Consider the following 60,948-nt stretch of genomic DNA (forward strand, 5'->3'; position numbering starts at 1 on the left):
ATCTTCAACAGGTTGCATCTCCATCTTCAAAATCTCCTCTGCAAAATCTATGTCTCGGCATAGAGAATTTCTCTGAAAAATTTCTCCAACAAAAATCTTCATTACTGTCAAAAAAGTTGCAGCTAGAACTGAACCCGCCAAGAAGAACACCCGTAACACCCGTTTTAAACCTTGCTCTAATACCACTTGTTAGGAACGAAAATAATTAGGTGTCATGCGGAAGCTAGCAATGCAAACCTCGAAAGACCATAAGTAAGAAGACAAAAACAAAAAATATATCAAAAGAGAAAAAAATATTTAACGTGGTTCGGTCAACCAACCTATATCCACAAGAGGAGATGAGCAATCCACTATAAATATGAGAGTACAAATAATTGAGAGAAATAACCTCACACAATTCACTTGGAATAAAAAGAGGTTCACACAAGTGCTAACGTAACACTTGTGTCTCACCGTTTCTCCCCCTAAACAAAACTCTCAAAGCCCTTAGGAATACATTGTGAATGCTACCAAGTTAGAAGGAATAAACCTCTATTTATTGAGTCATAAACCTTTTCCTATAAGAAAAAGGACTAGCCAAATATGGAGACATTGTGTTTTCCTTTTAGGAAAAGGAAAACCTAATTATACTAGGAAAGTCAGGCAAACACCTAACAAAGCCCTGTTTTCGCAAAACATCAAAACTCTCTTGAAAAAGATTACGTGGAATCAGACATAAAAAAGGATGATTTTTTTTTATATTTAAGGGACTATTTTAAACCAATTCTCAAACATAAGAGATAATTATTGTTATATCCCCAAAAGGAAAACTATTTACTATTGAATACCTCATTACTTTCATGCCTCAAAAAGGAGTTCACACGTCTTTTTGATTCTATCAGAGTATATAATGTGAAGGAAAAAATGTTATTCAATTATTTATTGATATTATCATAGTATATATATATAATCTGACAGTATCATGAAGGTATTAAGATTTGAATAACACTGCAGTGTAAAATGCTTAACTGTCTTTGATACCTTCAAAGTATAAGTATATATGAATGTATATATACTCTGATAGTATCATGAAGAGAAAACATTGTAGTAAAAACACTGTTCAATTATTTCTTGATATCATCAGAGTATATATCTGACAATATCATGAAGGTCACGCAAAAACAGACATAAGCCTGCTCACGCGAGGAAGGGGCGGGGCAGTGCTGTAATTACTTTGGGCCTTTGGTCCAGTCAGGATAAATAAGTTGGGGTAGGTCCAGTTTTCCTTGGTTTATTTTGTGTAGTTTTGAGCTCGAAAAACTATTTTTAGTCTAGGAACAAGATTTCTCATAGATCAATTTAAGCTAGATATTAATTCAAATTTTGTTGAGTTGAACTAATAAATGAAAGGGTCAATAATTAAAACTTCATCAGGTTATTGTAACCATTCCTATGATTGTAATGGATCTTTGTGTATGGGATTTAGGAATATATTTAGAGTTCATGGCTCTTACAGATTTTACAAAGAACCCAAAGGAAGTATTTTTATTGGGCTGAACTGGCAAATTTTTCTCCAATACAGATTCAAACTCTATGAGTAGCAGTGGCGGAGCCAAGATTTTAATTTAGGGGTTCAAAATTTGAAGAAGTAAACACATGAACTTGTCGAAGGGGATTCGACATCTACTATATATACATAAAAAAATATTTTTACCATGTATAAGTAATAGAATATTTCGCCGAAGGGGTTTCGGATGAATCCTGAGCAATAGGTGGCTCCGCCCATGATGAGTAGTGTGTGGGATCCTGGAAAATCATGGTGTGTGTATTCCTACTTGTCTAATGGGTTCTATGTTATCTATAACTACATTGCAATCCCATGTCCATCAATCACATATGAATTAGTCATCGATGAATATTATGTTGTAAACCTTGACGTTTTGATGGCCAACTTCGATCAAACAATCTGTTTGGCGACACGATGTCAGCATTAATCTTGACTACAAAACTGAGATTTACTACACGGTGCTTGTTAGAATGAATCATATTGCATTGCTTAGTTCTACTATAGGGCATCAGAACTATGATGCTCGTTTTTATGTGCTCCAAATTGACATTACTGGCCCTGTGAAAATATTTAGAAGAAATAGTGCTGAGCAGTTAGTAATATCCATGTTTGCCCATAACTGGTCCTTCAAGATTTGTTTACATAGACTTATCCATAGTTTGTTTGTTGGAAGACATCGTGGATTTGTTTATGTTGTTATTAATGGTGATGTTGGAGTATTACATGATTTTGATTATGTGGAGGTGGACGGTATTGGGGCATTAGTTTCTCCATAGGATAACTGGATGTTTCTTTTCGCTCATTGGTTTACTTTGTGAAAAGTTCAACTAGAATTGTCCATTTAGACAAATGATTTTCTGGGCAGAGGCTTAAGGATAATGTGCAAATGCCTAGGCATAATAATATGTCATGGATAGGAATTTCTGGGCTGCAAGATGGCAGGTATGTTGCTTTAACTATGTTTAAAAAATTGGTGAAGGTCTGCCATATTGCCGGAGATGGACGACACTTTAGTTTGCCTTTATCTTGTGTACTCCCTATGTTAAGTTGGAGTGTATGAGGCTGTTAGAGAACTTAATCTTGTCAATGATGTTATCATTGCAACCTTTATTATGATGTCCATTCCAAGGATATTGTGGCCTATGGGACATTTAGAGAAACTACGAGGTTTTTCTTATCATAGCCATGTCCAACGTGAAGTGAACTATGTTGCCACAATAAACAAAGCTTGGTATGAAGCTCTTGATTTTGCTCACAAGGGACTTGCAGGTGCTTGTCGTCAAATGCACTTCGTCCATCTTGAAGTCAATGTAACTGCACCTAAATTACCAATGCTTTCGTTGGTGAGATTTCTTGCCTTGAACTTTGAGGACAAGGTTTTTATTGAGGGCGGGAGTATTGTTATGAATCAGCCCCAGCCCAATAGGGATCCCAACAAGGATATCACACAAACAGATATTGGGCCAAGTAAAAGCAATAGGGCTAGATCTTCACAAAGGATAATTTGGGATTTAGGCTGAGGGTACCATTGGTTATTGTTAAATAGAACAGGGCAACACTATCAGAAGGCATCGAAATTAAGTGCAAAGGCATTTTTGTGTTTCTCATCCCAATTCTAGAGTCTAAACTTCTCATCTCTATTCTTAGTTACTTGTTATTTCAATACTTCCATTGTAATTTAGTAGTTTGGTTATTGTAATTAGGATCCTAAAATTGTAATCACATTCCAATTGTCTTTAGTAATATAGTGATGAATTCAGGTTCGTTACATAAACTAAAAAAACTCTATTGGTGAGTAATGTTGAAGCCATGTTTAGCACTATTACTTTACCTTTACGGGAAAAGAATTTGACCAGTAACTATCAATCAAACCAATTAAACTAATTGAAAATTCAATTAATCATCACTACATCAAATAAAAGATTTTGTTCATATTGAATAATCTTAATGATGAAAAAGGGATAGTAAAAGGCAACTTGCTTATATGTTGATGTGTGATGTGTTGAGAATGATATGAAAGGTCTATTGATTCATTATTGATGTTGTATCACGATTGTGTTGTTGTGAATTTTACATTGTTATGCAAATGGTCACCTCCTCATTATTTGTGTGAACATACCTATTTACATTGATTCTGAGACAAGATTGTGACAAGTGTCATGGGAATTCAGGAAGGAAATAAAGAGGATGTACCATTTCGAAGGACGTGTCATACGCCGCGACGGTTATATTGATTCGAGGGTCATGTCGTACGCCGCAACAGATGCATGGATTGATGAGTACCTTATGGGTCCTGGACTGAGAGATAGTGAGTGTGTATCGCTAGGTCAAACATGCATCACTATATTTGACAGTGCATTGCATATCTTTATTATTTGTGATCTTGTGAGTGCCTTTCTGTGGAACTTGTGATTGATGAACTTGCTCCCGTATGTTGTTGATCTGTCGTAATTGTTGGAGTGCTATTATTGAGCTATGTGCTATGTAAATTGTGAACTGTTAGGTTGAGCTGATTTTATGCAAGTTGTAGTTAAGGGTGGGCATGGTATGGTATTGAAAAATTTGGTGCAGTAATTTTGATTTACGGTTTTTTAAAAATACTATACCATTATCATACCAAATTTATTCGGTATGGTTCGATATTTTAAAGTTCGGTTTCGATATTTTATGGTACGGTAAATTGGTTATCATAGTTTGGTCAATTTCAATCCTTCAACTTACATATATTTTGGCTTTTCAATAAACGTCTCAATTATATCATACTAATACCTTATACATGTAAAAATATTCAAAATAAAGTACAAACAATTCTCTTTGTTAAACAATCACCCAAAAAGAACATTTAAATAAAGATAGAGTAATCAAAATTTCATCATCTAAATAATTAGTTACTATTTTATATATTTGTTAGTATTATATAGTTACATATATATGAATTTTATGTAACTATATACTTTGGTATGATATATGGTATTTCAGTATTTTTTTATAAATACCAAATATCATACCGAATACCAAACTTGTTAAAAATGCATACCAAATACCATAAAACCCAAATCACGGTGTTAAAATTTTTGGTTTCGATATGATATTCGATATCTACCATACCATACCCACCCCTAGTTGTAGTTGTAGAGGTTCAGTTGGAGTGTTAGGAGTGCTTGTATTCTATATTACTTGACTTTGTGTTTAGGAGTTTGCTTGCTGAGTACCTTACTGAGTACCGTGTTGTTTGGTACTCACCACTTGCTTCTTCTACATTTCAATGGACCTTCTCACTTCTATTTATGATCTTGTACTACTTTAGAGACAACATCATTTGAGATTTGTGTTTTTATTCAAATCTATTGAAATATATTAGAGGCTTGTGCACGTGAGTGACATGACAATCAAATTTTGAGAGTTCTAATTAAGTTGACTGTGTTATCCGTGTTATTAATTATTGCTAACCTTTCATTTTTATTTTACTTTGGCATTTTATCATTATATTGGATTTTAGATTGACTTGTCTTGGTGGGATAAGACGAGTACCATCACATCCATTTTGAATCATGACATTATCACGCGCCTGAAAGTGATTATATGCAAATACTTGATCTAGCCAATGTCGAAGTGTAATTCAATAAATATTTGGTGTTTCAAAGAAGGTTGAAGTTGTCATGCACCAAGATACTTTATGTGTATTTTGAACTTCACACTTTAATAATAATAATAATAAAAAATATCCACTCTTTACGAGAAATATTTTAAAACTTTTGATTAAACAATTCGAATATTCATATTAATAAATAATTTTTTTACAACAATATCTAATGTAATGTATTACAAACAAAGGACTAACATCTTATTAAGTATAATTAATCCTTACATTTAAAAATAATAAGATCACTATTTGAAGTTAAATATTTAATCTCTTTTAAAAATACTACACTAAAAATAAATAATATAAGAATAAAAAAGATAAATTATTATTGTGTATATATTTAAGACATGTTATTAAATTTTAGCTTTAAATCACTAATTTTATTAAAGAGCCCTTATGTTTTATCTTTGGATTTATGTTTCCTCAAATTATCCCTACATCTCATTTTTAAAAATAACGATAAACATTAAAAATTTGATTAATTCTATCAAATATTAACTATCGAATATTAATATGATGATGAAGAAAGGTGATTTTGCACCCCGTTCATCCACAACATCAGCAATCGGTGTCAGGATGACAATCGGCAAAATCAAAGATTGCACTCCCTGTTCATCCACAATAGTAGCAATCGGCGCCGGGACGACAATCGGCGAAATCTGAGATTCCACCCCTATTCATCCAGAGCAGCATTGGCATTTCGGGGTTTTCCCCTTTTCTTGTTCATACACGGCAACAATCGGCGTCGAGACGACAATCGTCGGAATATGGTTGTTGGAGGCAGCAGCGATGCGGTTTCTTTCCGCTAGAGCTGCAATGCTACGGTGGAATTGAGGATCTGTTGGATCAACGCGGATGTCTCTCCATTTACAATTACTTTTTTTTTCTTTTTTCAATGGTGGATGACGGATGGGACCTACATATATATAAAATTAAATTTAAGTTTTATTAGTAATGGTTGTAAAAACATTATTAACTCATTGGGTGATCTATTTTTTTAAAAAAAGAATTATCAATAAATAGTAGAGATAACATTTCGAAATATTCAGAAAGACATTAGTTTTATAAATTGATTAAATTATACATACAAATATTTTTATCGGAGTTAGAGTTCAAAAATACATGTTCATTCTAGTCTTAATAAATCATGTAGTGAAGAAACAATCTTATATTGACACTATAAAATGTTTTTTTAAAAAAAAAATATCCGATGATATAAGTGTTAAGAACAATTGTTGTGTACTTTTTTTCACCTCTATATTCTATAACTATATCATCTATACTTTGATGATTCTCAATTATAAAATTGAGTGTTATCTGTTGTATTTGACATTTTAGTTATGTTTAGAGAAAATTAAAATTATATAATTCTATAGTTTTCCGTGATTTAGATGTCAAATGAATAAAAAAGGACAGTTACAAAGAGATTGAAAATTGGTTAAAAAAATAAAACTAAAAAGGGAACGAAATTTTTTAATTCCTTTCCTTTTCTATGTTTTATTTCATCATTTATTTTAGGTTTTTCTTTTTCTTTCCTTTCTTGTTATCTTTTATTTTCCTTTTTTTATTTCTTTCTATTAAATTTATTTACTCTTCGTTTTCTACATTAATCATTATGCTACTATCCGGCGCTAATTCCTCCCCTTGTTTGCAATTACTATACAAAAACATATTTTCTACCTTTCAACCTTTTTAAAAATATTCTACCAACAATCTTCACCAAATATTTTATTTTATTAAATTTATATTTTTCTAATATTAATATTTTTTATTTGAATTGTATATTTATTGTGTTTAAAAATAAATAAATTATGGACATTCAAATATTAAAAAATAAATATTCTTAATCATTCAATATTCAAATCTGAAGATCACTAATTTTCGAAAAGGCTTAACAAACTAACTACCTTTAACTAACTGTTGCTAGTATTAACACCCCCCTCAAGTTTGGAAGTGAAAAAATGTTTTGAACTCCAAACTTGGAGCTAAGGAACTGATGCTGAATTTTGGTCAGTCCTTTGGTTAGCATGTCAGCAGGTTGCTCCTGAGCTGGTATATATTTTGTGCACACTAGAAAATTTCTATATGTTTTGTTCTCTCATGATAAATTGGATTCGCAGATAGTAGAATTGCTGCTTTGCTGTCTGTGTAGACATTCACTGGTTTTTGGACTTCCTTCTCCTTTCAGGGCCTAGCCGAAAGAAAATCCAGTACTTCTTGGTCGTGGATATCTTACCTAAATCCTTCATGAGACCTACTATCCAAATAACTTCAGTCACAGTACTTCTTGTTCTCTCATGCTCCTTAGATTCTGTTTATGGCATTTTATGTTCTCGTGTTGGCATCTTCTCCTTGTTATAGCAAACTAGCATAGGTATAATGTACTACTAGACTATCAAGAACCTACTTAAATTTCATTGTAGTTCTTGTAAAAATAGCTGCCGTGAGGACGAAAAATTGCAATTTACCATCTAGCATTCAAGTTCAAGAACGACTCAAGATCAAGACCGCTAGATTCAAGAACAAAGATCAAAAGCCCTTGAATTCATCCACAAGTCAAGATCGAAGTTCAAGTTCAAGTTCATCAAGATTCAAGATCAAGCTCAAAAGCCCTTGAATCCAAGATCAAGTTCAAGTTCATCAAGATTCAAGATCAGGCCCAAAAGCCCTTGAATTCAAGTAAAAGTCAAGATCAAATTCATCAAGTTCAACAATATTCAAAATCAAGCTCAAGATCCCTTGAATTTATATTCCAAAAGATGAATCAAAGGAATCATAGAGATTGTAATGCTCATATTTTGAAATCAACAAATATGATTGTTGCGATACTTTCCGATCTTGATATTATTTCTCGACACAAATTTTATCGTCCACAATCTCAACAAGTAGTAGGTTTGGATTCATAATTTTAATCATATAATGAGTTTGTTGATGAGAATCTTAAAAGTTGAACCCATTACATTTAAATTCTGAATACGTCTCTGAAACGCGAAATATTTTATAGGTCTGAACTATCCTTTTTAATTTTATTGATCTAAAATGAGCTTAAACAAAGCTATATAATCAATAAAGATTAATTCACATAGTCAACCACAACTTAATCTTGGGATAATGTTGTGAAGTAGTAGTAGTTAGGTTGTTGGTGTCCAAATTCTTGATTGGAAAATACTCAATTGGTCCGACAAAATATGAATTATCACTGATTGAGTAGTCCACTAAGGAGCAAAACGCTCTCACTAAAAGGTTATAAGTTGTTTATTCAGTAACAAAGCTATCCTTATTCAAAGAGAGTCAGTTGACACCCTTCGAAAAGTTAAATTACATGCTTAAAATGTACCAATTGACTATCCATTAGTTAAAATTCTGGCTCTACCATTATGTCTATTCTCAATAAAGTATTTGTTTTTCACATATGTATATTATAAGTAAAATTTAAATTAGTTTTCTCTCCCTAGTTTAAGTTTTGTATTTAATTAATTACAAGTACATGAGTACTTCTATCACACCAACGAACCTCCACAACTACAATCTGCATATAAGTCAGCCTAACCTAATAATTCATAATTAATGTAGCACATAGTTCAATAGCAACTCTCCAACATCATAGATAATCGACATCGATATCAAGTTCTTCAGACTCAAGATCACCAAAGGAGTATTCACAAGTTCACGGATGGAAAATGATATACAATGTGATGCAATGAAATGTCAAGTAAGGTAATGCATGTCTGTTCTAACGATACACACCAGTAGGACTCACAATGAAATTCACGAGGGACGCACAAGGTCCATGTACCCGCCGAAAGAGACCTCGGCATCAATACCACTCATCGAAAGAGACCTCAGCTTCAATAATCCTGCCGGTAGAAACCTCGGCATCAATAGCACCCGTCGGAAGAGACCTCGGCTTCATCATAATAGATCTCATCATAGTATTTTAAAACTAATGCAAATAAATGCATTCACACAATAATGAGTAGATGACAACTTCTATACCAAGTCACAATCCACAGTAACACAATTATAATATTTCATCAATAATGTAACAATATTACCATTCAACTCGTTCACGACATCGCACATATTCAATTATCATCACATTGCATTTTTCATTACCCTTTTTATCATTAAGATCAAACATTTTGAACAATTCAATCCACAGCCAATTTTCCATTACTCTCCAACACACATAATAAGGAAATACAAGATTCTGCATACTCAACAAAGGTTTAGAAATGCACTTGTCTCAATTCAAGCACACAATCACTCCATAACTTGGGTCTTTCCCTTACGACAGATCTCCAAATCAACACAATTTATTCAATTATACTTTCAAGAGATGAACAAGAAAAGTATTCAACCCCGAAATGTTGTTGTTGGAGAATCTCTGATTCTGATTGACGTCAAAATAAAAGAAAACTCTCTGACGCCCATTCCAATTCCAACGGGCAGCAAAAATACTTCCTGAAAATATACTTCCAAGAGATGAACAAGAAAAGGGGAGCATGTCGTTCAAACCCAAAATGCTACAGTCGGAGAGTCTCTAATTTCCATTGCCGTCGAAATAATCCAGGCGCCGAGTCAAACTTTTGGAAATCTAATAAGCATTCCAAAGTATTTTCGCGTGAAAACCTACTCCAAACAAGAAGAGCAAGAAAAAAGGAGCATGAAAAGAAGTGAAAGAGTGAAGAAAACAAAGCAGAAGATGATGATCAAGATGTCGATGTCAACAATAACAAGAAGAAGAAAGTGTTGGGGGAAGGAAGCACCACAACTAAAATTTAATATGACAATTAATATAAAAATAAATTGGACACGAGAATTTTACGTGGAAACCCCTCAAATAGATAGAGGGGAAAAATCAGGACCACCGGAGAAAATATCTCATTGAAGTCTATACCTTCTTTCTAAGCGAATCCTTTCACCACCAATTTTGCACGATACTTCTCCACTTGATCATTACCATTACGTTTGATCTTATAGACCTATTTGTTTCCAATGGTCTTCCTTCCTTGTGGTAATTGAACAAGATCCCATGTTTTATTTTTATGAAGAGCTTCAATTTCTTCCGGCATTGCTGCCACCCACAGAGATGATTCTTGGCCTTTCATAGCCTCATGAAAAGTTCAAGGCTCTCAATCTTCTGTTAATAGACAGTATGCAATATTGCTCTCCATAGAATAATCTGAGTGCCAAGCTGGTTCTCTTCTCTCCCTAGTTGACCTTCGAACTTGTGGAGTTTCGATCTCAGCTTGATCTTGTTCTTCGTGCTCTGGTGCTGCTTCAGAAGAAATTGGAACTTCTTCAATTTCTTCAACTTCAACTGTAGTAGTCTCTGATTTTTATTTTAAAGTGCTACTTTGTTTTGCTTGTATCTTGTTTTCAACAAATACAGCATCCATGTTGATTACCACCTTGCGGGTTGTGGGATCCTACAAGCGATACTCCTTGACTCCATCAGCATACCCTAAGAAAATGCATTCCCTGGATTTCGGATCCAACTTCGATTTTTCTTGAGTGTTGTACATAACATAACCAGGACTTCTGAATATATGTAAGCGAGAATAATCAGCTGGTTTTTCTGTCCACATCTTCATTGGGGTTTTCAGATCAATTGCGGTTGATGGTGATCGATTGATCACATAATAGGCGGTTTTGACTGCTTCTGCCCAGAATGGTTTTTCTAAACCTGTAATTGCCAACATAGCTGTTGTCTGTTCCAACAAGGTTCTATTCATCCGCTCTGCTACTCACTTTTGTTGTGAAGTATATACCACCGTGAACTGCTGTTTAATACCTTCTTGTTTACAGAAGTTATTAAATTCATCACCAGTGTATTCTTCTTCATTATCTGTCCTCAAACACTTGATTCTTTTCTCAAATTCAAGTTCCACCCGCGCTTTGAATTCTTTGAAAACTGGAAAAACATCTGTCTTTCTCTTGATTGTATATACCCAACTTCTCCTAGAGTAATTATCGATGAATGACACAAAGTATTTCGCTCCTCCTAAGGACTCTACTGGTGCTTGCCAGATATCAGAGTGGACCAGATCTAATATTTCCTTGCTTTTAGCAGAGGAACTGCTAAATTTCAGTCTATTTTGCTTACTGGTAACACAATGCTCACAAAAGGGTAGTGAGACCTTTTTAAGCCCGAGAAGAAGCTTTTGCTCAGCAAGACTCTTCAAACCTCATTCCGACATATGGCCAAGTTGATGATGCCATATCATCGTTGATTCTTCAAATGAACTTGCTGATGAGGTTGATGTTTCTCCTTCTTGGTGTGTTTCACCTTTAAACACATATAGGTTTGCAGCAAGTTTTTCAACTTTTATCACTACAAGCGCTCCTTTGGATATTTTTATGACTCCACCATGAGTCTTATATGAACATCCATTATCATCTAGTTGTCCTAAAGACAATAGATTCTTCTTCAAGTCTTTTAAATGTCGTACCTCCGGGATGGTGCGTACCGTTCCATCATACATCTTTAATTTGATGGACCCAATACCAATAACATCCAAAGCATGATCGTTTTTCATGAACACAGACCCTCTTGAGATAGGATTATATTGATGGAACCATTCTCTCCGGGAAGTCATGTGCCATGTTGCTCCTGTGTCCATGATCCAGACATCAGCGAAACATTTTCTGCCTTCATTATTTGATATTCCCTCACTACATAAAATATCGCCATCATCCGAGGTACATGCAATATTTCCTTGAGCATTTGATGGCTCAGGGTGTTCACTCTTCTTCTTGAACCGACAATCTTTCTTGAAGTGCTCTTTCTTGCCACAATTGTAGCACTTGATATTCTTCTTACTTCTTGATTGAGATCTGCCATGATTGTGACTCCCACTGGAGCCACGTTTTGTTGGTCTTCCTCTCACCATCATCAAAGCTTCAGCTTGTTGCGAACTTGCTTATCTGTCTTCCTTGTTTTTGCATCGATTTTCTTCTTCCAAGACAGCGGCTGTAATTTCATCGAAAACTAGACTGTCTGTATTGTTCGTCAGGTTGATGATGAGTTCATCATACGAGTCAGGCAGACTTTGAAGTAGAAGCTCTGCACGTTCAGTCCCCTCTATTTTGTAACCCATTATTGTAAGTTGCGAAAATAGAGTATTCAAATTATTGATGTGTTCAGTAACTGACCTGGACTCTGCCATTTGAAGAGTATATAATCTTCTTTTTAACAAGATTTTATTATGCAAAGACTTGGCCTCATACAACCCCGTAAGAGTATCCCATATTTCCTTCGCCGTCAGTTTTTCTGCCACATTAGACAACACTTGATCAACTAGTGCCAAGTGTAGATCAGAAACTGCATTACTGTCTATGTCGTTCCATTTGCTGTTATCAACAAATTCTGTGACCTGCCTTCAATTGCAGCTGAGCAATTGTCTTTTCTCAATATCGCTTTAATTTTCATTTTCCACAATGAGAAATTTATCCCATTGAATTTTTCAACGTCAAACTTTATTGTACTCGACATTGTTATTTGCTTCACACTCTTCTAGATCATTTCTGAATATTTTTGCGAACAATCATGACAAACTATATTGTCACTGAAATTTATTATTCACGTGAATAGTAGTATTCACCAAATTTACTATTCACGAAAATTTACTATTCATGAATAGTATCTTCGCATAAAACAGACAGAATAATCGAGGGCTCTGATACCATTGTTGGGGGAAGGAAGCACCACAATTAAAGTTTGATATGACAATTAATATAAAAATAAATTGGACACGAGAATTTTACGTGGAAACCCCTCAAATAGATAGAGGGGAAAAATCAGGAGGTGGAAGGATCTCACTATTAAAATATGGAGTACACTGCTCTCAGATATAAAGAGAAAACAACAATTAACACTTCTCTCTTGTAAAAGAAACAACTACTAAAGAGGACACTCAAGACTAAAAATATTTATCTTGGTATATAACTCTCTTTGTATTCTTACTCTCTCTTTCTGGGATGATTTAAATGAGGGCAATAGACCCTCTATTTATAGTGGAACAAAAACGCGTAAAGGAAAAATTTACGCATTTTAGTGTTGAAAACGCGTAAGGAATGCTGCTGGCAGCTGACTGCTCATTGGTTGTTGGCTGCTTTGCATTTTCTTTTCCTCCCTTTTTACTTTTGACTTCTTGCAATTGTTTTTTGCTTTGTTGTCTTTTTTTTTTTACTTTCAGAAAGAAGTCATTCAAATCACTCTGTTACATCCTACATGATAGGCTTAGGTATCATATCAACTCAAATAAAAATGTTATTGCTATAAATAGTAAATATTTTCTTAATATAATATATCTATATAAGTCTCTCATAAAAATACACAAAAATTAGAAACAAAATATACGAACAAATAAAATACAACTTAGAAAATCATATAAATTGCAGTAAAATGAAAGAATACATAATCAAATTAATAAATATAATGTTTACTATCAAACTAATGGAAAATCAAATCAACTTAAAGTCAGATAAAGAAACACAGTTGATAACTTGATAAGCAGTAGAGTTGTGGGCGTTGTGGCAAAACAGAATTATAGTTCGTTGTTAACTTTATCCTAAACCTAAACAAACAAAAAGACAAAACGTAATTAGTTGGTACTTGGTAATGAAAGAATCCTAAAATGTGGAAAATAATTTACATAATGTAGAATCTTTGTTGGCTTTAGATTCTTATATATTCAAAAAATTTACAATAATTAAAAATTTTAGGTTCCTAAGCTGAGTTGGTGTAGGATTTGCTTTCTCAACTATATATATAATAAAACGATTAGCTAGGTTGAGCTTTCTAGTCTACCTTTGTTTTGTTTCCCCTGTCGATCCCCACGAAATTGAAATACCTTCATTCCTACTGGAATGCAGAAGTCGAAATTCAAAAAATAACAAGTATGAATAACCATATTCCTTGTAATTTACCCACATTAGACATTCAATTTCAGTTTGATACATTGTTTCCTGGACGATCAGTTGAACAAGAGGCCAAAGCTCATAGCAAATCACTCCATCTCAAACTTTTCCATTCTATTACATACATGTCATACAAATGGGGTGAAGCATTTGATAAGAATTATCGTCGTTTTTTCATTCACAATATGATTGAAGAAGTTTATAAAATTATTCATGATGAGTGTAACAAGGGTCGTCAACGCTTGAATGTGAGCATTCGTATGATTTTAGTCGTGCCAGACATGTTGCAGCTGTTACAGAAGATGGAGAATGATGAAAATAATGCTATGAATCATCATGACTCATGTGTCATTTGTCTTGAAAAGCTTGGAAAGGAGAAAGAGAGGATGTGCATGCCGTGCTCACATATTTTTCATAAAGATTGCATTACAACTTGGCTACAGAATGGACATTCTTGCCCTGTTTCCCGTTATGATCTCCGAGTCACATAGATATAGATCGATATTTATATTTACCATTATTTATTATTATTTTCAATGATCTATCGTATCCTAGTATATTGCTACAACAACAACCCAGTGAAATCCCACAACGTGGGGTCTAGGGAGGGTAGAGTGTACGCAGACCTTACTCCTACCAAGGTAGGACGGCTGTTTCCGAGAGACCCTCGGCTCAAAAAAGGCATAAAAGGGAGTCAGATAAGGTTAAGAAATTCAAAGCGCTATAGGAAAATAAATAACGAAGGCATCACAGATAAAATAGAGTAATCAAAAGTACTGAAAGCAATAAATAGTAACAGAAATAGCAGAAATGAGAGTACAAGGAATTGTAATGTGCTAGTGCGCCTATGAATAGGGAAGAATAACGAGACTATGTACTAGCCTTCTACCCTAATGTGGGTCCTCCACAGCCTCCTATCTAAGGTCATGTCCTCGGTAAGCTGTAACTGAGCCATATCCTGTCTAATCACCTCTCCCCAATACTTCTTCGGCCTACCCCTACCTCTTCTGTAACCATCCATGGCCAACCTCTCACACCTCCTCACTGGGTCATCTGTGTCTCTCCTCTTCACATGCCCAAACCATCTCAGTCGCATTTCCCGCATCTTGTCTTCCACCGAGGTCACTCCTACCTTGTCCCGAATAGCCTCATTTCTAATCCTAGTATATTGCTAATTATATATGTTTTCATTATCGCACTATTTTGTTGTTGTTTTTGCTCTCTTCTCGTAGGCTTTGCACTATTTCCTTGTTTCCTACTGTACGCTTGAGCCGAGAGTTCACAGAATCTACATACCAGGCACCTTGAGCCAAACAAGAAAAGTTATAATTATGAAAGAGATTAATCCTTGATTTATTTCATTAACCTCAATAGTTTATATATACAAATACAAGAATATAATTAGGCTATAATTAAGGAAACTAAATATCTCTATATTAGGAACTAAATAAACTAAATATCTCTATATTAGGAACTAAATATATACAATCTGTCAGAATATATTTTCATATATTCTAACACACCTCCACAGTCGAAGCGGGAGGTCGCCGAATGCTAAGACTGTCCCGAAAATCCTCAAATAACACCAACGGAAGACCTTTGGTGAAGATATCTGCAATCTGATAACGAGAGGGGACATGTAACACTTGAACCTGGCCACGAGCCACCTTTTTCCATACAAAATATATATTCATCTCAATGTGCTTAGTGCGTTGATGCTGAACAGGATTACCAGCCAAATAAATGGTACTAACATTATCACAGTAAACCAAAGTAGCCCATGGAATAGGATAATGAAGTTCCAAAAGCAAGTTTCGCAACCAACACGACTCAGAAACCACATTGGCAACCCCTTGATATTCTGCCTCTGCACTCTAACGGGACAAAGTAGCTTGATGTTTGGCGGACCATGAGATAAAGTTATCACCTATAAAGACACAATAACCCAAATTCGAACGTCGTGTATCGAGGCACCCACCCCAATCAACATCAGTATACGAGACAAGAATGATTGTGGAAGAGGGATAAAGGTGAAGACCATAATCCAAAGTACCTTGTAGGTAGCGCACGATGCGCTTGAGAGCGTTCATGTGCTCATCATGTGGGTCATGCATGAATAAGCATGCATGTTACACAGCAGAAGTAATATCTGATATCGTGAATGTGAGGTATTGCAGTGCCCCTACAAGACTCCGATAAAGAGATGGGTCCTCAAACGGTATGCTCGTAGTAGCCCCGAGCTTCGATTTTGGAGAAATCGGAGTAGGAGATGGCTTACACGATGACATACCAGATCGGTCAATGATCTCGGCCGCATACTTCCTTTGAGATAAAAATAAACCACCGGTATGACGAATGACAGCAATGCCCAAGAAATAACTCAACTGGACCAAATCCTTCATAGCAAATTCGGAGCTAAGAAGCGATATGATAGATTGGCGGAGCGCATCAGAGGAAGCAGCTAAAATAATATGGTCGACATACAATAAAAAATAAGCGATAGAAGTACCTTGACGATAAACAAACAAGGAATGATCGGTCAAACTGTGAGAAAACCCAAGGGTACGGACATAATCAGCAAATCGCTTATACCAAATCCGCGGAGCTTGTTTCAGCCCATAAAGAGATTTTTTCAGTAAACACACATGATTAGGTCTATCAAGATCCCGATAGCCCAAAGGTTGATACATGTAAACAGTCTCCTTGAGTTCGCCATGTAATAAAGCATTTTTAACATCAAGTTGATGAATCAGCCATGCCTTGGAGAGAGCCAAACTAAGAACCGTACGAATAGTAGCCGGTTTGACAACTGGACTAAATGTCTCACCACAATCCACGCCAATCTGTTGGATTTTACCATCACCTACAAGACGAGCTTTATGTCGCTCAAACGAACCATCAGATTTTTCTGTATGAGCAAAAATCCACATACACCAAATAACATTAACATTTGGAGGATGGGACACCAATTCCCATGTTTTATTTTGAATAAGAGCATTATATTCATCATCCATAGCCAATTTCTAATTCGGGTCACGAAGAGAAGACACAGGGTTACGGGGTAGAGGGGACTTCGAGACGGATGTAAGAAGGTTGAAGGACCTCTTAGGCTTATAGATCCCATGCTGACTCCTAGTAATAAGACTGGTGGGTAGACTAGAGGGAGAGACGGGAGTGGGTGGAGGAGGAGAGCTAGGTGGGAGAGCGAAAGAGGACATTGGGGCTGACCCAACAGAAAGTGAAAGAGCGATCTGCCCAGGTGCAGGGGAAGATCCGCTGGCTGGGCACGGCGGGATGGGCAGCGGTGCGGGAGAAAGGTGGTGATCTGGCGAGTTTGTGGAGGTAGTGAGATGACGAACCACATAAGGAGATGGTTCATCGTCTAAAAATTGGTATGTGTAATTTTGAGGAGTATGTAACTTGGCAAAAGGAAATTGCATCTCATCAAATATTACGTGACGGCTAATGATGATTTTTTGAGATGACAAATCAAAATATTTATACCTACGATGATGTGATGGATATCCCAAAAAAATACGGGGTTGACAGGGGTTGAAGTTTGTTTATAAGTGTGGAGGAAATGAGAGAATAACATAAACACCCAAATACACGAATATGGGAATAAGAGGGATCCTTCCGATAAACAATGTGAACAGGGGATTGATAGTTTACCAGTTTATGAGGAAGGATGTTGAGAAGATAAGTTGTTATTTGCAAAGCATCATGCCAAAAATAAGAAGGAAGGGAAGTATGGGCCAATAAGGTACGAACAATGTTATTAATCGTACGAATTTGTCTTTCGGCTTTCCCATTTTGAGGAGATGTGTGAGGACATGACAATCAAAACGACAGACTATTGGCTCTACAGAAGTCCCAAAAGGGGTCATTATCAAATTCCTTGCCATTATCACATTGAATATTCTTGATGTCCCGCTCAAAGTGAGTTCGAATAAATGTCTTGAAAGTTAAAAATGTGGAAAAGGTTTGTGATTTGTGCGATAAAGGAAACATCCACAAGAATTTAGAATAATCATCCATAAACAAGACATAATATCGATGACCTGAGGAACTCAAAACGGGTGATGTCCAAAGATCACTATGTATAATATCAAATGGCATAAGAGAACTAGAATTCGAAGCATAAAATAACAACTCAACATGTTTTCTAAGAGGACAAGAATGACAAATGCGAACATCTCTACTTGGATTACAATCAATCAATTTATTCTTCCTAAGGAAATTCAACATAGGTGCTCCCGGGTGACCCAAACGATCATGCCAAAGAGATGGTGCCAAAGCAGCAAAAGTAGATGGTGAAGTAACTGGATTGGTGATTGGATAAAGCTTTCCCCAACTGTTACACCTCATTACCAGCCTTCCCGTCTGAAAATCCTTCATAGAAAACCCAAAGGGATCAAAATTAACAGAGACAGAGTTATCAGTGGTAAATTTGCGGACAGACACCAAATTTTTAACTAGGTGAGGGGCATAAAGGACATTGTTTAAGTGCAAGGGAGGACACGGGGAAGACAAAGTCGTGTGACCATAGCCATGAATTGGAATTGATTGACCATTACCAATAATTATACCACTTTTATTGCTCGTATTCAAATAAGACGTGAGGTTACCTTGCGTGGATGTCATGTGAGAAGTGGCACCGATGTCCATGTACCAATTTGCATCTGAAGAAGTGATCCTAAGAGTATGCATGGCGGCTTCAATGTCCGTAGGAGTAGGGACTGCCGTGTAGGCCTGCTGAGGTCGAGGGCCAAGAACACCCGCTCGTGATGGCTGCTGTTGTCCATAATTGGGTTGGGACCAAGAAGTTGAAGGATATGGACACGATGGTATAGCCCAAGGACCTCATGATACCATCCACGATCACTGCTGCCCGCCAGCCCATGGAGAAGAGAATGAAGGGTTCTGCCCCGCTGACTGTTGCCCAGTGCCGCAGTTGTTGCCGCCTCCCAACTGACCACCACGGCCTGCATTACCGCCGCTATTGGCATCTCCTTTACCGCCTCCACGACCACCATTGTTGCCGCAATATTTCCCCCCATTATTGCCTCGGTTGTGGTTCTTCTTTCCACCATTAGACATGCGGTTGGAAGAGGAATTATCAGGAACATCAGGACCCTCGTAAGAGAGAGCAACTAAGGCAGCGGAGGAGCTTTGGGCCGTTTTCTTAGCACGGTCAGCCTCCTTAAGAGTGAGCATCGAACGGGCTTGATAAAATTGAGGCAACGGGTCACGTTGGCGAATAAGAGTGGCCACACCTTGGTAGGGCTCAGTAAGGCCAGAGACCAATTGAAGAACTAGTCGATCGTTAGCGACCGGGGAGCCGACATTCTTGAGTTGATCCGCCAGAGATTTGAGATGTTGATAATAGGCAGAGACATTCGAAAAATCTGCCATGTCGACATAAGTGAAGTCGTACTCAAGGGTGACAGCACGAGAGTGTTTGTTATCCTGGATATGTCACGTAAGAGATTCCAAGCCTCAATCGCCGTATTGTCAGGTTCAAGAATTGTATGCAAAAGATCATAAGAGATAGTAGCGTAGAGCCATTGGAGAACGGTGGCATCCATGGTGGACCACAGTTCTTTGTCCTCTTCTTGTTGAGGCCGTTTCTCCGTGCCCACTATCGGAGGAATAATATGATCAATCACCCGATGGGATCTTGCATGAATCTTAAAGAGTTCCGCCCATGTGGAATATTATACGTTCTCCATTTCAAGAGTGATGGGAACATGGTTCTTGATGTTGGATACAGCAAGAGCAGGATGAAAGGAAAATTTGAAGTTAGACATGGTGATTGAGAAGAGAGGAAGAGGGAGAGGAGGGGGGTGGCGGTAGCAGGAATCCGAAAAGAAGAAGAAGGTCGGATCGTGCCCTAGAAATCTGATACCATGAAAGAGATTAATCCCTTGATTTATTTCATTAACATGAATAGTTTATATACACAAATACAATAGTATAATTAAGCTATAATTAAGGAAACTAAATATCTCTATATTAGGAACTAAATAAACTAAATATCTCTATATTAGGAACTAAATAAACTAAATATCTCTATATTAGGAACTAAATATATACAATCTGTCTGAATATATTTTCATATATTCTAACAAATTACACCTATCTTACAAGAAAGATAAAAGTTTTTCATATAAAAGCCTTAAAAGCAGTATAGAGAGAGTCAGTCACTAGAAAAAAGAGAGATGAAAATACATGAGCTGATAACTTCATAACACCAGAAGTTTAATTAATCTTCTTTCCCATGTTTTACTTGTCCACCTTTAAAGAATCTCATGAACCAGTAAGCAGAAGATTTCAGATGCCGAGTTAGCCCATTCTTGAAGTCCACGTATATCAGACCGAAGCGTTTTGTATAACCAAGATTCCACTCGAAATTATCCAGCAATGACCACGCAAAATAACCCCTCACATTAGCACCATCCCTGTCGAGACAAATGTAGGTCTTCGTTAATATGTATGGAGTGTAGGCAAAGGCATCGCCATCTAGTCAAATGGTAATAAAAAACACAACATTTGATTGATCCCGTAATAGTAGAACCATGCAGCCAGCAGCCATTGACAAATGTTCATGAATTTATGATGTACATGCAAAAATATCATGCATAAAAAGTTGAGCTCTCCTTGTATGTTATACCAGTCATTTGTTGTGCTAAAAAGTTGTAAAGTAGGCAGGGACCATTATCAAGAACTTAACTACTTTTTCCTTTTGACACACGGAACAACAGCGGACAGCATTTAAGATGAGAAGAGTAGGAGATCTCAGATTCAAGTGGGTTGAGCTCCCTGAGGTCTCAGATTCAAATCCCGGCAGAGACAAAAACACTAGGTGATTTCTTCCCATTTGTTCTAACCTTGGTGGATAGTGTTATTTGGTACCTGGTGCTGGTATCAAAAAAAAAAAAAAAGATCTCATATTTGGCGAACCTTTCCTATCAATGTCTAAAATGCTAAAACTGAATGGGTACTGAACTAGAATATTTCAAGAAGCAAGTAATTCCTATATTTTGGATGATTGACAAATAGAAGTTTGAATGAATGCAGTCGAAATAAAATTCAGAAGAATGAGCTACTGAGATCTGACAGGATCAACCGATAATAGTTATGTATGTTGATGCCAATACATGCTTATAACATGAGGGGGCTATGAAACACAGGTTTGTGAGAGTACGCACAAAATTGCCTGATGAATAGCAGCAAGGTACGCCTTGAAGTAAGAAACTCTTGATTTATCATCCAACATCTCATGGAGAGGAGATATGTCATCATCTTCATCGTCCATACCTAAACATGTAAAGTGAAGTTGCATGAGAAAAAAACTGAATTGGGTTATCACCTGGTACAAATAATTATAAGTGTTCATCAAACTGTTAATAGTAAGTTTGAAAACGGAAGTATCTTTAACTTAATTCATGGTGCATGTTTATTGGAAAATTAGTTTATCAGGATAGCACAAATAGCAGCTCTTCCTGTTTACAGCGAATGGAAATTTCTTGGTGAAACATTTTTTCACATAAAGGCAATAGCAGTATAAACATGATTTTTTTTTCCAAACATTGTATGAAAAAGCTTCAATGATAGTAATATTTACGGGATAAAGTAATACATACACACATATATAGAGAGTAGTCATTGTCTTAAGTTAGACAAGTTGGATGACCTCCGAATTTCAAGCAAAGATACCAACAAAAACCTAAGTACTACACCCTTACAAGAATCTCCTTTAGATGGGTGAAAAGCAGAAGGCGTTACCATTCTCAGTGATATACACTGGTGGATTGCCATATCTCTCAGCAATGTAATTAAGAACTTTCCGAATTCCCCAAGGAACTATGCAAAGCCATGATGATGCCGCCTGCATGAAGTTTCACATTTTCAGTCTATGATGTCTGATATATACATCCAAAGAACTGGAAAAGAGAGACCACCCATACTTTCTCACCAATCACCTCGCCTCCTTCCCATTCAGCTGTGACGAACAGAGAAAGAAAGAAAAGAAAAAAGAAAACATGAGTCAACTTAGGAAAGCACTCACATATTTATGAACCAGAAAAATCTAAATGACAAAAGTTGTTTAGGTCTCACATACCAATTATCTCTACATCCTGTATTTTATAGAAGTCATTCTCTTCAAGACTATTTGCTGCATGACCAACAAATTTTGAAGTATAGTGATTCAGACCAATGAAGTCCAACGAATGTTTTAGCAACTCCCTGTCTCGCTGTGAAAATTTTGGAAGCCTATCACCAAGTCTTTCACGCATGCTTTCAGGATAATCTCCAAAGAATATTGGATCCAGATACCTGTTAGAATGTTTGTGAAGAAATCACAAAAATCTAAAACATAAAAGAGAAAGTTGAATGGTGATACCTTATATTGATTACATACATGATTTAAAAGAAAATATATACAAGATTTTCAGATGAATACCTAGAAAATTACAAGTAACAAAGTCTAGAGCCTCAAGAAGGTTAATTTCATATCATTGGATAAAGCCGTTTCAAAGAAAATCTGAATCAAACTTACTAACAACTCACAATAAAGAGGGTGTGTTTCATGGATTTTAAGCAAAAAATTTATTTTCCCAACTAACTGATTCACAAAAATGACGATAAACAGATTAATGTAGCTCATGATCAAAAGTTTCAGTCTAAGAGAAATATGTCAAGTGCTTTTTTGGGGGTAATTTTCTTGGTAAGTAGGTGAAATATGTCAGGCTTTCAGCTGCTCGACTTGAGATGAAAGGTGAAGACTCAAATACATTCTCTCTTAAACAATCAATCATAATTCATATTAACATGGACCTCATTAACAAAATAATTACTGTTAACCAAATCATTAGTGTTTAGCGCCTGATGCAACAGACAATAGCTTATAGGGTGATGATATTGCAGGTTTTTCTCTTCAGCCCATATGTACTACCTACTCTATCCGATATCTGGACCATCACTGAGATACACTGTTTATGATCGATTGGGCTAGCATGTTGTTGGGTCTCTCTGCTTTAAGCTACCCTCCCTCCGTTGAGAAATTATCCTGTGTATGTAAGTAAGAAGATTTCATTATGTATATATACTATTTGTTAAATCCCCTTGATTTCTTTTTATGTTTACTTTTTCATATTTTGACACCCCTTGATACAAAATCCTAGCTCCACCATTGCTTACAACATGAACTCTTGGCTGATAACACAGATATAACAAGTACCATCCAAGCTGAAAATCCAGTCGCCTTGTTGCAGCAGCTTTGTCCTCTAAATTATCCGATAAAGGCTCAGGCCATTCACAATCCACCACCAGACCTATTTCCCCTCCTTGCTCATCCTGTAAATATAGAACCGCCAATATTATCATCAATGGAGAAAGTAGAAAAGTTCCATCCCCAACTTCTTAGGGAGCTTAAGTCGGGACAGAACAACGTAGAAACGAAAGTAATCACAGAAACTTTAGCTAGAACAATTAAAGCCAACATATCAGTGAGATAGATAACTCTGACCGGAAGAATATCCAATAACATTTTTAAAGAAACAAGAGTAATTTTCAATGTATAAGAGGCTAAGAGCTACCTTAAATTTATTCCTATAGATGGAAACAGCTTCTGCATGTGCCAACAGCTGATTGTGTGCTGCCAAGAATGGTTCAGTAGAAGAACTTTCACTTCTTCCAGGGGCATGTATACCAGTACAATATCCATTCACAGCTGTCTGAAGAGGTTCATTAATTGTAATCCACTTCTTCACTCTATTGCCAAAGCTAGCAAAGCAAGTCTCTGCATAGATGGCAAAATATTTTCTATATATTTGCCACAAAATCCAAGTTGATTGTTACAAGGTGATCATCGACAAAGTATTCCACATGTTACATGGATAAACAAACTTTAACTGCAGCTTAAATGAAAATGAAAAGGTCTGCCTTCTTCAGAAGGAAATCTCAACATTTAATATCCTTCAGAAACCTATAACTAACATAGGTTAATTAAACCAAAAGGCACAATCGCAACGTAGAGAACCCATAAATGCTACACTTTATCCAGAATTTGGTTTAAAATCGCATTACCGGACGTTCATTTTACAACATTTTCAGCAAACTAAGACATTAGCATCCCATCAGATATAATAATGCCAAAAATTGTGCTGAAAAAGTTTATGATATAGACTTCGAATTCCATATGCACCATCCACACTGTTATAAGCATCAAAAAAATCCGTAACATGTTGATTACCAGAGAAAAATTGAGGGACTGGAGCTTACACAGTTTGTTCATCTAACCAGCCTCCACAAGATTCCTCAAGATTCAAAGGGAGATCCCAATGATACAATGTTATACAAGGCTCAATGCCTGGAAAAACATGGAAGAAATTCTTCATTGAAGGACAAAAAAAGGAAATGCTTAATCAGTATAAAAACTTCACTTCATTGTTATGTTTACAGAGAAGAAGAAGCTGGCAGATTTTTGTACATAAAACCAAAGGCTACGTATTATTTGCTTTAACATGAAGAATGAATGGATAACATCTTACCCCTCTCAAGTAGTGCATCAATAATATCATTGTAGTACTTTATGCCTTCATGGTTGATTTTGGTCCCCAAACCATCTACATAGGTGGAGAAGACCCTATCAAAAATCTGAAAGATATTGCAGTCGCTAAGGAACTGCTACCTAAAAACATAATATCCGAGTTGCTGCCAGGCATAAAAGTCATGTAGTGGCTAAATGTAGGTATCTTAAACTGAAGTTAACTGAAAGATGGGATAACACATATTTAGCACAAAATTGAAGTGCACTAACTTCCAAAAAAATAAAATCATAAGGTAAATAATATTATTATCAGTGGGAAGAAAAATTACCATATACAAGAGTTATACCAAAAAGTAGAGAAACTACATCAAAACATGATTCTATACAAAAGCCACTCAATCCTCTATAGTCGGAAAATTCAGGGTGCACCAAAAAGCAATCAAAGAAAAAAGGCTATTCCTTAAAGCTGTGTTTACCTGGGAGAGCAGTTGATATCAACAGAGATTGCTCACAACCAAAAATGAAAAAGCAAGAAACTTGCACGGTTAGACTGAACATAAAATTTAAGAAAGAAAAGAGAAAGGCTTTCTGAAACTTGCAAGCTAGTAACTGAAACTTTGCACAACTGACTCGCAAACCACCGTTATCAAAAAAAGAAATGAAAAGCTTCATACCAGGAAAGATGCGACTCCACGATATTGAAAAACGATAAGCCTTAAATCCCAACTTGGATATGAGCTCAATATCTTCCTGTATTTTAGAAGAACAAAATTAAGCTAATAAAGAAAAAATCACTCTGCCATGAATAAGAACAAAGCATATCAACAAAAGCAATAGTAAAACACAAAGCATTTATCTTTTTGGACACCAAGGCAAACATAAGGTCCAAAAGAAAGTAAAATTTTCCAATCCCGATTCCAAATTATATTCTTTGCTAAGTAATAAAATTGAAAAAAAATACAACAACAACATACCCAGTGGAATCTCAAAAGTGGGGTCTGGGGAGGGTGGTGTGTACGCAACCTTATTCCTACTTTGTGAAGCTAGAGAGGTTGTTTTACGATAGACCCTCGGCTCAAGTAAAGTATATCAAAATCAGTAAGAAAAGGAAATACCGTATTAAAAAAGTCATGCAGAAAATAATGGAATCAAGGACACTAGCAACAACAAACAATACAATAACCAACGCAAAAGAAGCAACAAGTAATAAAAATCGAAAAATAAGATAGTAGAAGAGCAATAATAATGATAACGAGAAGTAGATTGTACCTTGTAGCGATGGAACTGATCAACAGCCACATCCCCAGTGCTTCCATCACATATTTTGTCTAACAAAAATAATAACTTCAACAAAACATCCACCAAAAAGAGGGGAAAAAGGAAAAGCAAAGAGAGTTGACTACCTTGAGTATGTGAAAAAGAATCCCATATACTAAGACCCTTTCCTCCCTCTTTGCTTCCACCTTCAACCTTTTTCCATATACCAAAAAGAAAAACTACAAAATTAGAGATAAAACAAAACATTACCCCCAAAAAAATGATAAGAGGAGCATAGGCGAATCCAAAATTTAAGTTTTATGGACCTTTAAAATTTCTAGCATTAAGCTCTCATTTTATGGTCATAGATTTTAAAGTTGAAAATTTAAGTATTTAAAGTTGTGATTTTTGAAAATTGAATTTGTGTTTGGACATGTAATTTTTACTTGGAAAAAGTTGAAGTTTTGTGAGTAAAAATACTAAAAAAAAAATGGCCAAACATATATTTAAAGATAAAATTTCAAAAATTACTCCCAAAAACTCCAGCTAAACCCACTACTCCCTGTGTGTACCAATCCATGCAATACCCTTTTCTTTTTAGTTTGTCACCTTTCTATAACTACAAATAACTTAATTTTAAAATTTTTCTTTTTACTTTAACTAAATGATTTACTACGACACAAATATCTAAGATTTACGTCAGACAACAAATTTCAAAAGTTTAAGACTTTGTCAAGTTAAACAGTGTTTATTGAAAAGGAAAATATTATTTCTTGCAATTTCAGTGAACCTTTCACATAATTTTATTTCTACGTCATCAAAATTATTGAATTCAGATACCGAAATAATAGATACATGAAAGAAACCTGATAAGCAGAAGTGGCGACACCGAATACGAAGTGGGAGGGAAAATCAGCACAAGATAGTTGGTGTTTAGAGCTGTAAATGTTGTTCCATTCTTCCTCTATTTTTTTCTTCTTCTCTAAACCCATTAATCTTCTCGAATTAGCTTCCATTTGGGTTCTGGGTTTTAGTTCTAAATGGATGAAAAGTCCCCCAAAAACTGGAAAGAAAAAAAACTATAGGGAGAGTATTGCTGGAGTATTGTCTTAATTCAGTTTGAACTTTTATATCTGGACTAAGTTTGTGTGCTAATTGAACACTTCAACAACAACAACAACAGCCCAGAGATCCCACATCGTAGGGTCTGGAGAGGGTAAAGTAGATAAATAGATAACGAAATAATCAAAGCACAAAAAGCAGTAGGTATTATTAGATAGTAGCATAAATACCATAAATCAAAGTACAAGGAATCATAGTGCATTAATACGCCTACGGATAAGGGGGAGAAATGCCACTATGTGCTAGCCCTCTACCCTAATGTGTGTCCTCCACACCCTCCTATCTAAGGTCATGTCCTCGGTAAGTCGTAAATGCGTCATGTCCTGTCTGATCACCTCTCCCCAGTATTTCTTCGGCCTACCCCTACCTCTTCTGAAAACCATCCATGTCCAACCTCTCACATCTCCGCACTGGTGCATCTGGGTCTCTCCTCTTCACATGCCCAAACCATCTCAGACGCGTCTCCCGCATCTTTTATTCAAATTTTGAAAAATGTGGCCTTTAGTATAAGTCATCAATTTTAAGTAGAAAAAGTCGGAAGGTTTCAATGAATTTAAACTGATATTTAAATGAATATAAATTAATTAATGTTAATGTATCTTAAATAATCGAAATATCTCTATAAACTGACATTTTGTGTTTTGCATGTTAAATGTTGTGTTATTCATTGCAAGAAAGGGATAATGAGCAACTTTAAATTGTCGATTACTAAAGTGTTTTTATGTATATTTTTATCCGTCTATTAGTCATTAGAACAAAATATGTGGATTTTTTTAAAATTAATTAAAAAGTCATCAATTTTAAGTAGAAAGCGTCAGAAGGCTCAATGAATTTATGTTGATAGTTAAATGAATATAAATTGATTGATTATAATGTATCTTGAATGATCCACATCTCAAGGTCACACAATGAGCATAGCCTGCTTAAATCTTCTTTAAAAATGTTACGTAACAATAGTATTATTAAGATATACGTCACCTTAAATCTAAGAAGTCTAGAGGCCATTATGTTCTCAAAGGACCAACACAAACAACAACACAGTCTCAAAGAGTCCCCAGCCAAAATTTATAACTAGCAGCTGTTAATACTTGAGGGCGCACAAAGTAAACTCAGCTCATATAGCAATCAACATACAAGAAATAATTGGAAAATGGTCTTATTTCGTCTTAAACTTTAATGAACGACTCAATTAGTAAACGGGCCACATATACATAGTATCTTCAAGGCTCAACATTCTTGGAGAACAATCAAATCAAAGGTTCGGAGGAGAATTGGCTATTCAATCTTGTGAACTAATCAAAACTGAAATTGAAAAGAAAAAAAATACCATGCTCTACTAGAAATCATCATATATTTTGTAACACTACACCAACAACAAACCAAACCAAGAATAAAATCATCAAAAGGAAAGGTGAAAGAAATAAGTTAACTAGGATATAAAAAAGACAGCCAATCCATTAATGCCCTCATGCCTTGGACCTCTCCTTGGTTTATGCTCTGCCAAAACAAGAGATACAGCTAATTAGCCCGAAATTTCAACCTTAAAATGCCAGATTAGAAAATACATTAAGATTAGATACACTTGGTCATCGAACAAATGTATATACATAACTATTTTCCAACTATTACAACAATGAATCTCAGAAGAAACTCAATGTGTGTATGGTAGTACAAAGAGGACAAAGAACAAATGGGAAAATATGATAACCACAGGAGACTAACCCTACTTCGAGTTCTTACCTGCTATGAAGAAAAAGGTGCGAAGAAACACCACAGAAACGTTGAGAATGCCTATTACAATAAGTATGACTCGACAACAGTTCGCCCAAACTTTTCTTCAACATCCTTGGGTGTCTCAATCTAATCCAAAAAATAATCAGGAAGAAGTCAAATTTCAGGGAATAAAGAAAGGGAGAAGGGTGGAGAGTAGCACCAATACACAAGCAAAACATGAACTTACCGCATTTAGAGCTTTGAAAAGAGCCTTAACTGTGTTATGTGGGTTCCTTGAGCCAACAACCTACCAAAGTATGATGTTACAATGATGACACTGAATAAAATACCTATTTTAAAATTACTTGACCTGCTTGATCAGAATTACAATACAGTACCTTCGATTTCACATTCCTGAAACCCGCTAAATGCAAAATTGTTTGGACAGTTCTACCTGCTTTCATCCCTGTTTGAGTAGGAGCAGGCCACAGATATACCTAAATAGAGGTGCAAGTAAACAAAGGTTCAAGACCAAAGAGTCAAAGAAATGAAAAATATGGAAACTTTACCTCTAGATACAGAAAACCAAGATTCTTCTTTTTTTTAAGTAGGCGTAAGCAGAAAGTTACAATGGATTTTCTCTGTGTATGAGCAAAGGAAAAATTATCAAAAAAACACAACTAAAATTCGTTATCAGAATAGTTGGTACCTTGGTCTTTTTGTAGTTTGTTTGAACTGCATGTGAGATTGTATGTTCCTCATGTCGTTCAACATAATGTAGGTTCTGGAAACATTTCTCATATGCCTGCAAAATTTATTTATTTTATAAATAGAAGTCCTGTTTCAGAAGACTTACTGAAAGACGAAAAAGTCTCCTTTGGAGGGAGACAAGGCAAAAAAGACTTCTTTTCGCACAGAATCATTCAGCCAAGACATTGACAAAAATGAAGCACATGCGTTAAATGCCATGGTTATAAACAGACTCATGTACCTTTTGCAGGGCAATGGGAATAGCTGGACCTTTTGCTTTTGCAAAACCAACAACTCCGTGATAGTTCCCACAAGCCAACAAAGCAGTATACTTGACAACTTGTCCCCCCTGCATCACATTTCAGCCAAAATTTGTGAAATAGCTCATTCAAGCTCCATTGAAGAAGAATGAAAAATCCATTCAATGGCTGCATTACCTTAGTAACCTTACATGTCCTATTGACATTAATGAGTTTCACATCAAACCCCTGCCATCATGAAAAAATAATAAGTAAAAATGAAAGAATGATGACACACAATTCAGTGAAACATATATTCTACGAAATAACTTAGAATATATACCCTTAAATCTAAATAATCATAAACATGTCCTCATAGGGTGATATTTTGTTTATGTAAATATTCTTGAGTTGAGTCAGTCATAAGAATCCTCAACATGGAAACAAATGGTGTATGCAAATGAGGAAATAGGGTTCCCACTTCACGTGCGGGTCTTAGGAATACCGAAAATATTAGCAAATTTTACAAGTTCTCACAAGTTGGACCTAACCATGACCCAAACTCTCAGAAGAGCTACTTCAATAGCACGCACTTATTGAAACTTGCAATTTGCTGGAGGTTTAAGGATGGTCCCTCATATCAGACAACTAAATGTATACTGTCCTCCTTTTGTTTGGTCAGAGAACTCCAAAGGCAAGCAAACTAGATGAAGCAAGTTGGAATCACCCAGTTTTCCTTTCTCATAATAAAACGTTTTGGGATCACTAGCCCAGAATGATAGTTGATTAGTTCATTTCGTGTAAACTCCACTATATCATCCTTATTCTATTTATTTTTTTCATTTCTGTTAGGGACATTTCAGATTGCTATTTGGTTTATCAGAAAGAAGAATGTCAAGATATGCTACTTAGCAGCATCTCAACGAAAAGGTTTCCTACCAAGTACTAACAAGGGAAGAGGGAAGACAAGCACCATCTTCCCCCGAACAAAAACAGGGGAACCTTTTCGGCTATAGACGGATCTACCAGAGGTTACGAGTTTTTGACCACTGCATGGGCAAGAGCAAGATATAGCATGCTTCTACAGTTTTACTTTCCTGCCAGCAGATTGGGGTCTAACCTTTAACTAATAAGATTCTCTTTCTTGCAAAACAGCTTAGGAAAATTTCATTACCTGCCAGACCTCAAACAAATTCTATCAAAATAACATTGATTTTTAATATTACTCAGTTCCTCTTAACAGAATCCAGAAAACAACCAAAAAGAATTAAAACTACTGCCAAATTTCCTGAGAAAGAAACACCACAACCATTTCAAGGAAGCCATCCAGGGAAATTAAAACCAAGAAGCTTAGTCTTTTAAGAAAAGTGATTATCAGACATGTGAATATGGTGTATGAGTCTGGCCTCAAAGTATTTGGTACCAACAACACTTCTTGTAACTTCTCATTTTATTAACAGAAAAATTGCAGGATAAATGTTAGAACTTTCCAACTAAAACAACTTCCCAAAAGTTAAGTCCCATTTGCAAGAAAGTAAAACCAATGCTTTCATCTCACTTCGAATTGTCTTTTTTCTATTCAAAGAAACACAAGCAAGAAAACATATTTTATTTTCGAGAAATCCATCAGCCCAGTACTTCTTAGAAACACAACCTGAGGCTCAAGAAGGGATGAAATTTCCAGAAAATGAATGGAGTGGAAAGTTTCATACTGCAAGACAAAAACTCCGACACAATGAAACAAGACAAATCAAAATTTAATCTAATTCAGCATGTTTGTAGCACCGGCGGGCGAATCTGACAGCAGTTTTTAGTAAAGTAGGACACTTCCAAGATGATGACAAAACAATGAATGCAATGAAAAGGAATGCTTAATACTCCGAATTTAGAAACAAGAAAATCTGTGAGAGACTTATCTAGGTCTAAGTAACCAGGGTAAGAGTTGGTGCTTACTTTTCTGTACAGAGGTCTTCTTTTCTTCTCTGTCAACGAGTTCCTCTCTTCAGCAAGATCTCTGATTTCCTCTTCTAAAAGCTTACCCTTTTTCCCAAAGGTGTGGTCCAATTCAGCCAGTTTTTCTTCAAGTTTCCTGTCAATGGCATTGAGCTTCTCTAACAATATATCATCCTTCTCTTTCATGTCATCAAACTCTATGTCGTCATCGTCATCTCCTCCTTGAATCATCCCCTTTTCCTTTTCAAACCCAGCATGTTCTAAAAGATCTACAGAGGGTCCCACCTGCTCATGTTGAATGATTCCGTAATTCTCTGGGTCATTGGGATCATAAGCTTCCCTCCACTGCACCATTCGCATGGCCCTATTCAACTTCTGCTGCAGAAGAAATTTTTCCTTGCCCTCAGACACTTTAAGGCGGTTCATTAGTTCACCAATCACCCGATACTCTGGTCTCAGCCGGAAATGCTTTTGCTCAAACTTGTCAATTCTATTCATCCATTTGAATGCATCATCGAGTGTCTCTGGTCAAAACTTCCATAATTTGTCAATTCCAATTCGACAACAAAATGTTTTCAATTGGTTTTGCAAGTCAGTTCACATAGTTGAACTTCACGTACATACTCACAGACAAACATAATTCTAACAGTATGTTATTCTTTTTCCATACACATTCCAACCTATCTAATAAACCCCAACCAATACTTCTCCATAACAACATTTACATTAACTAAAAGTAACAGACATTATAGCCATAGTGCTCACCTCCATCTATAAACAACAAAAAACTGAGACTAACTTTCCAATCCCACCATTTATCCAGTTTTCTCTGTGTTAATAAACTAACATTATTCCGTGCCTTCTATCCTATGTCATGTTCTTGGGACATAAATAAGCCAATAAGCATTTAGGGGCTGTTTGGAATTATGTACGTATTAGTAATGAAGATATTAGTTATTCCATTTTTTTTACCCTGCATAAGATACACAAATTCCCTCATAACTTACACATGTATTGGTTATAAATGTATCTAAATTGCAAACCAAACCTCGTATTACTTTTATACATGAATAACTTGCTTTCTAACTAGCTACCAAACGTTGTATAACATATGCAGAGATTAATACAGGGATAAGTTGTCTCTTTACTAGCTACCAAATGATCCCTGTGGAAAAAATCAAAATCTTTGCATTCTACTTTAACCATTAATATCTCAAAAAGGGATTTGATGAAAATGAAATCATTGTACCTGCATCAGTGAAGTTCTTGAGAAGCTCTTCATGTCGTTTAAACTTCTTATCAAAAACTTCCCATCTTTTATTAATAGCATCAGGAGTCCATCTTTCATCATCATCTTCCGAATCCGAATCCGTAGGCTCATCAAAATAGCTAATTTTTTCCTCCTTGAGCTTCTTCTTCTCAAGCTTCTCAATTATTGGACCTACACCCATGGAATCCTCATTCTCCTCAGCATCAATATCAGCTGTATCTAATCCTTTCTTCTTTCTATCTTCCTTTTCCTTTTGCTTTTCCATTTCCACCTGAAACAACAACTCTTGAATTACCCTCTCCCCTGACCGTGTCCGGTTGTCGGACGCCGTAGAGAAGAAACGAGGGGTTAGTACGGAATGCGGCGGAAATGGGTGCCGGAAAAATGGTTCCTTTGCTGCGCCGGCGGCGGAAGATGGTGGTCTACTAGTGACGAACCGCAGTTGATTGCGGAGTATTCGAGTCCAAAACGTCGTCGTTCTGCAGCTCATCTTTAATCATACAAAAAATGGTGTGAAGAGGGAGGTGATGAAGAAGTCATTAAAGCCAGGGTTTAGGGTATTACATTGGAGGGTCGGGTTGGAAATACGGGTCGTTTAAGTATTTGTTTTGCCTATTATCAACCAAATAATCATCAAGAATTGTGGTGGAATTGATAAATTGTTCCATTTTAAAATTAAAATTTCTTCATTCGAATTGTGTAAGAAAAATTCTCTATAATAAATTTTACACGTTGTCAATTAAATTAATCGTATTATAAAATGTCTTTTGAGTCGAATTTATCGCATAGAACTTGTCGGTTTACATTTTATATGTAGTTTGTAGTCTCTTACATAATGGAGGGATTTACTTAGTGCGCACAAATTGTTCACCACATCGTGCTCACTCGAAGGACAGAAAATGTGGTAGAGATTATAGCGCATGCAGGGTATCATGGGGTTCCCCAAAATGAATATTGGATCAATTTAAAAAGAGAAAATACATTTAAAAAAAAAAACTAAGACCCTTTTTTGAAAAAGACACTCAAACTTTATAATGGTCTTAGTACCCCTTTGAACAATTTAAAAGTGATATAAATATCTCATTTTTCAGTCAATCTCATTTATAAGAAAGAAGGTGCAATCACATGTCAATTATTACTTGCTACGTGTCAAATTTATTTAATTTTATAATCTTTATTTTTATGTATGTTTTTTATTATTTGCTTAGCTTTAATTCTTTATTTTTCTTTTCTTCTTCAATTCTGCTTAATGTCTTAACACCAAACCTTTGCTCCTCTTCACTGACAATTCTGTGGCGTGGCCACCATCATCACCATTGCTATAGCACCATTTCCACTGTACTTATTACCAAATCAAAATTAAAATTGAAAAATCAAAATTGCTACCAAATTAAATTTTTTAAAATTCAAATCTCTACTAAAATTCTTTATTTGTGTACTTTGTCTTTGATTTTTGCTCTAAATCAACATGCGTTGTATCTGCAAAGACGGAAACTCTCATAATTGTTCAGGTTTCACCTGAAACAACGCCGACGATTCCTTCTTCGACGTCGCCATCAATTTTCCAGCGATTCTCACCCTCGCCGGTCAAAAAGGAAGAGAAGAAATCAAAGGATGAAACAACAAAATCCATCTCTATCTCTATAGCAGAGAAAATCAGTTATAATTGAATCTCTTCGTCGTCGAAATACAATCTGAATGGAAAACAAAAAGAAAAAGAGAAAGAAAAGAAAATCCTTGAAGCCATGGCAATCCTCCTTCAATGATGAAGCTTAGAAAGGAGGAGAAGAAAAAAAAAGATTTAAACAGTAAAATAAAAGGTTATAAATATATTTAACAAAAAAATATTGCCAAATAAAGTTTATTCTTATTTTTTTATTTTCACGCTCTTCAGGAGAGAGTGAGATACATTGTCATGTTAGATATCAAAAAAGGGTTGAATAATTTCACTTTAAACTAGTTTAATGATGTATTAGGACTCCCACAAAGTTAGAATGTCTTTTTCAAAAAAAGATCATAGTTTAAAGGAATTTCTATGTATTTTTTCATTTAAAAATGATAAAGATTGAACCACTATGAATAACATTAATTCAACAAATTTATATATAATATTAAAAATAACATTTAATTAACTTCATATTATTGTGTAAGTAATAAATGGCATTCTACTTTTGAGATATAATGAATCATTTATGAATCTTTCAATGTGCACTCGAATAGAAATTTTGAAGAACTCTCAAATCTCTAAATTATTTTTGTAGAAATTCAAAATGAATGAAATATGTCTTTTAGGAGATTTTCATCGCTACTATTAAGGCTGCTTATCGAGCGAATCAGACGGATTATTATGCTTAACGGTTTGACTTAACGATTATCGGTTTTTAAAAGTACTAATCCGCTAGCCAACCTATAAGATATCAGTTGGTTCGGTATCGAATTAGCAATTATCGGACGGTGTGTCGGTGGTAACATATAAAATTTCTGCCATTTACTTCAGGTAAGTAATATGTGAACAGATTAACAACAAGTCAACAACCCGCCACTTAAACTTCACAGTATATACATATATAGCTACAACCAGTTAGCCACCATGGCGGTCAAGAAGATTAGAAGAGTAAACACAACTTAACACTCATCTTGGTAACATGTAGCTTCAATACAGAAATGAAAACAGACAAGCTCATGTTCTTCCTTTAAACCGTAGAAAACAGAAATGCAAACAGAAAAACAGAAATGAAAATAGAAAAATAGTACTACCAAAAAATCAGTTTCAACAGACAAGCTCATGTTCTTCCTTTAAAAGACAAGCTCATATGGTTTCATGCCTGACTTCAATGAAAACCTTGCAGATAAATACGCCTTCAATTCAGGAATTCCTTCGATGGCCTTGAGCAATGCAGCGTCCAGTGTCCACAACTTTCTGCTTATCTTTCTTTTCTTGTGGAAGCACAACAACAACATACCCAGCAAGACAACCCTACACTACCTACTAACATGTTATCCTAATACGTGACCTCCACACCCCCCTTTCTATCTAATTAGATATAGCACACATAATATTTAAATCACCTAATGACAGTAACATTATTTCAAGGTACCTAATTCAGGGGAACACACAAATTCTTTTTAGATTTCATGAGAAGATAAACATGAAAAAATAACATTGTATGAAGATGATACCAAAATGGATTGTTAGCCATATCTGCTATCACTAGAATAATATTACAATACCGTATGAACTGAAATTTGGAGACTTAACCTTTTTGCTTCAAAATCATACACATATATTGAATTGTCGTTGCTGCCAGCAATAAGTTCTCGCCCATCAGTAGAAAACTTCACAGAGAATATTCCAAATGTATAACTGACATAATATTAACATAAATAATCAAAGCTGGTTGCTGCTATCAATGTTGGCTCACCTGAGTTTTGCTTAACGAAATGTTGCGAGTAGAAGATGACGGAACAAAAAGAGGTGGAGGCGGCGGCGTGGTCTTGCTTGTCTCCACGGAGAAATTTCGTCGTAGAGAGTAGATGAGAGAATGAGAGATGAGACAGAGGCGACCTTATACTCTTATTTAGGTTTAGGTAAATAAAATTAAGGTATAGTAATAGTAATATAGTGACTTGACTTGCTGTCTAAACTCTAATGTCTTGGGTTTGGCCTATTTAACTAAATGGGCTTGACCTATTAAGGTTTATTTTTAGGTTTATAAATTATAACAAAATATAATAAATTCTTAACGGGATAACGGTTTACCCAATAACAAAATTGAGTAATCCGTCCTCCGCAACGATAAGTCTTAATTATAAAATTTAAATTCATTCTCCATCCGCTAATTCGATAATCCAATACCAATAAGCCAATAAGTCAATTTTGCAATTGGGTTATCGATAGCGGACAGTTTTGAACAGCCCTAGCTACTATATGCAAATAGTAAAGTGATGTCTACTTTGAAGATATAACAAACAACTCAAGAATATTATAATATGCATTCAAATAGAAGTTTTGAATAACTTTTGAACTCTTAATTATTTTTGTGGAAATTTAGATTGAAGGATACATACACTATTGAGGATATTGAAAGAATGAGTTGTCATGTGATGAACATATAAAAAAAATAATCATAAGCTTATGTTGTTACCAAATGTTTATAATACGAAATTTCATAAGAAAATGTGGTAGAGATTGAAGTGCATGCAAGGTATCATGGGGTTCTCCAAAATGAATATTGGATCAATTTAAAAATGATAAAGATTGCACTACTATGAATAACATTAATTCAACAAATTTATATATAATATTAAAAATAGCATTTAATTAACTTCATATTATCGTGTAAGTAATAAATGGCATTCTACTTTTGAGATATAATGAACCATTTATGAATCTTTCAATGTTTATGCTTGTCGAAACAATAATTTAATTATTTTTATAGTATTCATAATTTTAAAATCATCTCAATTTTATTAAATATTTTCTTATTTGAAATATATACAAATTTTTAATATTTTAAAACTTAAAAGTGATTACGATTTTACTTTTTTAAAAAATAATTACATGTTGAATAAAATTGTTTTTACAATGCAAAACAACCTTATATTTATGATATTTGAAAAAATACAATTAAAAAAAGTAATCAAGCGCACAAAGAATCCACATTAACATGATTTGAGGAAAGATCGCATTCAATGACTATAATATAGACAACATACCATAATGCAAACATTAGATTGTTTCCACTAATCTTAGTGAGTCTTTATTAGTTTGGTGGCATAACAAATTTATAATTATCAATTACAAATAAATAATACGTTTGTAATATATATTAATCTCAAAACAAACCGATAATAAATCACAATGCAATTTTATAAGTGCTAATTGTTTAAATGGATAACTTATACTATATGTTCTAATCTACTATACAAGGTACTACAATGCGTCTTCATAATGCTAATAACACTTGTATGAAAAGTTGATATGTGTTAAGTAATGGATGTCAAATTGTCAGTGGGCTAGTTGCCACTTATTATTCCATTCATTTTATGGCTATATAATAGCCTTCTCAATGTAAGAATTGTGAGCTATTTACATACGAAAAATTTCTTTCTCTTGATCTGTTTCTCCTTCCTTCTCAATTACTCTTACTCTCTTTTCTTTATTAATTGTCAAGTTAGTATATTCATAACACGTCATCAACACAAAGCTCTGTTATTTATTCAAGGTAACAAAAGTGGTAAGAGTTTTATTTAATTTTATTTTTATAATATGGCAAATATTTCAAAACTTGAATTTACTGCTCTTGATATCTCTGGAAAACGCTACTCATCATGGCACTTGATGCCAAAATTCATCTAGAATCGATGGGTCTGGCAGACACCATCAAAGATGATAACACAGCATCTAGTCAAGACCGTGCAAAAGCTATGATTTTTTCTCCGCCACTATCTTGACGAGGGGCTAAAATTACAATATCTTACATTAAAGGATCCCCTAAAATTGTGGAAAAATTTAAAAGAAAGATATGACCACCTGAAGTTGGTCATGCTTCCACAAGCACGTCATGACTGGTTAAATCTGAGACTAATGGACTTTAAAAATATAACTGAATATAATTCTGCCTTATTTAGAATTATAGCTCAGTTAAATTTATGCGGAGACGAAATCAATGAGCAAGATAAATTGGAAAAAACATACTCCATATTTTCACCCGCGAATATGCTCTTGCAGCAGCGATATCGCAAAAAAGATTTTACAAAATATTCTGAATTATTATCTCATATTCTTATTGCTGAAAGACATAATGAATTATTAATGAAAAATCATTATAGTCGGCCCGTTGGTTCTTTGCCACTCCCTGAAGTGAATCAGGTAAATTATAACCAACGAAAAAGAGGTCATTACCCCAGTCATGGTCATGGTCGTGGTCAAAGAAAGAATTTTAATCATGATACTCGGCTGGCACCGAGAAATGATCAGCAATATAAAAGGCAGGGTAAAAAGTCAGAAGCTTTACCCAAGAAAAATTCAGAAAACATATGTCATAGATGTGGAGGTGTGGGGCACTGATCGCGAACTTGTCGGTCGCCAAAACGCTTGGTTCAGCTATATCAGGCATCTTTGAAAAGGACAGAAAATAATCCAGAGACAAATTTTATCTCTGAAGATAATATTAAGCCCATGCATTTGGATGTAGCTGACTTTTTTAATTTTTCAGACGAAAATATGAATATCAATAGGACTAATAATATGTAAATATTTTTTTTATCTATATTAAATATTATGTTTGTATTTTCCTAGTCCATGTAAATAAAAAAACGTGTAATGTACCATGTGTTAATACTTATTTTATTTTTTATTGAAGAAAATATGAAAATGCCTCAAATCTTGTTTGGACCAATAATAAATCAAGAGGATATTTGTGTAATTGATAGTGGAACAACCCATGCTATATTTAAAGACGAGAAATATTTTTCCAACTTGCTAAGAAGAAAAGCAAATGTTACTATAATTTTTGGTAATTCAAAAATGATAGAAGGCTCCGGAAGAGCTACTATAATTCTGCCTAAGGGGACAATAATTGTAATAGAAGATGCACTATACTCTTCTAAATCCCCAAGAAACTTGTTAAGTTTTAAAGATATCCGCAAAAATGGATATCATGTTGAGACACTAAATAAAATAAATATTGAATATCTTGGTATAACCAAGAGTGTCTCAGGCCAGAAATATATTTTGGAAAAATTACCAACTTTGTCCTCTGGCCTATATTATGCAAAAATTAGTACAATTGAAGCACATATGATCGTAAACCAGAAGTTTATTGATCCAAATACATTTGTGCTATTGCATGATTGAATAGGTCATCCTGGATCAATAATGATTAGACAAATTCTTAAAAATTCAACTGGACATCCGTTAAAAAACCAGAAGATTCTTACAAATGATGAATTTTCATGTGTTGCTTGTTATCAAGGCAAATTAATTGCCAGGCCAGCGACCCTGAAGGTTGGCATCGAATCTTCTGGCTTTTTTGAACGTATACATGGAGATATATGTGGACCTATTCATCCACCTAGTGGATTGTTTAGATATTTTATGGTCCTAATAGATGCATCATCTAGATGGTTTCATGTGTGTCTGTTATCATCTCGCAACTTGGCATTTGCAAAGTTGTTAGCACAAATAATAAGATTGAGAGAGCAATTCCCAGATTATCCAATTAAGGTCATTCGCCTTGATAATGCTGGAGAATTTACATCCCAAGCTTTTAATGATTATTGCTTATCAATTGGGATAAAAATTGAACATCTTGTTGCTCATGTTCATACTCAAAATGGCCTTGCAGAGTCATTTATAAAGCGCCTACAATTGATAGCAAGACCTCTACTAATGAAAATAAAATTGCCAATTACTGTTTAGGGTCATGCTATCTTACATGCAGTAGCACTTGTACGTCTCAATCGACATATTATAATAAATATTCTCCATCACAATTAGTATTTGGTCACGAACCAAATATAGCCCATCTAAGAATTTTTGATTGTGCGGTATACATGCCTGTAGCACCACCACAACGTACAAAGATGGGCCCTCAATGAAGGTTGGGCATCTATGTTGGGTTTGACTCACCCTCCATAATTCAATACCTTGAACCGTTGACTGGAGACTTATTCACTGCTCGATTTGCAGATTGTCGGTTTGATGAAACAATTTTTCCGCTATTAGGGGGAGATAAAAAGGAACCCGAACCCGAAAAAGAAAAAAAAATTGCGTGAAAAATTTCATCACTATCTCATTTTGATCCATGCAACCGCACATGTGAGCAAGAGGTCTAGAAGATCATCCACTTACAGAAAATAGCAAATCAAATGCCATATGTATTTATTGATTTGAAACGGATAACTAAGTCACATATCCCTGCAGTGAATGTGCCTATCCGGATTGATGTCCCCAAAGGACCATCTACAAGTATCATAGCTTCTGAATCCCAAACACGCCAGAAGCGTGGTAGACCATTGGGTTCAAAGGATAAAAATCCTAGAAAGAGAAGCGTGAGAAACAATAAAGATGATACTACTAAAGAACCTCATGAAGAAGGTCAAGATTTGAGTAATCCTGATATTCCTAAAGAAATCAGTGAACCCGAGACTCAAGTGAATGAAGAACTTTCAATAAATTCTTCCGGTGATGAGATAAATTTAGATCGATCTAAAATCACGGTTGATAATGTTTTTGCATATAATGTTGCAATTAACCTCATGCAAGATAGTAAAAGTATTGAGCCTAAATCCGTCGAAGAATATCGACGTATATGTGATTGGCCAAAATGAAAAAAGACAATCTAATCAGAATTAGACTCACTTGCTAAACGTGAGGTTTTTGGACCTGTAGTCCAAACCTCCGAAGGTGTGAAACCAGTTGGCTATAAATGGGTTTTTGTGCGAAAACAAAATGAGAGAAATGAAATTGTAAGATACAAAGCACACCTTGTTATACAAGGATTCTCTCAAAAACCCGGAGTCAATTATGAAGAAACATATTCACCGGTTATGGATGGAATAACATTTCGATATCTCATCAGTTTAGCTATACATAAAAATCTTGAAATACATCTAATGGATGTAGTTAAAGCTTACCTTTATGGTTCACTTGATAATAAAATTTATATGAAAATCCCAGAAGAATTAAAATTACCTGAAGCATGTAATAAGTCTCGGGAGATGTACTCAATAAAACTACAAAGATCATTATATAGTCTAAAACAATCAGGGCGTATGTGGTATAATTGCCTTAGTGAGTACTTAATAAATGAAGGCTATATAAATGATGTCATTTGTCCATGTGTTTTTATTAAGAAAACGGAATCAGAGTTTGTTATACTCGCCGTTTATGTTGATGACATAAATCTCATTGGAACCCCTGAAGAGGTCCAAAAGGCGATTGAGTATCTAAAGAAAGAATTTGAGATGAAAGACCTTGGAAAGACAAAACTTTGTCTAGGTCTGCAAATTGAACATTTAGCAGACGGGGTTTTTGTCAACAATCTGCCTACACTGAGAAAATCTTAAAAAGATTTTACACGGACAAAGCACATCCATTAAGTACTCCAATGGTTGTTCGATCACTTGAAGTGGAAAAAGATCCATTTCGACCTCCTGAAGAGGGTGAAGAAATTCTTGGTCCTGAAGTACCATATCTCAGTGCTATTGGTGCACTTATGTACCTTGCTAACGCCTAGGCCTGATATAACATTCTCTGTTAATTTGCTGGCAAGGTATAGTTCATCCCCAATGCGAAGGCATTGAAACGGTATCAAACATATTTTGCGATACCTGAAAGGTACTATTGATATGGGTTTGTTTTATACTAACAAAGGTTGCGCAAACCTTATTGGTTATGCAGATGCAGGTTATTTATCAGACCCACATAAAGCTCGATCTCAGACAGGCTATCTATTTACACACGGAGAAACTGTTATATCATGGTGATCTACAAAACAGTCCATTGTTGCTACTTCTTCAAATCATGCTGAAATAATAGCAATTCATGAAACAAGTAGAGAATGTGTGTGGTTGAGATCGATGATACAGTTCATCAAAGAAAGATGCGGCCTGGAAAATAATGTTAAAGTACCCACGGTTATATTCGAAGACAATGACGCGTGCATAGCTCAATTAAAAAATGGCTTCATAAAAGGAGACAGAACAAAACATATTTCACCAAAATTATTTTTCACACATGATCTACAGAAGAATGGTGATATTGATGTACAACAAGTTCGTTTGAGTGATAATCTTGCAGATTTATTCACAAAAGCATTATCAACATCAACTTTTGAGAAATTAAGATATAAGGTTGGAATGCGTCGTCTCCAAAATATCAACTGAAGCTTTCATCAGGGGGAGTAAAATACGCGCTGCACTCTTTTTTCCTTATCCAAGGTTTTGTCCCACTGGGTTTTCCTGATAAGATTTTTAATGAGGCAGCACTCAAGGCGTATTACCAAATGTGTGTACTCTTTTTCCTTCACTAGGCTTTTTCCCACTGAGTTTTTCTTAATAAGATTTTAACGAGACACAACATCTATGGATGTTTAGGATAACTATGTATATTTATTTTTTTACTAAATTTTTTCTTTATACATGAACATCCAAGGGGGAGTGTTAAGTAATGGATGCCAAATTGTCAGTGGGCTAGTTGCCCATTTATTGTTCCATTCAGTTTATGGCTATATAATAGCCTTCTCAATGTAAGAATTGTGAGATATTTACATACGAAAAATTTCTTTCTCTTGATCTGTTTCTCCTTCCTTCTCAATTACTTTTACTCTCTTTTCTTTATTAATTGTCAAGTTAGTATATTCATAACAATATGTAAATAGTACAATAATACAAATTTAATAATATTTAACATGAAATTTACATATAATACATGCATTTAATGGCTTCTATAAAAGTGAATGATTTTTGTAACTCTCAATCTAATGCTATTTCTATTATGCTTTTGTTCAAGAAAATGAGCTTTAGAACAAAATATTAGAAAAGCCATTAGATTGGATCAAATTCTTAAATATGATCATTTATCAATTTTAATTTTTTTAATTTTTTTTATATTATTACACAAACACATTTTAAAAATATTATATATGCTAATTTAAATTCCAACCCCAAACCCATATCCATAAAACCCGGACTATTTGCACCGATTTCAAAGATCCGACCCGAATTTGCCCCTCAACTATTTCTTTATATTTTCAGCAAAGACGAAGAACAGGCAGAGAAGAAAGAAACTACTAGAAAACTGGAGAGAAGCAAATTCAATGGAATCATTGAATGCCTCAGAAGATTATCTTCCTCAACAAGAACAATTACCACAACAGTATTATACAGGTCAGTTATAATCTCTATACGTGCAATTTGATTTTTTTTTTCCAAACATAGTATGTGGGTACCTATGTTTATTGAGTGATATGCTTGTGTATTTGTGTTATTTCTGTATTTTAGGAGATGGGTTTCGAGTATCATATTATAATTTTAAATGGGTCGAATGATTTTCTCATTTATATTGGAGGGGTAGCAGTTATACTTGGATTATACATTATGATTCCAGATACTGTGTTCAACCAGTATGTCTACCTATGCATTTATGTTATTTCTGTATTTTTGAAGATGGGTTTTGAGTATCATATTAGATTTTTAAATGGGTCGAATGATTTTCTTATTTGTTTTGGAGGGGTAGCAGATATACTTGGATTATTATAAATTGTGATTGCAGATACTGTTTTTCTGTTCAATGATAGTTAGGAGGATGATTTCTCAAATTTATCTATGTTATCGAAAATTATTGCTTAAAAAGATGTTTTTTTGAAGGATTATGAAAGAAAAACTACAAGGATTGGAAGAAAAAAACGCAGTTGGAAATTTGGTGAAGATTATGCTTAATATTAATATGTCATCACGGACAATAGGATTAAGTATAGGCATAGGCAGGCATTCCATTTAGGTTTGCCAATTGTTTTCTTGATGACCGAACCATTCTCCACTTAAATAGTAGAGGTTTTATCTTGTCTACAGCACATTGTGAACTCGTGACGTGCGCTTAACCTACACATCACAAACTGGTCTCTTACCACTAGACCAAAACCCTAGTAGCTTTTTAGGTGTTACCATCTTATGTGATGGTTTTGGACTTCTTTGAATTGATTTTCCTTGAGCTGAGGGTATATCGGAAACAACCTTTCTACCTCCCAAGGTAGGTGTAAGGTCTGCGTACATTCTACCCTCTCCAGAACCCATTTGTGGGATTGCACTAGGTATGTTGTTATTGTTGTTGTACAATCTTATGTGATGTTTGTTTGAAGTTTTTCAAGTATTGAGTTTGCAAACACAGTTTTTGAGTTTTTCAGAATGTCTTCGTTTTTCTCTGATTCTGCATCACAAGTTTACTTTTTGAAAGACTTCCAAATTCAAAATTTCAGATCTTTTAAATATTTAGAAACTAGTATGAGTTTTCATTATGTACTGCTTTTCATGTTGCCTCTCCTTTCGGGGGCTGGGGCATTCTTGGTGGTGGGGATGCATTATATTTGGATTCTGCAAATATGCATGCTGGGTGCTTCATAGGGTGAAGAAAAGAAGTTTGATTCTTGTATTTCTGTTGTAGGTGAAGACAACAGTAGTTTGTATACAACTTCTGGAGTGAGCATTGAATTGGGTTGGTATGTGCTTGCGCAAGATCAACAGCAACTAGGACCGTATACAATATCTGAATTGCGTGGTGAGTTTCTAAACTTCCACTTTTCAACGAGTATATGTAAAACATTTTACCATCTGCTTATTGAATGATTTCTTATCGAGATGAACTGATACTAGTGATTTCTTTGTTTAAATTGTAGCGTCTTTGATGGTTTTCTTCATTTATTTAGGTGTTCATTTGAGTTCTTAATGCCTTATGGCTCTCGTTTTTGTTGCCTTCGTTCCTTATGTTTTAAAGTTTCAGTGCACCCATAACTGTTAGCCTCTATCTTGAACAATTGTATTCAGCTGTATGATGTTCAGATGGTATTAGGAGATTCTTAAGCTTGTTTTCTTGATATGGACAGAGCATTACTCTGCTGGATACCTACTGGACAGTACACTTGCATGGTCCGAAGGAAGGAGTGAATGGCAACCAATTTGCTCGATTCCTGGATTGCTGACTGATGTACCTGAGCAGAGCACTGGTGTTACAAATTCAGGTGAGGGATGCTCGCTTAAGAAATGAACCTGCAGAAATGTAATAACTTAACGCTATATTGCATTTGGCTGAGACGTCTGTTACCTGTTTTCTGCAGTTTCTTTGACTTCTAATGATCCATTGGATGAGTATGAAAAGTTTCAAAAGGAAGTGAAAGAGGCAGAGAACGAGCAAGCAGTCGATGAGGAACAAAGGCCTTCAACGCCTCCAGATGGTGAAGTTGAGTTTACTGATGATGATGGAACTAGGTACAAATGGGATAAAGCTCTTAAAGTGTGGGTGCCTCAGGTAATATATTACTTCTAGCTGTCTTCTTTGTTCCCTCGTCTCTCAGAAGTTCAACTCTGTGATGTAAAACAAGTATGTGGGTCATTTAAAATAGAAAAGAAAAAGCACCCAAGGTGTGACCTAGTGGTCAATGATGTGGGTTGAGAACCATGAGGTTTCAGGTTCAAATCCCAGGAGAGACAAAAAACACTAGGTGATCTCTTCCCATCTCCCCTAGCTTTGGTGGACATCTTTACATGGTACCTGTTGCTGGTGGGAGGTGGCAGGTATCCCGCGGAATAAGTCGAGGTGTGCAAAAGTTGGCCTGGAAACCACGGTCCACGGTTATAAAAAAACACACAAAAAAACAGGAGCACTTTTTTGGTAATCTGATAATTATTGCTTGATGCTGCATTGTTCTTATAGTTCTTTATCAATAATTTCAAAAAATGAAAAAAGAAGAAGAAGAAAGAGTACTTCTTGTGACTTATACTTCTTCTGTTCCTTTATTTATTTGTTTTGGCAAGTGTCTTGATCAAATGAAGTTTTATAGGAAGATCCAAACGAGAAAACTGACTATCGTCTAGAAGATATGACTTACGCTGATGAGGAGGAACTTTTCCCTACATTGCCCGCTGACGTTGCTTCTGAAAATGAAAACATGGATAACACTGAAGCTGATAAGAATGCTACAGATTCAACTGAAACTGCAACAGCAACACATAATGGCAAGAGAAAACTGCCTGAAAAAGACGCTGAAAAGAAGGTTACTCACTCTTAACTTTTATATTTCTCCAGGTCAAAGGTTTCTTTTGGCGTTTGTACGTTAGTTGTCTGGATTCAGGTCTCATCTTTTTTCTTCTTATTATTAGATATAAAAAGATCGTAAACTAATCGGTTGCTTTTCATTTTTTATGATGTGCATGATTACATTTCCCCCTGAAATGAGCAGGCATTATTCCATGTGCCTTCTCTTCCTTTTCCTAACGCATACCTCTCACACCGTTCTTTTTCTATTGCCTGCACAGGAAGCAAATAAACCTCCAGATAGCTGGTTCGAATTAAAAGTCAATACTCATGTCTATATTACAGGGTTGCCAGAAGATGTCACTGTTGACGAGGTAGTTAGCAAATTTGTTGTTTGTTCCCATACATCTGTGAGAAATTCAATATTTTGACTTCTTTATTATGCTACACTAATGTGGAGATCATTGTAGGTGGTTGAAGTCTTTTCGAAGTGCGGGATCATAAAGGAGGTGCGAAACTTTTTTTATACCTTTATATTCACGGAAATTTGATTCTGAAGATTGTTATGGTCACATCTAGTCTATCGAGGTCATTTTAATTTATTTCTGCTTAGGATTACCTGTATTTTGGTGAAAGATACATTGCAGGTTCTGTTCTTTTTGCTACTCTGGGCTTCACTTTCTTTAGCCCAAAAACCATTATGGATATGCAAATGAATATTGTTTCACGATTGGTGATCCAACTTTTCTTATTAAATAACTTAAGTCACACTATCAAGGCCTAAAGACATCATAGAGTAACTTAATACATTCACAACTGATAACCCTGATTGTTTTGCACCCAAGGGTGTGGCCTAGTGGTCAATGAAGTGGGTTGAGAACCATGAGAGCTCACGTTCAATTCCTAGCGGAGGCAAAAATTACTAGGTGGTTTCTTCCCATCTGTCCAAGCCTTGGTGGATAGAGTTACCCCATACCTGTACTAGTGGCCTGTAGCAGGTACCCGTGGAATTAGTAGAGGTGCCCACAAGTTGACCTGGCCACCACAATCATAAAAATAGAAACTGATAATCCTGAGTCCCTTTTTAAGATATTTATCTTCCTTGATTAGTTGGTTTTGCTTGGATCACTTGACTACTCTTTTTCTCCGTTGACCGATTTTAGTTCTGATGCATTATGTGTATTTAATGAAACTAAATCTGTCTTATAAGCACCATTATGGTGATAGTTGCACTTGCACCACATGACTTAAAGGAGAGATCAACTCTCTTCTATAAGCTTATTAAGGAGCTTAAACATTTTAGCTTATCAAGTTGTGGTCTTTTGACATGACTTACAGGGCATTCAAACGTTTTGTTTTGGCATTTACAAACCGGTATAGAATTTTAATGCTGAGCTATTATAAAATTGCAGGATCCGGAAACACAAAGGCCTCGAGTGAAGATTTATTTTGACAAAGAAACTGGAAGGAAGAAGGGTGATGCACTTGTTACATATCTTAAGGTAATGATTCTCTTCTCAAGTACAACAATGACGTTTGGAGTTCTTATTTATTTATAAAATTTTGGAGTTATTTGTTGCAATTTTGTTTATGTGTTTTATCTTTATTGGGGAACCTTTGTGCATTAGGAGCCTTCAGTTGATCTAGCCATTAAAATTTTGGATGGTGCACCTTTACGGCCAGGTGACAAAATTCCTATGACAGTTACACCAGCAAAGTTTGAGCAAAAAGGTAAACAAACCGATGTTCTTTGGTGCATTGTCAAGTTGTACTTGGTGATTAGTCTTGCTATTATGTTTACCAAATAAAACATGGCTCAGCTTTGCATTTATAGTCACCTGAATGCCTAAATGTTTCCTATGGACAAACCTTTATTGACTTCGCAGGGGAGAGGTTCATACCCAAGAAATCAGACAAGCACAAGAAGAAGAAACTCCAAAAAGTTGAGCAGAAGATGCTTGGCTGGGGTATGTCTTACGCATCTTTTACTCATAAGCTGGTTTTATGCCACAATATCACTTTTCCATGTTACTTTTGGTTCTAAGAATGGTTTGGTAATAGAGTTCCTGAAATGCTGTTTTGTTGTTTTTCAACATTCTGAAGCTTGAGTAATATTGTCTAAGATGTATATGTTTGCATTACTGTTGGTGTACTTTTATATCTGCGTAAATGAATCTTATCTATGTATGAATTTTGGTTTTGATACTTTTGGACTAAGTTAGTGACTGAAACCAGCATTTCACTTGCAACAGCTGAACTGACACAATGGATAATTCTTAATTGGCTGAAACATAATGTTATTCAAAGGTTCCATCATAAACCTGTTTGTTTGTAGTCCTTAATCAGTTGTAAGCGATCTTATTTGTATTGTGTTGTGGCTTTTCTTGGATAACCAACATGTTTTTAACAGTTATGGTACAGTAGCATCCAGTTCTATTTCTTTCTTGCATCTTAACTTGCCACTGGTTGCTCAATTAGCCTCTGGAAAGTGCATGATAGACTTACAAATCAGTGCCCTTGTGGTCTCATTCTAGGTCATCATTTTCTCCTATCTATCCACCCTTAGCCTGAAATTTCCAGCCACCGAGCTCTATCACACATGCATTCTTATAAACTCCCTCCCAGAATACTGCCTTTCCTACTCTGTAAGGCTGTCCTTACATGAAGAGACACTCACTCTGCACCATAAAGCAAACCTTATTTTATTTCCTTTGTCTTAAAAATCCAGAGAGCTAACACCCTTGCATTTCCTTCTTTGAGTTAGTGCATGAGATGTCTATCATTTTCTCAAATTACTGGTACCAGGCTAGAGCTTGAGTCCAGTTCATAGCTTTACTTGCCAGTTATTGGATCCTTTGGCCGTGTGGAAATCAAAATCTTCACTTTCATGAGCAAGAACTGGACTTTAGGAATTGGGTATAGGTGCTGTGCATTCCATAGATGAGAGACTCACTGACCTACTAGTGTTTTAATTGGGCAAGTTGACTCCACAAAGCAGAAAACGCCTTGGATATTCCATTAACTGTTACCTAGCCCAAGAAAGGAAAAGAAAGGGCAATCTGCTTGAGGCACCTTCCTATACCTTCTTCTCTCCTTCATCCTTACGAGGGTGCTCTATCTGCCAGACCTTGCTCCATTCAGAAGACTGAATACTCATGAATTCATGGTCTTATGTTTCTAAGCTAATTCAAGCTTAAAGGTAAAAGAACAAAAGCATAAAGAGAGAAGGATCAATTCACCTGCCATTACATCTGTATTTGTGTATCAAAAGATAGGTATAGATAATCTTCTATCAGATCACACAGTAGTGTTGGGTTGGGGATGGGGGTTATGGGAATAACTAAAAATAGTCTTTGTTTAAAGAAATTACTGGCTAAGCAGGCAGTTCTAACACAGGAAAATCTATCTAGGAGGGGTTTTCAGCTATGCTCAAGATGCTATCTTTGTGGAGATAGGCAGATATAATCCACCATCTCCTTTCAGACTGCAAATGGGCTGACCAACTGTGGAAAATTTTCCTTAACTCTAGGGGCATCAGATGGGCTATGCCAGAGACTATAAGATCAATTTTAGTTAGTTTAGTTAGGGAGTTCGGGTTAGCTAATCAGGAAGAGAAATGGAGGGTTTTCCTAGCTTGCATCTGGTGACAATATGGAAAGAAAGAAATCAGAGATCCTTTGAAGATAAAGGAAGCTCCACCCAGAAGTTGAAAATGAATTGTCTAGTCATGTTTTATTTTTGGTGTGAACAAGAATGTATAGCAGAGGCAGAAAATATTTTGATGCTTTAGATTTCATCTAGATAGATGTCATGAACCATCTGGTAAACCTAACTTTTGGGCTTGACCACACAACTTGTCAATTTTTTTGTAGAACCCGTTACCATTATTAAAAAAAAGAAAAGAAATGCGTTGAGACTTGAGAAAGGGCAGATGTATGTTCCTTTTTAACTCTTCCAAAAAGGAAGACACTGGCTTTGGAGTTTTCAGATCATTCAGCTTTCAAGTTCGCTTTTTATTTGTATCTAGAAGTGTTTCGAATATGGAAGATTACAAGTCGATGCTTGAGGGGTATTAGAGTGTTGGCATGATGAAGCTGTTAAACAGCATTGTGGATTCAAAAAGCAATTTTAATGTGAATAAATGGACCATGGTCCTGTCTCAACGTAGCTAGCTCAAGCGGTGAGAACTGCCGAAGACCATAGAAGGATACAACAACCCATTTCCTCCAGAAATATGGGACACTGAACACCTTTTCTCATGCTCATGACTGGCCCAACATTAGGTAAACCAAAAATAGGAAAATGGATCCGGCTCTGATACATGTGAAGAAATGGACCACGGTCTAATTCAATCCCAAAAGCTAGATCAAGAGGTGAGGATTGCCCAAGACTATTTAAGGAGACAACACATTTACTCCACCACTGTGGGACACATAACATTTACTAATCTTCTTTGTTGCTTCTCAGTTATTAACTTATTCTTGATTATTTCTTCTAAATATTTGATTTGAAGCTCTGTTTATGCTAAGATCTTATCTGTTCAATGCAATATTTTCCTTTTCTCCTACAGCATATATTTTGCTTTTCTCCTTGTCCCCTCTTCATTCTCTTTATCATTGGCGGTATCAGGTGGTCGCGATGACTCAAAGATATCTGTTCCAGCTACTGTTTTGCTTCGCTACATGTTCACACCAGCTGAATTGCGGGTAATGTTTCTATGTCTGGATACTCGTTTTTGTAACCTTTCAATTTCAGCCAAACCGGAACAGTAAATTGTACTCAAGGTGTTAACGAATGAATTGCAATTACCAAACTAGCATACTTTTGTAAACTGGTGGCAACGTAACATAGTAATAAGCAATTGTAGCCTATATTAATCATTATGAACTGGAGGAAGTTCCGGGTCTTTTTGTCCAGTCAGCTATCTTGCTATTGCCTTCACCAACATTTAGTTCTTTGTAATTTTTCTACTAGTTGAATTGTTAAATGTGAGAATTGCCTTTTAGTTATTGCTTTCGAGTGGCCTTTGAGCTAATGCACTTCTAATGTTGTCAATAGTTGGAAGAGAATTTATGTTCTGAGCTACAACAAGATGTCCAAGAGGAATGTTCAAAGTTTGGTCCAGTGGACTTAGTAAAGGTATTACCAGTTCTCATAAAATCCATTATCCATGACTTGGATTTATAATATTGCTTATTTATATTCTGATATATATGCTTTGTTCCTAGTAGATATGAGTTACTGATGTGATTTTGCCGACCAATATAGGGTGATATCTGTGCCTTCTGGGTTTGCTAAATTTCTAAGTTATGTGGTTTTGTGTGAAGTTATTTTACTCTTTTCACCTGCCAGTAAAGTAGGAATTCCAGGTCTTCAAGATTATAAGTACCTTTTATAATCTTAGAACAACAATTGGCTGTAAAGATCAGCTGATAGAAGCAAGTCAAAATGCGGGCATGGAAACTACTTTTCCATAAATTTACCTGATTTGGTTGCTTACGTCTTCTTGCACTTATATGTTTGTGCAGTTGATTGATGTTGGGCCTTGATGCTCCTTCCATCTAGTAACTATCCGAAGGAAGAGTTACACTGCAAGGCCTGCTTGATAAATTGGAATCTTCGTCAATGAAAATATGTTTTAAAAAGTTACACAACGTCGTTTCCTGTGAGTAGGTACAAATTGACAAATCGTGTGCTTGTTGGGCGTCCATTCTTTTTCTTCTTATGTCTGGGATTTCTTCTAATGTCATATTATGCCATTTATGCTGGGGACTATTTTGAGTGGTTATTCCTGCTTTGACACTCCTTTTTCTAGTGGGTACAAACACTGGCTGTATATTTGCCTCTTTTTTACGGCCAGTCTGAGGGGGAGTGGGGCTTATTCCGCGTTTGTGGCATGTAGAGGCAGAGCTCAAGGAGTTGGGGCATCTTATTCCGAGTTGTTGTTCCTGTTTTCGTACTCTCCTGTCCCAACTCCCAAGAGCAGGAGTAGAAAGTTCAAATAGGTTATTATACGAGAGTTAGACAAACAAGTTTTCAAATACTCATTAAATTTGAGAATTATATGGTTAGTTTACCACAAGTCCACAAAGATTAATATTATAAAAACTAGTAAAAAATTGTATTGGTTAGTATCCTTGAAAAGTTTGCGATTTAGGGAAAGGAGTTAAAAACACCATGACAGAGAAAAATGAAATATCTAACTGATGGATTGGGAAAGATATCAAAGTTAGGCTTTTGGTGGTTTGAGAATTCATTGGTTCGCTTTTTCAGGTGTGCGAGAATCATCCACAAGGGGTTATTTTGGTCAAGTTTAAAGATAGAAGGGATGCACATAGGTGCATTGAGTCGATGAATGGACGCTGGTAAGTGATTACTTGATTTTCATCTGCATCTGAAACTATTGTTATCTCATGCAGACTGCATTGAAGATTTTTACCCAAACTTATTAGTTCCTCTGTTCCATTATGTATGACACTGTTTCCTTTTTAGTTTGTTCCTGAAAGAACGACCTTTCTATTTTTGGAAACCCTTTAATGTTATGCTCTCACGTCCACAAAAATATCATGGCATGTTTAAGGCCACAAGTCCCAATTGTATTTTTGGTGTGTAGCAAAAGTTAGTCTTTCTTTCTTAAAATCCATGCCTAGTCAAACACAATATAAAATAGAACGGATGGAGTACATATAAACATGCATGTAGTGTATCTCGTGAAGTTGCTTTCCTGTATAGACAGCAATCAGCACCTGTGCGAGTTTGATCTTTTTTTTTTTCATTTTTGTTCTTGTTTTTGTTTATGTGATTTGACTCTTAATTCTTTTGTTGGAAAAGGTTTGCTGGTAGGCAAATCCATGCTAGTGAGGATGATGGATCTGTTAACCATGCTTTAGTCCGAGATATAGATGAAGAAACTGATAGATTGGAGAAGTTTGGAGCTGAACTTGAAGCTGGTTCATAGATGTGCTTCTGCATGTGGAAATAGTAGCAACACTTATTTTTGCTTGCTATACAACACATGTCTGTGCACTCTCTGAATAGGAATCTGTTTTCTGAAAGATTCTGACTTTCATACTTGGTGAGAACTCCGAAGTCTTACAAAAAGTGGTTCATAGATGTGATAGGCGTGGAGCTCGTGGAATGCCAACTAGATTGTAATTGCAAGTAATGGGTCATCTCCTAATTTTCTTTGGAGTACATGTGACATGATCTATTGGAATGAGAAAATAGTATTTTCTTGGTGAAGTGGAGTAGAACTTTCGCTAGTACTTGACTTTAACTCTCGGAACGTGACATGCTCTGTAATTATCGTAGCTACAAAAAATTGGTTGATGATCACTCGTTTTGTTATAAAATAAATTAACTTAGCAAAATAAGGTGAGAATAAGAGAAAGAGAGAGAAGTAGAAGAATTGAGAAAGCCGTGTTTATGTATTTCTATGTTGCCAAAACTTGACAATTTATAACAAAGAAATGGGAGCAAGGACAACTTGCCTAGTGGGCCCCACTTTATCAATTTGCTAGCGGGTTCCACTAAAATGACATCCACTTCTCTATAATATTCTCTTTTGGATGTCCATGTGAAATGTGTCTCATTAAAATTTTTACAAGAAATAATATACATAGTTATCGTGAACATCCATAAATATTGTGCCTTGTTAAAATTTTACTAGAAAAAATTCAATGAAAAAAAGCCTAATGAAGAAAAAAGAGTACACAATTTCTGATAATACGCTTTGAGTGCTGCCTCATTAAAAATCTTATCAGAAAAAACTCAGTTGGACAAAACCTTAGTTAAGGAAAAACGAGTACAACCCGTATTTTACTCCCCCTGATGAAAATTTCATTTGATATTTTGGAGGCGACATATTCTAATTTTGTATCTCATTTCTCAAAGGTTGAAGTCGGCAATGCCTTGGTAAACATATATGTTAAATTATCACTTGAACGAACTTGTTGGACATCTATTTCACCCTTCTTTTGAATATCATGACTAAAATTTTTTTTTGGTGAAATATGTTTTGTTCTGTCTCGTTTGATGTATCCTCCCTTCAGTTGAGCTATACATGCAGCATTATCTTCATACAATATTGTTGGAACGTCTCTTTTCAAAGAAAGGCTACATGTTTCTTGAATGCGTTGAGTTATTGATCTTAACCAAACGCATTCTCGACTTGCTTCATGGATGGCTATTATTTCTACATGATTTGAGGAAGTGACAACCATAGTTTGCTTTGTTGAACATCATGATATAGCTATACCACCACATGTAAATAAATAACATGTTTGCAATCGACCTTTATGGAGATCAGACAAATACCCCGCATCTGCGTAACCAATCAATTGTGACGTGGTTTCATTTAAGTAAAACAATCCCATATCAATGGTCCATCAGTGATATCTGAATATATGCTTAATTTCATTCCAGTGTCTTCGTGTTGGAGAAGAACTAAATCTTGATAACAAGTTTACAGAGAAAGCTATATCTGATCTAGAATTGTTGACAAGATACATTAATGCACCAATTGCACTAAGATATGGTATTTCAGCACCAATAAACTCTTCATCATTTTTATGAGGTCAAAATGGATATGTATTAATATCAAGAGATCTCACAACCATTGGGGTACTCAATGAATGTGCTTTATCCATATAAAACCTCTTTAAAATATTTTCAGTATATGTTGACTGATGTACAAATATCCCATTTGTAAAATGTTCAATTTGTAGACCAAAACAAAATTTTGTCTTTCTAAGGTCTTTCATTTCAAACTCCTTTTTCAGATATTTTATTGCCTTTGGAAGTTCTTCTACAGTCCAATAATATTCAAATCATCATCATGTACTGCTGTTATGACAAATTCAGATTCAAACCTTTTCATAAAGACACAAGGGCAAATTAGATCATTTTTATATTATATTTTTAGCAAATATTCGCTAAGACGATTGTACCACATGCGCCCTGATTGTTTCAACCCGTATAAGGATTTTTAAATCTTTATTGAGCAAGTTTCTCGAGAATCCTTATATGCTTCAGGCAATTTGAATCCTGCAGAAATTTTCATAAAAATATCGTAGTCCAATGAGCCATATAAATATAAAGTGACCACGTCTATTAGGTGCATTTCAAGCTTTTCATGAACTGCCAAATTTATTAGATACCTGAAGGCTATTGCATCCACCACAGGAAAATATGTTTCTATATAGTCAATGTCAGGCCTTTGCGAAAAATCTTGGGCTACAAGTTGTGCTTTATATCTTATGACTTCGCCATTTTCATTTCGTTTACGCACAAAAACCCATTTGTACCCTACTGACTTGACACCTTCAGGTGTTCAGATTATTGATTCGAAAACTTCACGTTTTTCAAGTGAAGTTAACTCTACTTGAATTGCATCCTTCCATTTTGGTCAATCTTTTCTCTGTCTACATTCATCGACATATTTTGGTTCAAGATCCTTATCTTATTGCATTATTTCAATGGCAACATTATAAGCAAAAATATTATCGACCATAATATCATTTTGGTTCCACCGTTTTCCTGTTGAGATATAACTTATTAAGATTTCTTCATTCTCATTATTTTCAAGTACTTGGACCTTCTCGGTGGTATCACCATTTGTTGTGTCTCTGGGCTCTTTTTGAGTAATGCCCCCAAATTATGATTATCTTGATCATTTACTCCTTTTTTTGAGGATTTATTTTTTGAAACCAATTGGTCTTCCACGTTTTAAGCGTGGCCTAGACTCATTTGCCTGAACAAGTTGTCCTACCGGGATATCAACTCGAACTTGAGCATTAGCAGCTGGGATATGCGATTTAGTAACCCGTGGAAGGTTAGTAAATGCATCCGGCAGTTGATTTGTAATATTTTGCAAATAAATCATCTTTTGAACTTCTTGCTCACATTGATTTGTTCGAGGATTTAAATGAGATAGTGATAATGAATTCCAATCTATCTCATTTTTCAATTGCTTATGTTCTTCCCCCCTAATGTTGGGTATACTGATTCATCAAAATGACAATCAACGAATATTGCATAAATAAATCTCCAGTCATAGGTCCAAATATTTTATAATAGAAGGAGATTCAACCCAACATATATTCCCAACCTTCTTTGGGGACCCATCTTTGTGCGGTGCGGTGGAGCAATTGGGACATATACCGCACACTCAAATATTATAAGATGAGATATATTTGGCTCCCTTCTAAAAGCCAACTGTAATGGGAAAAATATTCTAAGATGAGATATATTTGGCTCCCTTCTAAAAGCCAACTGTAATGGGGAAAATTCATGAAAATTTATTGGTCTTATTCGCACAAGTGCTGCTGCATGCAAAATAGCATGCCCCCATACCGAAAGATGAAGTTTTGTCCTCATTAGCAATGGTCTAGCTATCAATTGGAGGCGTTTAATCAATGATTCTGCTAGACTATTTTGAGTATGAACATGAGCGACCGGATGCTCAACTTTTATTCCAATCGACATACAATAATCATTAAAGGATTGAGATATAAATTCAGCAGCATTATCAAGAAGAATTGTCTTTATTGCATAATCTGAAAATTGTGCTCTTAACCATATAATTTGAGTTGATAATCTCGCAAAAGTCATGTTGCGAGTTGATAATAAGCACACATGTAACCATCTTGTAGATGCATCTATCAATACCATATAATATTTAAATGGTCCACATGAAGGGTGAATTGGCCCACATATATCACCGGATAAGGTATGTAAAGCTCTTCTTTTTTTGTTTTGGCATATCCTAAGTGTAGTAGGTTGTAATTTGAGTCTCGGGAAAAACTCTACTCATGAGAATCTAAGCTTAAATTTCCTAGAAATTCATTTAGTGAAATTGAATTAAAAATTCATGTATGTTGAAAAGAAATATGCAAATATCCGTAACTTCTACTTATATAACCGCATCATCCTACAACCTTGATAGATGACTTCGTAGGGCCAAATGTTTGAAATTTATGTACGCTACCTCGGCTTGACCGGAGGTGGGCCCACTAGCTCCGAAATTCACCTAGTTATCCTATCTAGTTTATTCTGATATAACATAAAGGGATAACTTTTGCCTATGAGTTTTTCTACAAAAACTAAAAATAAAATAATAATATCCTGATCGTCCCCTTATGTTCTAATACCCATTTTGGGACTGCAAATATAATTTCAGAAATGTTTGATATATATATGTGTTGTATTAGTTTTTCACTACTCCGCTCGTGCATACTACTATGATATCGTTCGTCGGAACCCGGGGCGGCTTTGTAATCGTGCACCCTATAATATACTCAGCAGTATGATGTGTTACGGGTCCCGAGACCTCGCCATAGGACCGGGTACCGTCTATAGTGACATGATGTGATATGACATATGATATGTTCTGATGATATGGCATGATGTGATGATACAATATGTTTGGGGTTGGTACGGAGATTTGAAACCTTCCGGAGTATGATGTATTGTGGCACCAGCATCAGGGGGGTGACCACGTTCTTACGCCTTATGCATGATTTTATTTGCATTATGTACATATGTTTTCAGTATAGATTTTGATGTTCTGGTTTGGTATGTGCTCCTTGTACCCTTCCTTTCAGTTACAATTTATATTCCTTACACTTGTGCTTTACATATTCAGTACATATTTTGTACTGACCCCCTTTCTTTGGGGGCTGCGTTACATGTACGCAAATATAGACGTTTCGGATCCGTCGGCGTAGGCTGCACACCTTCTGCTACTACAGAGTGCTCCATTGACTCGGAGCCGCATTTTGATATATGCCTTTCTGATGTACACACTCTTATGTATTTGAATATTTGGGTACGGCGGGGCCCTGTCCCGTCATATGTTTTCGTTATGCTTTGGTAGAGGCATGTAGACATCGGTGTGGGTCATGGGTATGCGTGTTTGTCTATAACTGGTGTCTTAATGCGGTCTCTCCTGTTATAACGGCCAAAACAGCCTATATGTTTGTATATATATATATGCACATATCCGGCGATACGTGTTCCGTCACCCCTTTTGATTTGATATGATATTTTCTGCACGCGCGACCGCTTAAAATAATAATTGCCTTCTGTTCTGATTAAAAAAAAAATACTGAACCGAAATTCTCCTGTGATATGACGATTTAGTATGTAAGTTCGTTTGGGTGTCCAAATAGGGCACCAGTCGCGGCCCCGGAGTTGGGTCGTGACACTATGCTTTATAGAAATTGAAAAAGTGATAAAGAGTTGTGGAAATGTCCCCGAATGGGAGTGGGGGACGACCCTACCCATAGGCAATAACATTGGCTCTACAAAGTCAGATTTGAATCTTTTTGTGGGCTTTCCCAATTCATTTGTGAATAATAATTCAAGGGCTTGAAGTGAGTACTTCTAGTTGCTTCTTATAACAACGCTATGTAACGAAAATGAATGAAAAGCGAGAGATCTATTCTTATAGATCAAAAGAGATAGGGAGGAAATCTCTCAATAATAAGGGAAAATCTCGTATTTCTATTTATTGATGAGACAATTATCTATTCTTAATTTATCAGAAAGAAATTGATATGTATCTGATAGATTCTATGTCGGTCTAATACACGAGCTCCATAAGATAGATGGCATATAACAAAATTACTGAAACAATACTGGAATTACAATTATGTATGCTTATACTTTTGGAAAAAATATTGAAAGGTCAATTGTATATATGCCTAAACTTCAGACGAAAGTTCAGTCAATTGTATATGCCTAAACTTTGCTAGCGTTTGACAATACATTTTGAAAATAGATTTTGATTGCAATTTTTATCCCAAATCATTTTTATATTCTATCAAGCGCTCCTATTATTCAAGGATAATTCAAATTGCAGCGGCACTTTAAGAACAATCGTATTTTCGTTAATTAAAGATTATCTATGTTTAGCTAAATATCATGAGGACAAAAAAACAAAATTTACAATTAACAAATAGACCAAAAGTGTCATTATCATTTTTTTAAATGAAAATTTCAAAAAAGTCAAAAAGAGATTGTTTAATTATTTCCCTTTTCCCCACACAAACGGTCATATTTCCATCTCACTCACAAAATATGGCCGTTGCACCCCACCCCCTTTCTCCCCGCTACCCCAACACCTCCACTTATATAACCAAAACTCCTCATACTCTGTTCTTCACTTGCAAAAAACTCAAAAAATTCTCTAAAGATCTCATCAATTAAAAAATGGGGTTCACTAGTTATGCAGAAATCTCCGAATCTCTTCACCGTACTCGTAAATTCTTCCTTTTATGTAACTACATTCTTCTTGGGGCATCTTCCAGCTGCATTTTCTTGACTCTTTCACTTCGATTAATCCCCTCGTTAAGTGGATTCTTCCTCATCCTCCTCCACATTTTCACAATTGGGGGTGCGGTTTTTGGGTGCTCCGCAGTATCCACTTCATCGAGTATGGGGAAATGGTATGGCCCTCATATGGTTTTTACTGTTTTGACAGCGATTTTACAGGGATCTGTTTTCGTGCTGATTTTTACTAGAACAGGGGATTTTCTTGGGAAATTGAAATCGTATGTTAGAGAAGAAGATGGTGAAATGATATTGCGATTAGCTGGTGGATTGTGTGCATTAATCTTTTGTCTTGAATGGGTTGTGCTTACATTTGCTTTTTTCTTGAAATATTATGCTTATGTTGAAGGTGATGGTAATGTTGTTGGTGGATCAATTTCTATGAAGAGAAGTGCTAAAGTTCAAGATGAAGAAGATATCAAGAATTGGCCATGGCCTTTTCAAGTCTAAGTAGTTGTGCGCTTGGGGGTGGTGGGGTGGGTGGGTAAAAGCTATATATATCATAGCTTCTCAATGATTTGTTCATTCATTTTATCTTTTGTTGGGGGTGGGGGGGTGGGGGAGTGAGTTGAGTGTTTCTCTTGTTTCTTATGGTTCATCATATATATACATTTATATATGTTCTTGTGTATTGAGGATGGCCCCTTCCCGCGCGAGGAGCTTTAGTCTATCGGACTGTTCTTGTTTGTGTATTGAGGATATTGAAAATACAATGTTTTGCTTACTGTTCTTTGTTTCAATTTATAGTTCTAATTAAAGTGGTATAGTTTGAATTTAGAGAGTTACCGTTTAATTCTAATCATAAATTTAGATATTGAATTTTTAATTTTCTTGAAATAAAATTTACATATATAAAAAATTATGTAAAAATACTCCCAACTCTTAATAAT

The 60,948-nt window shown here is 35.5% G+C and overlaps 6 protein-coding genes across 8 annotated transcripts; 3 read left to right on the forward strand and 3 right to left on the reverse strand.

Annotated features, from left to right (window-relative positions):
- The first annotated feature begins 2,481 nt into the window (after positions 1-2,481).
- Positions 2,482-14,605, forward strand: LOC129885216 (uncharacterized). Its single transcript, XM_055959417.1, has 3 exons — positions 2,482-2,488; positions 2,594-2,922; positions 14,000-14,605. The coding sequence occupies exons 1-3, from the start codon at positions 2,482-2,484 to the stop codon at positions 14,603-14,605; spliced, it is 942 nt and encodes a 313-aa protein (XP_055815392.1).
- Positions 14,606-18,995: 4,390 nt separating this feature from the next.
- On the reverse strand, positions 18,996-19,924 carry LOC129885225 (uncharacterized). The gene is made up of 2 exons (XM_055959428.1): positions 19,838-19,924; positions 18,996-19,583 (listed from the first exon to the last, which is right to left on the reverse strand). Exons 1-2 carry the CDS (start codon positions 19,922-19,924, stop codon positions 18,996-18,998), a joined length of 675 nt encoding a protein of 224 aa, XP_055815403.1.
- Positions 19,925-20,216: 292 nt separating this feature from the next.
- On the reverse strand, positions 20,217-27,074 carry LOC129898860 (beta-glucosidase 42). 2 transcript variants are annotated; one of them, XM_055973580.1, is made up of 13 exons: positions 26,793-27,000; positions 26,073-26,139; positions 25,939-25,997; positions 25,146-25,419; positions 24,671-24,745; positions 24,402-24,489; positions 23,717-23,942; positions 23,359-23,474; positions 22,240-22,454; positions 22,085-22,119; positions 21,903-22,005; positions 21,326-21,434; positions 20,217-20,575 (listed from the first exon to the last, which is right to left on the reverse strand). In XM_055973580.1, the coding sequence occupies exons 1-13, from the start codon at positions 26,940-26,942 to the stop codon at positions 20,380-20,382; spliced, it is 1,713 nt and encodes a 570-aa protein (XP_055829555.1). In that variant the 5' UTR covers positions 26,943-27,000; the 3' UTR covers positions 20,217-20,379. The 2 variants fall into 2 exon arrangements, with proteins under 2 accessions (XP_055829555.1, XP_055829548.1); XM_055973573.1 differs by having other exon boundaries at positions 20,221-20,575; positions 25,344-25,419; positions 26,793-27,074.
- A 1,140-nt stretch (positions 27,075-28,214) lies between these two features.
- Positions 28,215-33,523, reverse strand: LOC129898849 (uncharacterized). Of its 2 annotated transcripts, XM_055973555.1 has the most exons (9): positions 32,953-33,519; positions 31,704-32,227; positions 29,949-29,999; positions 29,753-29,860; positions 29,471-29,566; positions 29,160-29,258; positions 29,009-29,068; positions 28,789-28,908; positions 28,215-28,545 (listed from the first exon to the last, which is right to left on the reverse strand). In XM_055973555.1, exons 1-8 carry the CDS (start codon positions 33,461-33,463, stop codon positions 28,843-28,845), a joined length of 1,515 nt encoding a protein of 504 aa, XP_055829530.1. In that variant the 5' UTR covers positions 33,464-33,519; the 3' UTR covers positions 28,215-28,545; positions 28,789-28,842. The 2 variants fall into 2 exon arrangements, with proteins under 2 accessions (XP_055829530.1, XP_055829539.1); XM_055973564.1 differs by lacking the exons at positions 28,215-28,545; positions 28,789-28,908; positions 29,009-29,068; positions 29,160-29,258 and adding an exon at positions 29,267-29,402 and having other exon boundaries at positions 32,953-33,523.
- Positions 33,524-43,685: 10,162 nt separating this feature from the next.
- LOC129898876 (splicing factor U2AF-associated protein 2) lies at positions 43,686-53,991 on the forward strand. The gene is made up of 14 exons (XM_055973589.1): positions 43,686-43,866; positions 45,140-45,253; positions 45,579-45,713; positions 45,810-46,000; positions 46,533-46,745; positions 47,008-47,100; positions 47,197-47,235; positions 48,139-48,228; positions 48,355-48,457; positions 48,613-48,693; positions 51,356-51,432; positions 51,785-51,865; positions 53,000-53,091; positions 53,558-53,991. Exons 1-14 carry the CDS (start codon positions 43,797-43,799, stop codon positions 53,682-53,684), a joined length of 1,506 nt encoding a protein of 501 aa, XP_055829564.1. The 5' UTR covers positions 43,686-43,796; the 3' UTR covers positions 53,685-53,991.
- A 5,880-nt stretch (positions 53,992-59,871) lies between these two features.
- LOC129886219 (uncharacterized) lies at positions 59,872-60,551 on the forward strand. The gene has a single exon (XM_055960806.1). The coding sequence runs from the start codon at positions 59,939-59,941 to the stop codon at positions 60,506-60,508; it is 570 nt and encodes a 189-aa protein (XP_055816781.1). The 5' UTR covers positions 59,872-59,938; the 3' UTR covers positions 60,509-60,551.
- Positions 60,552-60,948: the final 397 nt, after the last annotated feature.

The sequence above is a fragment of the Solanum dulcamara genome, chromosome 1, assembly GCF_947179165.1.
Source record: "Solanum dulcamara chromosome 1, daSolDulc1.2, whole genome shotgun sequence".
Classification (NCBI taxonomy): Eukaryota; Viridiplantae; Streptophyta; class Magnoliopsida; order Solanales; family Solanaceae; genus Solanum; species Solanum dulcamara.

What these genes read in the sequence shown, in the direction of transcription:
- LOC129885216 (XM_055959417.1), top strand. An exon ending in CCTTGAACTTTGAGGACAAG is followed by an intron (nt 2,923 to 13,999) that starts GTTTTTATTGAG and finishes TGAGCTTTCTAG; the next exon opens with TCTACCTTTGTTTTGTTTCC.
- LOC129885225 (XM_055959428.1), bottom strand. Translation starts at nt 19,924, where the DNA reads ATGTCTAACTTCAAATTTTCCTTTCATCCTGCTCTTGCTGTATCCAAC. An exon ending in TCACTCTTGAAATGGAGAAC is followed by an intron (nt 19,584 to 19,837) that starts GTATAATATTCC and finishes TGACATATCCAG; the next exon opens with GATAACAAACACTCTCGTGC.
- LOC129898860 (XM_055973580.1), bottom strand. Translation starts at nt 26,942, where the DNA reads ATGGAAGCTAATTCGAGAAGATTAATGGGTTTAGAGAAGAAGAAAAAA. An exon ending in TTCTTTTTCACATACTCAAG is followed by an intron (nt 25,998 to 26,072) that starts GTAGTCAACTCT and finishes TATTTTTGTTAG; the next exon opens with ACAAAATATGTGATGGAAGC. An exon ending in ACAGGATGTAGAGATAATTG is followed by an intron (nt 22,120 to 22,239) that starts GTATGTGAGACC and finishes TGTTCGTCACAG; the next exon opens with CTGAATGGGAAGGAGGCGAG.
- LOC129898849 (XM_055973555.1), bottom strand. Translation starts at nt 33,463, where the DNA reads ATGAGCTGCAGAACGACGACGTTTTGGACTCGAATACTCCGCAATCAA. An exon ending in GAAGACCTCTGTACAGAAAA is followed by an intron (nt 30,000 to 31,703) that starts GTAAGCACCAAC and finishes TCATGATGGCAG; the next exon opens with GGGTTTGATGTGAAACTCAT. An exon ending in TTCCCATTGCCCTGCAAAAG is followed by an intron (nt 29,567 to 29,752) that starts GTACATGAGTCT and finishes TAAATTTTGCAG; the next exon opens with GCATATGAGAAATGTTTCCA.
- LOC129898876 (XM_055973589.1), top strand. Translation starts at nt 43,797, where the DNA reads ATGGAATCATTGAATGCCTCAGAAGATTATCTTCCTCAACAAGAACAA. An exon ending in TACAATATCTGAATTGCGTG is followed by an intron (nt 45,254 to 45,578) that starts GTGAGTTTCTAA and finishes TGATATGGACAG; the next exon opens with AGCATTACTCTGCTGGATAC. An exon ending in TCACACCAGCTGAATTGCGG is followed by an intron (nt 51,433 to 51,784) that starts GTAATGTTTCTA and finishes TGTTGTCAATAG; the next exon opens with TTGGAAGAGAATTTATGTTC.
- LOC129886219 (XM_055960806.1), top strand. Translation starts at nt 59,939, where the DNA reads ATGGGGTTCACTAGTTATGCAGAAATCTCCGAATCTCTTCACCGTACT.